The following is a 72,089-nucleotide window of genomic DNA, read 5'->3' as shown; positions in this document are numbered from 1 at the left end:
GGTATTCCCCTAGCCAAGACTCAAGGTGCTAGTATTCTGCATTTTTTCAAATGAGGCATTAAGACTCCAAAAGATCTTTTATGTAGGGTCTCCATGAGTCTCAAATCTTGAGAAGATATGCAAGTTCAATATTGTCTTTGCCATTTAGATCGACAGACTTTTGATTTATTTATTTCTACAATTCTAGGCCACTTAATTCAAAAAGTTGGTTTCCAATCTATTTGACCTTTACCATCAGTTGATGGTGGATATGCTCAATCAAAGATGGCATTTGCAATCATTCCTTTCTCAATGGAGAAATAACTTTGATACTATTTGGAGTGCCATTATAGAACCAAAGATTGCTGATTTTTCTTGGTGCTTGGCTTTTCAAGGTCTTCCCCTTGGGCCTCAACTTAAGCATATTGGCGTTCTGGATACTCAATGTCCATTTTATGGCCAACCAGAGTCTTTCCTACATATTTTCTAGTTTTGTAGATGTACTCATGATTATTGGCACTAGATTCATAATTTTTGTAAGTTTTTTCAGCCTAAACCCTTTTCTTAGCAATTGGTTATTCTAGGTGATTCCCCCAAGATCCCTAGAAAATTTACCCAGATCTAGAATACTTTCAGGATGGAGATTTTGTTCACTTTGTGGAAAGATAGAAATGTTGTTCTTTTCACTCACAATTTTCTTAATACAAATATTTCTATGTACTCTAAAGCATGCATTTGTAATAATGTAATGATGCAGATTCAAGTGCAAGAAAACAAGGTGGCCCACCTTCAAGAGCTTCTCAATCACTAGGGAAATTCCCTTTGTACTGATGTTAGAGTACCTCCAAATGCCTCAATTGATACCACACCACCCAGAGGCTACCGCTAAGGGTCCATTTCTTCAGGTCACCACTCACACACATTGCATTTGTAGGCTTCTCGCCATCACTCTCCCAATGGTGGTGATGGTGGGTGGAGGCACTACTTGGTTTCCCTACCTCATGGTGGCACTGGTTGGTCCCTAGCTCATCCTACAAGTCCTTAGTGAGTGGCTTTTGGAAAGTGGCCCTTTTGCCTAGAATTGGCCATCTCACCTTTGCGGCCTGATATGAAGGATGTTGACCAGGCCCTTGATGATGCCGCTAATGGCTAGACTATTCCCAACCCACCTACCAATCCTAGGGATGACTATGGATTTCATGATTGAGATGAACCACCCCCCTTAGCTAGCACTACTTTAGCTACCTGAGGGTTGCTTCTTATATAGTTCTTTTATGAATAGTTGTTGATTCCAACTTCGGTCGTGTGAACTCTCACGAGGTGATCTTGTATCCCTCAACCCTTTTTTATGAATTCTTATCTTAGTATATTATTTATTAATGGAAAAGGACTCTTCAACAAAAAAAAAATCTAATTTTGGCATAATCATATTTATTTAATTTAATAATAAAATATTTATGAGTTTCATTTTAAAAATAAACTCTAAAGATTATTATTAGTTAAATTAATAAATATTTTATTAAAATATCTCTAGAGTTAACTAAAGAGAAGAAATAAATTAATTTAATAAAAATATTTTAATTAAATTGTAAAAAGGTTGCACAGGAAAATTAAAATATAATAAAATAATAAAAGATAAAGGGTTTTTGCATGATTCCATGATTAAAGCCCTAAATTGGGGAAGAACTCTTTATTAGGGAATTAGAGTTCATTTCTCGATTACTAGGATTTGGAGGAGCAATTTTTGAGAAGGAGGTTATCAGAAGAAAGGGAATTACTTACGTGCTATGTATGTTTGTCATATTAGCATCAGATTTAGGTAGAATCTTGTGGCTTATTTGCACAATAGTTTTCCATTCTCTGAATTCTTGTCTTCTTTGTGTTTGGAAAAATCTGCTTTTAGAATTTAAAATTTGTTTGAAACCATTGTGTTAAAATTTACTCTTCTCTATTCTTGAATAAATCTGTGAACAAATTACTTAAATTGAAATCCTTGTTGTAAATTTTAATTGTTCTTCATTCATAGATTATCTGTATATGAGAATTGAAAATTTTAGAAACTCTCGTTCTATTAATTTAATAGAATGGTAGTTTAATCGGGCAGGGTTTGCAAAAGAAATTATTATTTTTAAATGCAAAATTTAATTGATTATTGGGTTTTCACTATAAGATATAATTCATAATTTTAAAAAAAGAAATAAAAATAAAATGTGTTAATAATAATTACCATAGTAAATATTTTACTGTGACAATTTTTATCACATATAATATTTTATCAAAAAACATGAAACTACATATTATTGGTGGTCAAAAATTGTTTGTTTTTAATAAACAACAAAAAATAAATTGATGTGTGAGTGGGAGGCAGGCCACCACACCCACCTCCCCTCCTCTCCTAACCCTAGCCATGATATTCAGGACTAATGCACAACTCTACTACTATGGCAGCAGGCTGCTATTATAGCCTTCCAAAGGTAGGTGGGTGACCCTTTAAAATTGCATGATATTTCTTTTTAAAAATTATATATATTTTTTAATATTTTAGAATTAATTTTTTTATATAATTTGATAAATAATTAAATTTACGTTTTAGTTTAATATTAATTAAATTTAATTAATATTGTTTGTTAATTATTGTTAGTTATTAAACCAATATTAATTGTTATTTAATAAATTTAAATAAATTTTTATTATATTATTAATGATCATTATTTTAATTATAGGTTTGGGAAATGGTTTTATGTTTTAGACCAACAAGATTTTATATGAATTATTTATTTAAAATCTAATATTGATTTAATTAAATAATCATTGACTTGCTAAAACAGGTTCAATTATATGGAAAATTCTAAACTTGATCAAGTCAAAAAACTTACAACAAAATGTAAACTTGAACCTTACTATTAAACCAAAACTATATGTTTTCAAAACAAAATAGAAACTTTGAAACTACACTACCAGTTGTATGTTTTCTTTTGTGTTGGGTTTGGCTTTGACTGAGAGTGTTGACCAGTTTTAGGATGTCTATTAGAGGCCAAGAGTTATTTGTTTTGGTGATGTCATGTGATTTCATGGTTTGGTATATGTGCAGTTGATTTTGGTTCTGTCCTATTCAGATGATCGTATTGGTAAAATCTATGATTTTTTATTAGTGATATTTTAGTGCTTTCCAATTTATTGTTTAAGAATCGATATGTTATTTATGGTCATATGGGACCTTATGCTTTTACTACGCTTAGGATAGGTTATATGTATGTCATGTTGGCAAGTGACTTACAATGGAGGCCAGAGCCCTAAATAGGTTGCTTGGGTAACTCATTATAGGTTATTTTAATAAGTGGTAACATTTCATTAAATGAGAGTTAAATGAATTAATAGGAGTCATTATTTTTCCTTTCCTATGCCTCAATTGCTAGTATAGGCTAGGATGGGAGTAGAGAGGATGCATGGGTGTGACCTTGCTTCATTAGTATGCCTTATCAATACGAAAGGATACTAGTGCCACATAGAGTCACTAGGGGGTCGGAGTCTAGTGAGGCCACCAATGTAATCTCACAGTTGACTTATGTGATGAAACTTGCCCATTTTCATAGTATATTTCCTATGTTTCATTATTACCTCTAGGTTTAGATTTCATTTGTGTCTTGGTATGTTGAGTTAGATTGCTTTTAGGTTTTCTTTGACCTAGATGTTGATTTTTGACTTTTGGGATTGTTATCCTATTTGGGGCTTGAGACTCTCTCCTTAGTGCGGTGGGAGTCGGCCATTTAGGTTACCATAAGGTCATGTGGTAGTTATTTTTTACTTTTAACATTGAGATTCAATAATTTGATGTCATGGTTGGAGTTTCTTATTCTCTATTTCCTTTCATTTTGTTCTTGTGTACTATGATGGATGGTTATAACTATTGTATTGTATTTTATTTCATGGATCTTAAGGGATGATGTAATCTATTTTATGATGTATACTCTTTCAAAATTTCATACCATGTGACATGTACAGTGGATGATTGTGCATTCTAATTATTGCCAAGTGGCATTCAAGATAATTGTATATTATTTAAATGGATTCATACTTGTAGTTATTCTTTAATGTGGATCTTTTATATATTGGTTTTAGTATTAATTAAACTAAAATGTGATTCAATGTCATGGGACCCTTAAGAAATATAATTTGTTTTTTGTTATGTGTTAATTTCTTTTGGGTTTCCTGGTAGGGCGTTACACACCAAATGCCCATTCAATAATTTAGAGGGAAATAATGGTGATAAAAGTGGGCTATATTTAACCTTCAAGTCCAATAATTAGTTAGGCTCCATATAATAATATTAAAGTGATGGTTGCTAGGTATGTGTACTTTTAGGCCCATGACTATGATTTTCTTCAATAAGGGAAGATTCACCAAAATTTTATAGAATTTCAATAGGATTGAAAAAATTATGAAAAAAATTAAAAAAATTCCTACTTTGAAAGAAATCACAATAGAAATTAAAATTTTCCCTTTCAAAATAATGCTGGATTCGCCAAATTTTATACTTTTTTATAAAGAGGGGTTCCATAAAGTTATCCCTAGAGAACAAAAACTTGTGTGTTATTGCATTGCCTTATAATCTTGTTCATCTTGTTTTGTATTTTTATATCTTTCATGGATGATTTGATTGAAAAGTATAAAGTTTCTAAATATAACACACAACTAATTCACTCCTTGCCCACCCCTCTCAATTTTGTTTTGAGGATTGCTATTCCTAATGAATATCGTAGCTATTAGCTTCTACCTAAAGGAGATCCAATAACATATTTTTAATATTCATGCTCCTTGTAGTTTCACAAGAAGAAAATTAGTGTGGCATGAGATTATAAATATTTGATAAAGGGTGCTCCCCTTAATACCACAAACACACAACATATATAGAGAAATAACATAATTTTTGTAAGAATAAAAAAATGAAATTATTATCTTTACAAGTATGGAATTATATATTTAGAAATAAAATATGAAAAGTTAAATGGGCACACTTCCTTTACAATATTTTTCAAGGCAGAGTCACAAACTACCACAAATAACTGCACTAGACAATACTATGGGCCTTCCTTATAGAGGCATTTTCCATCAGTCAAGAAGGTTCTAGACATTTGGCCCTAACTGTTGAGGTCAACCAATCCCCAACTAATTATTATTTTCATATTTGTTGCATAATTTTGGCTTTAAAAAATATAAATTATACTTATAGATCGCCCAACTTTCAAAGGCCATAACTTTCAAACCATAGCTTTCATTTGAAATAATAAGTACTTTTCAAAACTATAGCTCTTGATCTATAATAGCTGATCATACATGTGTCCATTAACCAAGGTTTGACCTTATTTTAGAGCTTTTAGGCCTTCAAATTTGAGATCAAAGAGTTTGTACCCAAAAAACATAAATTTTTCCAATATATAGTATGACAATGAAGCTCCACTAACATGATAGTATAACTAAGATAAACCTACAGCCATAAAAAAGGAATATTTTTAGCTCATATGACCAACTTACTAATAATAGTACAAATTTTCATAAATAATAAATCTACACTAAAATAGCCCTTATTGAAAAGATAGAAAAAAAAATACTTTTGGGTGACATAAGATTACCCTTACACCTAGGATGCTCCTACATCAATAACATTGTGAAAGATCATAATTCTAAATATATTCTTGTCCAGGACTTCAAAACCCCTCTTTTTTAATCTAAAAATCTAGGAGATCTTATGGACTATAATGATAGCATATGTGATCTCTCAAATTTTTTTAGCAATGCATGCCTCCATGACTTGGAGTTATAAGGAAATCAATCTACTTGGTGAAATAGTATAAAAGGTGAGCACCTGATCTAGGTTATATTATACCACTTCATGATTTTTTCTTCTTGGGACATGGGGCTCAATTATTCTCTTTCTTCCCTTCTTAGAACTAGCTTTCATTAGAACTTATTTTTTGTAAAATGGGTAGTCATGGCTAGATCAAGACCTTCTCCTTTTAGATGTGAGATCATGTGTGTTTACCACCTTGATTAATGTTATCCTATAGGAGGTTGTATTCTAAATTGGTTAGAAGGCATGCTATGTTTCAAATTTCTAATAAAGTATAGTTAATTAAGAGAGAGGTTAAAGGATGGAGCAAAATAAATTTCAAAGATACTTTCAAGCCTAATAAAATTTGTATTGTTAGAATGCACACTCCCTTATAGCTAATAGATACAAGGGATTATTCCCTTACATTACTTGTTGAAGAGGAGACCTATACGAAAAAATGGAAGACTTTAATGGCCAATGAATAAGTCTAATTGAAACATAGATCACCTATCTAATGGCTCAAAGAGGGTGATCATAGCTCTACCTTCTTTCATAAATCTTCTAGTCAGTATAAAAAGAGTAATAACATCAATTGTTTATTGGATGAATGTGGTGGGGAAGCTTCTTATCAATATCAATTAGGAAATCTAGCTCCTTCTTTCTTCATAAAACTTTATTTTGAAAAAAATTGCAAAATCCAATTAGATCTCAAGGACAAAATTCTCTATCACATTCCTCAAATCATCTCCAATGATGTTAATGATATCCTCTTCACTCAAGGGACTAAAGAAGAAGTTAAATTTATTTTTTCACAATGGGGTCTTATAAATCTCTTGGATGTTGTTGGTGTTTCAAAACTACCAAGAAACAAAGTACCTGATACCAGTATTCTAAGGATAATTCTTGGTCTAAGGGGTAGCTATCTCCTATGTTCAACTTAAGAAATCTTCAAATCTGGATCCAACAATAATATAATCACAGGGATTCTCTACTCTTTAGGTACTACAAAACCAAGGTGGGTCCACTTGAGGGATATATAAATATATAACTAGTTTATGGTTATTGACTCCAACATATTCTTATTAACATCATCTTTCTATTTAATTTATATCCCTTATAATAGAAAATCATCACAATTCTTCCATACTTTACAAATGATCTTTGATAGTAGTAGCTAACAATGACATACAAGGGATTATTGCAAATAAGTGCTGACCAGCAATTTAACTCTTCATACATGAAAGTAAAAATTGATTTGATTTTAAAGTTTTTCTTCATGTAACTCTATGATTTCTTCTACATGCAAACTAAATAAATGATTAGTGCCCCATCCATTGGCATTTAGAGTCTACCCAGCAATTTCAATCTAATTAATTTCCTTACAATCAATTATATCATCAATTAACCCTAAATCCCATTCTTATGAATATCCTTCTTATGTAACTATAAATCCTATCAATTTAATGAAGAGGTTACTTAATCCCTTAGATTAAAAGCAACAGTAAATTGATATACAATCCTAGCTATATTAAATTGCATAAACCTTGGTCATACAATCTCAACATAACTAGTACACAACAATTGAGATAGAATTTAGAGAAAATAGATATGGCATAACATTCACCTTGTATTAATTCTCCTTGAAAATCATATATTATTGATGTAAACTCATAATAACTCAAGACAAGACAACATGATCCATCAAAATGTAATGTATTCTTAGATTTTTTAGAGATAGATACATCACAAAATTAACACTAAGACTTATTGGACCAAATACAAAAGTAGCATAATACTAAAATTCTACATAATTTAGACCTCAACTCCACATCTTGGAAATCCTTTTATAGAAAGGATTGCAACAAGCTTCAGATGGGAGGACACTTGTCAAACAAATATTCAAAAGAAAAAACAAAGATATTTCTATTATGTGACAATACAAAACATTCTCTGTACTTGGCCAAAATTTTGGGATGCAGTTATAAAACTGGCAGGTGAAATTTGTTAGCAAGTATCCTTTTAGAAAATTCAATTTTTCTTCGGCTCATGTCACCATCCATGCAATTCTCTATTCTTTATACCTTTAACTGCATACTAATTGCATCTTTTAACTGCACTAGTCATTGTCAACGAATGGCAAGGCTTTGATGTCTGCAATTAGTTCCCATATGGTAATATTTGGATCCACATCCAACCAAGTGTCATCTCTAAATGCCTCTAATTCATCTAAGCACTTGGTCCACTTGACATTATTTATGGCTTTAACTTTAGCATTTACTTTAGACATTTTTGCCTCTATCTTATAAAGAATATCAACTATATCATAAAATATTGTAGCACTTGCTTCATTATTGCAACAAGACAAAAACCTTGGATCATGAAGAATGTTTTCAAAAGAGGATGACCACTCTACCCAGTCTTTTATTTTTCATTAACTATCCAAGATTTTAGGTAAAAAATTTGGTGTACCTGTAGAAATTATCTTCATCTTGTTTTGGATTACCTACACCTTGCCACCAAAGAAACCATTTGACTCTTTCACCTTATCGATAGATTTTCTAGTATTCACAATGTTTACCTTTGGCAAGTATTTTTTATGAGGTAGTAGAGGAATTAAATTATCAAGAAAGTGCATGTAAGTACCCCATGTATTAAGGAGTGGAGATAATACAACAATAGCCTCTGAACATCTATACTCTACTCCTTCTAATGCAAGGTAGCTGCTATGTACATTCTGAGAAATTTTCTTCAATGCATTGATCTTAAGACTTATGATGTAGGAGCATCTTGGGTTTCTTTAAATCTTGCACCTATTGTTCATTCTACTAGTTACTATTGAGTGCCAGTTTCTAGTTACTGCCGAGTGTCTATTTCCAATGTGTGTCAAGTTCCAGTATGTGCCAATTTGTCTAGTGTATGCTGAGTTATCTAGTATATGATAAGTTACCCAGTGAATGCCGAGTGACTCTTCATTTTCCAAGTACCCCAATGTAAGCTAAGTGACCCTTCATGTGCCAAGTTCTATTATTTATGTCAAGTGTCAGCATTTGGACAAAATTTCTGTGAGCTGGCTTGTAGGATTTATTTCGATCATGACATTTATGTTAAGATCTTTTCTTGGGATGTGTCCAAACTATTTTTCACAACCATCCTCTAATGTAATGTTCTAGAATGTTCTATAAGCCATTTTTGCAAGTATAAATACGGTTTTTAGGCTTAGAATTAGGGAAAATTTGAGAGAAGATTAAAAGGAAAGGCATATGTGTCTAGAAATGCAAATTTAAAGCTAGATCGTGGATCCGAAAGTTGTATTTGTATCTGGCTGTAACCTAGAAGGCCTTATAGCTAGGCATTTATGAAGATATTTTGATGAATCAATAAAAGTGTTTTTCTCTTCTTCCTCCTTTAGTGATTTTTCCTTGTATTTTCTTTCATTGTGTTAATTCTTGCAGGTGGATTGGATAGTTGGGTGAGCCTTTGGCCCTAGTTATTCACCCCTTTTCCTACATCAGTTGGTATCAAAGCTTTAGGTTTGTCCTTGTGGAGATTGGATCGTTTAGAACCCTGATTTGGATTTGGTTGTAGGGTGGCAAATATACCAATTTGACCTATAACCCTTAAAGGGTTATGATCTTGTAAGAACCTAATTTTTAAAGATGGTTCATGGTAGAAGAAATGTTGATGATGCTATATTAGATTAGTTGAGATAAATTGCAACCAAATTAGATGTTATAGAGACAACCCCAAGAAGAGGAGCACATCTTGATGATGTAAGTGATAATGAATCAGTAGCACCAAACCAAAATCCAGAACCTAAAGAAGATTGAGATGAGAAAAGATTGTTGTGAGTGTTGTTTAGGGAAAATTCAAAACCTATTGTAGAAGTTGTTTCTTATGATGAAAAATTGGATACCAATGTTGTGTTGGATTGGATCTCTGATATGGAGAAGTTCTTTGAGTATCAAGACACTCTGGATAATAGGAAGGTAAAGATTATAGTCACTAGGTGGAAAGGTCATGCATCACTATGGTGGGAGCACTTGCAAATAGATAGACAAAGGAGAGAAAAGGAGAAGATCAGAACATGTCCAAAGATAGTAAACAAGGTAAAGGAAAAATTCCTCCCTGTTGATTACCAAGTTTTCTTTTTGAGAAAGTTGCAAAATTTGAAACAAAAAGACATGATTGTCAAAGAATATACTAAGGAATTCTATAGATTGGACATCAGATCTAGACATGTGGATGATGATGTTGATAAAATTGCAAGGTACATTAATGGATTGAGATCTAGAATTCAAGATAAAATAAGTTTTGTGAAGTTGGAAAGTGTAGAAGAAGCATATCATTATGCCTTGAAAGCTAAGTAGATCTTAACAAAGAAGTATGAACAATGACAAAGAGGTAGAGGTGGTAGATTCCAGAGAGGTAGGGGTAGATCTTATAGTGAAGGTGGCAAATCTAAAAATTTTCTATAGGATAAAGGTAATTTTGAATGGAAGAATGTTGAAAAAGGCAAGATCGAATGGAAAAGTGGTAATTCTTATTGAGTAGGCACTAATTCTTATCTAGGAAGAGGTAATTCTTATTCTAGAGGTGGATTTCATAGTAATTGTTTCAGATCTGGTAAAGAGGGACATAGATCTTTTGAATGTAGATCCTCTAAAAGTGGGCAAGGTAACAAAAATGTTGTGATTCAAGGAGATGATGAGGGTTCACCAAGTGGACTTTAGGCTAGAAAAAATCTAATGGTGAGAAGAACCTTATGTAATAAGGGAAGTGATGAGGAATCTTTTCAAGACAAGATGTAAGATGACTGGAAAATGTTCCAAAGTGATCATTGATAGTGGAAGTTCTACAAATCTAGCATTTGAAGAGTTGGTTACCAAGTTGTAGTTGGAGAGGCTGAAACATCCCAAACCCTTCCATTTTTCATAGATCAAAGATGACCATAAGATATTGGTAAGTGAGCAATGCCTTGTGAAGTTCAAAATTGGACATTACTTTGATGAAGTTTTGTGTAATATTATGCCCATGGATTGTTGTCATATTTTTTGGGTAGACCTTGACAATATGATAGATATGTTGTACATGATGGAAGATTGAATCAATATACTCTTTGGGTGAATGGGAAGAAGAAAATATTGTTGCCTTCAATTGAAAGTCCAGATGATGTTAGTTGCACTACAATAAAGTTTGCATGGTTAATGGGAAACAATTTGAAAAGGGAGTGAAGAAGAATCAAGTCTACTTTTCCATAGTTTCTAGAGGACCGAGTGCTGGTAATGACTGAGTAGCAGAAGTTGGTAATGAAAAAGTGACAAAAAAAGTTGCAAAATTGCTTAATGAGTACAAAGATATTGTTGTTGATGATATTCCTAATGGTTTACCTCCAAGAAGAACAATAAGTCATTGTATGGATCAAATTTCTAGACCTAGTTTGCCAAACAAAGCACTATATAGATTAACACCTACAAAGAATGAAGAAATTAATAGAAAAGTGCATGAGTTGTTGCAGAAAGGTATGATTAAAGAAAGCTTGAGTCCATGTGTTGTACCTATTGTATTAGCACCTAAAAAGAATGCAGAATGGAGAATGTGTATTGATTCTAGAGCTATTAACAAGATAACAATAAAATATAAGTTTCCTATGCTAAGGATGGATGACATAATGGATTGTTTGAGTGGAGCAATGTATTTTACCAAGATTGATTTGAAGAGTGGCTATCATCATATTAGAATTAGAGACGGTGATGAATGGAAGACTACTTTCAAGACAAAATATGGTTTGTATGAATGGTTGGTTATACCTTTCGGTTTGACTAATGCACCTAGTACTTTCATGAGGTTGATGAATGAATTTCTAAAAAAAAAAATTTGTAAGTTTGTGATTATCTATTTGGATGGTATTCTAATATTTAGCAAGACTAAGGAAGAACATCTTGAACACATTAGACAAGTATTGCAGAGGTTGAAAGAGGAAAAGTTGTTGATTAATCTAAAAAAGTATTCTTTAATGCAAGAGGAGATTGTGTATTTGGGATTTGTGATTTCAGCTGATGGTTTAAAGATGGATCCTAAGAAGGTTAAAGCAATTTTGGAATGCCCTACACCTGAGAATATCAGTGAGGTAAGATCATTTCATGGTTTGGCTAGTTTTTATAGAAAGTTCATAAAGAATTTCAGTTATGTTTGTAATGCTATGACTGAGACAATGAGGGGAGATAAAAAGGACTTCATGCGGACACATGGAGTTGATAAGAGTTTCAAGACTTTGAAACAAAAGGTTATTGAATTACTTGTATTGGCTTTACCTAATTTAAACAAAGTATTTCAAGTTGAATGTGATGCAAGTGGTAATGCAATAGGAGTTGTATTAAGTCAAGAAGGTAAACCCATTTCTTTCTTTAGTGAAAATTTGAATGATGCTAAAAGGAACATTCTATGTATGATCAAGAATTTTTTACCATTGTTCAAGCATTGAAGAAGTGGAGACATTATTTGATTCCTAAGTAGTTTGTATTGTATACTGATCATAAAGATTTACAATACTTGGAAGGTCAACATAAATTGAATCAAAGACATATGAAGTGGGTTGAGTACTTGTAGAGTTTTACATTTGTGATCAAGCATAAGAATGGAGTTACTAACAAAGCTACTGATGCTTTGAGTAGAAGATGTTCTTTGTTGACTAAAATAAAGGTTGAAGTTCTTGGCTTTGATGAAATGAAAGAGTTGTATGATGTTGATCTTGATTTTTCTTAGGTAGGGAGAGAGTGCAAAGCACCAACTCTGACAGATCACATAAGTAAGTATGATGAGTATTTCATTCAAGAAGGTATGTTGTTCATAGGTATTCATTTGTGTATTCTTAGAAGTTCTATGAGGTTGAATTTGATTAAGGAAAAGCATAGTGGTGGATTAGCTAGACATTTTGGAATTGATAAGAGATTGAGTTTGCTAAAAGAGAAGTTTTCTTAGCCACAAATTTATAAGGATGTTCAAAAATTTGTAAAGAGTTGTGGAGTTTTTCAAATTGCAAAAGGGATAAGTCAAAATACTAGTTTGTATACACCCGTTACTATTCTCGAGAAACTTTAGATTAACATCAGTATAGATTTTGTTCTTGGAATACCCAAGACAGTGAAGGGGTATGATTCTATATTTGTTGTAGTGGATGAATTTTATAAGATGGCTCATTTCATACCATGTAAGAAGATATCAGCTGTTGAGCATGTTGCTGAACTTTTCTTTAAAGAGATTGTGAGATTGCATGGATTGCCAAGAAGTATTATTTTTGATAGAGATAGTAAGTTTGTTGGTTATTTTTAGAAGACTTTGTGGAAGAAGATGGGCACTTAGCTAAAGTTTAGTTCTAAATTCCATCCATAGACAGATGGATAGAAAGAGGTTGTGAATAGAAGCTTGGGTAAATTGTTGAGACGTTTAGTTGGAAATAAGCCAAGTAATTGGGAGATGGTATTGGCATAAGCTGAATTTGCCTATAAAAATTCTGTGAATTGGAGTATAGGGAAGAAACCTTTTGAGATTGTTACTAGAATGCATCCTAGAGGTATATTAGATTTGAGAGATGTTGCTAGTGAAGAAAAGAGAAGCATTGTAGGAGAAGAATTTGCTGATTTTATAGATTCTTTGCATAAGGAAGTGAAGTTGAGGTTGGAACAAAGTAATCAAAAGTATAAGGAGAATGATGATTAGTCTAGAAGACACCATGATTTTCAACTTGGTGATGAGGTGATGGTTCATCTAAAGAAAGAAAGATTCCCAGTTGGAACATACAGTAAGCTAAAGATGAAATTTGGACCTTGTAAGATCTTGAAGAAGTTTGACAGTGGTAATGCTTATAAAGTTGAGTTACCTAATGACATGGATATATCTCCTATATTCAATATTGCTGATAGTATAAGTATCATGAGTTAGAGAATGAAGTTGTTGTATTAGATGATTATCCTAAGAAGAAAATTAAAGAGGTTGAATAGATATTGGATCAAAGAGTTGGTAAAAGTACAAGAGGAAAAGACTACTATGAATATTTGGTGAAGTGGAAGAATAGACCAGTTTAAGATGCTACATGAGTTTCTCAATCTGAGTTGGATTCAGCTTAGGGTGTGACACTTGCATGATTTAGGAGAATAATTTTCTCCAACCCTAATTGTTTGATGTAGGAGCATCTTGGGTTTCTTGCAATCCTGCACCTATTGTTCATTTTGTCAATCACTGTTAAGTGCTAGTTTCCAATTACTACTAAGTGCTAGTTTTATTGTTCAGTGCTAGTTTCTAGTATGTGCCAAGTTGTCTAGTGTATGCTAAGTCATCTAGTATATTTCAAGTTACCTAATGAATGTCAAGTGATTCTTCATGTGTCGAGTTACCCAATGTAAGCCGAGTGACCCTTCATGTGCCAAGTTCTCCTATTCATGCTGAGTGTCAACATTTGAATGTGCTTTCTGCAAGCCAACTTGAGGGATTTATTTTGATCACAACATTTATGTTAAATATTTTCTTGGGATGTGTCCAAACTGTTGTTGGGTCAGCCTTCCTCTTATGTAATGTTCTAGAATGTTTTGTAAGCCATTTTGGCAAGTATAAATAGGGTGTTTAGGCTTAGAATCAGGGCAGATTTGAGAGAAGATTAAAAGGAAAGGCATATGTGTCTAGAAATGTAAATTTAAAGCTAGATCATGGATCTAGAAGTTGTATTTGTATCTGGTCGTAACCTAGAAAGCCTTACAGCTGGGCATGTATGAAGATATTTCAATGAATCAATAAAAGTGTTTTTATCTTCTTCCTGCTTTGGTGGTTGTTCCTTCTATTTTCTTCCATTGTGTTAACTCTTGTAGGTGGATTGGATAGCTAGGTGAGCCTTTGGCCCTAGTTATTCACCCCTTTGCCTACATCAGTTGGCAAGTTTTCAATGTGTGCCAAGTTCTAGTATGTGCCGAGTTGTCTAGTGTATGATGAGTTATCTAGTATATGTCAACTTACCCAATGAATTCCCAATGACCCTTCACATGCTGAGTTACCCAGTGTAAGCAGAGTGACCCTTCATGTGCTAAGTTCTCCTATTTATGACGACTGTCAGCATTTGGATGTGATTTCTACAAGCCAAATTGTGGGATTTATTTTGATCACAACATTTATGTTAAGATCTTTTCTTGGGATGTGTCCAGATCATTGTTGGGTTTTCCTTCCTCTTATGTAATGTTCTAGAATGTTCTGTAAGTCATTTTGGCAAGTATAAATAGGGTGTTTAGGCTTAGAATTAGGGAAAATTTGAGATAAGATTAAAAGGAAAGGCATATGTGTTTGAAAATGCAAATTTAAAGCTGGATCGTGGATTTGGAAGTTGTATTTGTATCTAGTCATAACCCTCTACTACAAGACAAAATTTTCTCCATTTCCTCTTCATAACTTTTTCTTGTCTTGAGAAATCTCTCATATGTTTTTTCTAGCTGAGCTTGAAGAGTATCCATCTTATTTTTACTCATTAGTACTACTGAAGTATGCATCCCATATGACTAATCACTAGAAGTGGACTATACATGCTAGAAAATAACATTCCCCCTAGGGGATTCCTTGATTTCCATAAGGTTAGGTTTATCATGCTCTAGATCTAAACTCCAAATCACCAGTACTTGAACATCTATGTTGAAACCTAACCCTCTCAGTTCTATGTACCAATTTTCATCTCCAATGAAATTGTTCTTTCATGTCTCCTCATTTGATCCAGCAGAAAGGATGAGCTAAGATCCCATCCTAGGAGGACAATCATGCCACTTCATGTTATCAAGTCTCTAGCCTCTTCAATAGTGACAATTTTACTTGCAAGATCATATTCTTGTAGTTTTTTCATAAGTCCAGCAACTTCTTCTTAAGAATCACCTAGCTTCATTTTTAGGGATAGTTCATTCTACTTTATTTTGAATAAAAATATCTTAAACTCCTTAGATTTTGTAAATTATCATCACTTATAAACTTTTTGTTGAAAACAAATTGATACAAGTATGATAAATGTGTTTCAATCATTATTTTATTACTGATGTCAAACATGGTAGTTGCCGGTAAGATAATTGTTTATAGGACTTAAGTACTATCATTTTTTTGATTGATGAAGAGGATTTGATCAAATGAGGTAATAATAGCACCTAGAGGAAAGTTTGAGTTATGGTATGAAAAGGAGTACAAGAATCAGTTAAGACATTGATGTTATAGTGCATTGATAATCTATTTAAGGTTGCAAAGGTTGGCTGCACCGATTAAGTTCTAAAGAAATTTTTTAATAAAGTTTCTCTACCAAGCTTAACATTCCACATAGTGGGTGTCGAGAAAAGTTAGTGTAAGCTAAGCATAAAATTAGTTGGAGCTAAGAAAAGTCAATTTTAGTATAAGCTGAGTGAAACAATGTATGCTGAGTAAATTTTAGTTGATGTTGAGCACTAGTAATGTTTATTTCATGTTGAGTGTTTTGATAGTGGATGTCGAGCAATGTACTATGTGTCAAGCATCAAAAGCAAGTTAATGTTGAGTGTCAGAATTATGAGAAAGATTAAGAATTTGATTAATCTAAGCTAACGAGTTTGATTTATTGAATTATGTGAATCATGTGGAAGATAAGGATGATGAGCTAGTGGCACTAAATCCATGGTGAACCATTTTGAGGTAAATTTAAAGAGGATTGAAGGAGAATTTTTTTGAAGTTAATGAAATGAAATGAGGGGTAGATTCATTGAATCTTACCTAATCCAACCTAACCCTAAAATGGAAAATAGAGGTTGAATGAAAAAATATCTTAATTCCCTATTTATAGATATGACTGGTCAGAAGCAAGGGTTGTCATGTGTGAGAACCTAAGGAAGACAAGGAGTCTAGGGTATGCTTCATTTGGTTACATAAAAGAAGAGACTAGATTGGCAAGCAAAGCAAGTAGGCTTAAGATTACGGATGCTTGAAGGGTGAAAAAGCTATTAGAGCTAAAGAGTGTGAATCCCAAGCAGAATGGAGGACTAAAACAAAGATCTATAATCTACAAGTGTGGTGTAATTTGTTACCAAATTAAGCCTTACTATTACTCTCTAATCATTGTATTAGTCTAGGGTAAATCCTTTGGATTAAGGTTGAACTAATAGTCATTTGTAAATCCTATAACAAAGTGACATTCCAAGTGAATGATCTAAAGTCCTCTAACAAAGCTCACTCCTAATAAGTGATTGAAATCCTTTAACTAAGTCGCATTTAAAAATATGCATTAAAATCTTTAACAAGGTTGGCCTTTCATAGGGCATCACTTCATAAGACTGAGAATAAGTAGCATGTTACTGGTGGTTTTTCTCAAATTAGGTTTTCACATTGAATCATTGTGTTAAATGTGTTATTGAATCTGGTATATTTCATGTTTACATTTTTGCAATTTTATTTGCCAATAACCTACAATTTTAAGTGATTGCATAATCTAATGGATGCATGCATGATGAAATTTTTTTATGGATATGGGTTCACTAAGCTATGAAAAGTTTTATTTGTACATCTAGACCTTAGATAACTAATTCACCCCCCTTTCAATTATTTTACAAAATTACAATGCTCATGAGCTTCAATAAAATTATCATCTATCATTTGAGCCTCTAGTTGTAATTTCTTTGCTCTTTTCTCATCTTCTAATGCTTGCGACTATTGAATACAATTTATTAATTGTGTGTTATCTTTGATGTTACACAAAATGTCATATCATCGCCAGTCAGTATATGTCAAGTTCACTTAGGCATTGAAGATAGTTTCCTCTATCTGCCAAGTATTCCAAAGCTTGCCTTGTTTAGAAGATAGTGTTTACTGAGTCCACTTGAGCGTCAAATTAAAGTTTGCAAAACTTGAGTGTTAATCGATCTCACTAGGTTAATGAAGGAAATGTTGTATGGAACCAATGTTAATCAAGCGCACTTGGTTACCAAAGGAACTTTGTGAATATGCAGTGTTAACCAAGTTCACTTGATTAATTGTGTATTTTGTCTTTGATATTATGCAAATATCATATCATTGTCAGTCAGTATTTTTCAAGCTCACTCAAGTAGTGAAGAAAATTTTCTATGTCTAGTGAGTGTTCCTATGATTACCTAGTTTAGAATGTAGTGTCTATCGAGTTCACTTGGGCATTGAAGGAAGACATGCAGAAGATGAGTGTTAACTGAGATCACTTAGTTAATGAAGGAAAGTTGGGTGGAACCAATGCTAACTGAGCTCACTCAGTTGGCAAAGGATTTTTAGAAGTTTTTAGTGTTAACTAAGCTTCTATTGGTTAACAATAGAAATCACTTCAGAGTTAGTTTCTACTAAGCTACGTCAGTTAATGAAGGATTTTCTTATTTTATCATATTAAGCTTAATTGATTTATCTATTGGTTCTAGCTGACTAAGGTGATGAATATTAATTATTCTATGTTATATTTGAGCCAACTTGACAAAGTGAAAGATATAAGTATAAGGTCAAGTTGTGATTTCAAAGTATGGATGTGCAAGTATGAAGATGTTATTCAAGATGCAATCATGAGAAGAGGAAGTGAATTTCAAGGATAAGTAGAATATCATTGTGGAGTGCAAAAAACAATAGTCAATTAGGAATGATCAAGTAAAAACCAGAAAAGAAATCTATAATCAGCAATTAAGTTGCATTCAAATTAGGTCATCTCATTATTACTCCCTAATCATTGTAGTAGTGATCTAAATCTCTTAATAGAGTTGGCTTAACAACTATTTACAAATCCTCTAACAAGATGGCAATTCTACTAAATTATCTCAAGATCTATAACAAGGCCACTCCTAATAGGGTGATTAGATCCTTTAACAGGGTCACACCTAAGAATATTTTTTATAGCATTTAACAAGATTGGCTCCTAACAGGGCTCACTTTAAAAGATTGAAAATAGTAACTAGTTGGAATTGGTGGTTCTTCCCTAATTGGGTTTCCACATTAAATATTGGTGTTAAGTGTGTTCATGCTATTTATTTTATGTGTATGCAACTAAGTTAAATTAATACTAATCATGTATAATATCTTAAATATTTTCATGTTATGCATTTACCAAGCTTTTTTGGTATTTACCTAGTTACAACATTTTTATGTGTGATTACCGAGTATCAGTAGAGTTAAGTTTTCACAAAGTTATTTTGTACTAAGATCTAAGGGATCTAGGATTTATTTTAGTAGTAGTTGATTCACCCCTCCCCTCTTAGTTACTCCTCTTATATTCCCAAAAATTGGTATTAGACCTTTTGGTGCTTGTAAAGAAGGTTTTAAGGACCAAAGATAGAAATCAGTATTTCTTACAGAAGAGAGATTCTCAATTTGTCTTACATTTGGCAACTATCAGTGATTTAGGTTATAAGTATCTTGATAATGAATACAAGACTCCTCCTAGAACATTATTAGTTGAAGATATTATTGAAAATGAAAATCATAACATCATGATGATTGACATTGCTTCTACACTTAATCATTCTAAATATGATGAAGTCAAAAGTTGTACTATAGCTTATGATATGTGGATCAAACTGAAAGACATTTATAAAGGAGATGATAATGTAAGAAGAGATAAAGTTGAGTCTCAAAGGACAATTTGATCAGATGAAGATGAGAGAAGATGAAAATATTGCAAAATATGTTAAGAGAATTAAAGCAAGTGTGAGTGCAATCAAAGCATCTAGAGGAGACATTGATGACAAAATAGTTGTAAGCAAGGTACTCAAAACACTTCTTTCTATCTATGCAATTAGAGTGTCTACTATCCAAGAGGTGAGATCTGATCCAAATAGAAAATTAAATTTAGATGCTCTAGTTGGAAGATTGATAGCTTTTGAGTTGGATAACTATGATAACTATGTCCCTAGTTCCAAAGTTATCGAGTCTGCATTTGAAGCCAAGCTTTCACTCAATGAAAGGGGTAAGAAAACAATGGCTAGTCAATCTGAAAGTGATGAGGAAGAAGAAAGTTAGAACAATAATCTTGAAGTTTTTGAAGCCCTATTGCAAGGAAATATTCCAAAGGTAAAGGTAAGATACCTATAATCTGTTTCTCTTGTGAAGAAGTTGGTAACATTGCTACAAGGTGCCCAAATAGAGAATAAAAGGATGAAAAGAAAAGCAATAAGAATAAAGGAAAGAAGGAATTCAAAAACTACAAGGACTGCAAGGAAAAAGGTAAGAAATCTTTTTTTATGGCTAAAGATTTTGATAACAATGAAAGTGAAATGGTATATATTGTTGTGAAAGATGAATCTAATGATAAAGGAGATAAAGTGGCATATATCTCTCATGTTAGCAAAAATGACACATGGATTATTGATAGTGACTACTCACATCATATGACTAGAGACAAAAAAAAAATTTTGAGCACATGAACATTATGATGGTGGTAGTGTGAGATTTGGAAACAATGAACCTTGTTGCATAAAGGGAAAAGGATGTATCTCATTAACCAATGAACTTAGATGCGACAATGCTTATTGGTTTGAAGGACTAAAGCACAATCTACTGAGTGTGGCACAATTGAATACCATTGGATTCAAGGTAGAATTTATGAATGGGAAGGCCAAACTATTGGATGGAAAAAGAAATCTGGTTGGATTTGGCAAACAAACAAAAGGTAATCTATTATATCTAGATCTAAGTGAAAGTTCATGTTTTATTGATCAATTAGAAAAAAGTTGGTCATGACACAAAAGATTATGTCATGTGAACTTTGATAACCTGGATAAGATAAGAAAACATAGAAGAGTAAGAGGTATTCCTAGCTTGATATGGGTCTATCCAAAAATTGTCCAATTGGTAAGATGGGAAAGACTAGTTTCAAAAGCAAGAATTATCATTCTAAAGAAGTCATAGAACTTGTTTATAAAAATTTATGTGGTACTATTGGAATAGAAAGTTATAGTAGAGATAATTTTTTCATTCATTTTTTTGATGAATATTCTAGAATGATTACTGTAATGTATCTAAAAGAAAAATCTAAAGCTTTTCAAAAATTCAAGTGGTATCTGACATGAGTAGAAAAATAAACTGGAAAGAAGATGAAATTTATGAAATTAGATAGATGTGGTGAATTTACTACCAATGAATTCAATGAATTTTGCATTGAAAAAGGAATTAAGAGACATGTATAAGTCCCTAGTACTCCTCAGCAGAATGGTATAGTTGAAAGAAGGAACATATCCATCATGGATTGTGCAATAATATTGATGATAGAAAAGAATGTTGCAATCAAATGTTGGAAGGAAGAAATCAATACTAAAATGCATACCTTGAATAGATTATAGTTGAAGAAAGACTCAAATCAAACTCCTTATGACCTATGGTATGACTACAAACCTAATATAAGTTACTTGAAAGTATTTGGCAGCAAATGTTATATATTAAAAGATTCTAGGAAAGGTAAATTTGATGTCAAAGGTGATGAAGGCATATTCTTAAGATACTCCTATAGAAGTAAAGCATAAAAATGTTTGAATTTTTCTATTCAAAAAATCATAGAAAATGAACATGTGAGAATTGTTGAATTTGTAGAAAAGAGTGAAGAAGAAAGCAACAAAGAGCCTGAGGATCACAGAAGATTTGTTTACTATGAAGATGATACCCTACAAAATCTATCTAGGAAAATAGAGGCCTCACCTCCTGAGTCCCAAAAATCTCCAAAAACTATTGAGTTGAAATCAATACAACCCAAGTCACAATTTGAAGGACTTGAGTCATAGTCAGAAGCTGAGTCACTGTCAGAAGCTACCAAGCTGTTACTAGAGAAAACTAAGTCCGATGGACCTGAGTCACAAACAATGGGACCCAAGCTTATCATAAAAGATAATGAAGAAATCAATGAAAAAAAATCCAATCCAAAGTACCTATGCTAGAAAGCTATGTCAGAAGGCATCATGCACCTGACTAGATCATTGAAGACAAATCAATTGGAACACTAACAAGAAACAAATCAAAAGGTACATGTTTACTTGCTGAATTTGAACTTAGAAATGTTAAAGATGATTCAGATAATGAAATTTAAAATGAAACAGATAGAGGAGAACAAAACTTGGACTCTTGTTCCTAGACCCAAGGATAAAAATGTAATTGGCACAAAGTGGGTATTTAAAAATAAGCTAAATAAAGATGGAGAAGATTCCAAAAATAAAACAAGGTTAGTATGCAAAGGTTATTCTCAAGAAGAAGCTATTTATTATGGTGAAACTTTTTCTCCTATTGCAAGATTAGAAGGTGTTAGAACTTTACTAGCATATGTAGTACATAGAGGATTTAAAGTTTATCAAATGGATGTAAAATCTACATTCTTGAACGGAATTCTTGATGAGGAAGTCTACATAGAAGAACCTGATGGTTTTGTAGATCCTAGCAAAAGAGATATGGTTTGGAAATTACACAATGCACTAATTGTGCAAGGCATTTTTAGATATTAAAGAATTTGAGATGTCTATGTTTGGAGAAATAAAATTCTTTGTTGGATTGTAGATCTAGTAGAAGAAAGATGGTATCTACATTACTTAAGCTAAATATATCAAGGAGATACTAAAGAAATTTGGAATGGAAGACTCAAGACTAGTTGGAACCCCTATGTCTTCTGGACATAAGCTTTTCAAAGATGATGATTCCAAAGAGGTAGATCAGGCCACATACAAATCAATGATTGGAAAATTGTAGTATGTAGTACATACAAGGCCTAATATTGCATTAGAAGTTAGTATGGTGGCAAGATTCTCAAAAAATCCCAAAGAAAATCACATATGTAAATCAAAAGAATCATGAGATATCTGAAAGGTACTAAATACTATGGTTTATGGTATAAAATATGAGGCAATTTGGACTTAAAAGTATTCATAGATGTTGATTGGGCAAGAAGTATTGATGACCAAAAAAGCACCAGTGGTGGAGAATTCTTTCTTAATAAAACGCTAGTGCCTTGGACAAGAAAGAAATAGAATTTTATTTCTCAGTCCATAGTAGAGGAAGAATATGTGGCAACAACAGTTAATTCTTTTAATATTGTTTGGTTCAAACAACTATTGGTAGGTATAGATAGAGATCAAGGATCTAGTAGTTATATACTATGATAACACCAGTGCAATTAATATATCAAAGAATCTAGTGATGCATACCAAAACAAAAAACATTGCTATAAAATATCATTTTTAAGAGAATTGGTAGAGGGCATATTACAAATGAATCAGTACATAAGGTACATTGATATTCACTAAATCTTGTCTTTGTCATGAGATGTCAAAGAGGAAGCATTGTGTTATCGTAAAGAAGTTTGTTATCATATCTCATAGAAATTTTATAAAGAGACGTCAATAAGGGAGAATGAATGTGGTCTGATATCAAAGATATCTAGTTTTCCATCAAAATAAGATGTTGAAGATAGAAGTTTTCTCACAAAGGGAGAAACAAAAAGCACAAGTAGCTCACACTGATAAAGGGAGTTCTCATGGATGAGAATCAACATAAAACTAAAGATATGTTCCTTACTTTATTCCTGCTCTAAAATTTCATTACATTATGATATTTTGTGTTGACATCAATGCGAAAGAGGGAGATTGTTGAATATAATTAGTTAATTGTGTATTGTCTTTGATGTTACAAAAAATGTCATATCATTGCCAGTAAATATATGCCAAGCTCACTCGAGCATTGAAGATAGTTTCCTATGTCTACCAACCATTCTAGAGCTTGCCTAGTTTAGAAGACAATGTCTACCAAGTTCACTTGGGTCTCAAAGAAAATTTTGTGAAAGTTACATGTTAACTAAGCTCACTTGATTAATGAAGGAAATGTTGGATGCACCCAATGTTGAACGAGCTCACTCAGTTACCAAAGGAACTTTGTGAATATGCCTTATTAACCAAGTTGACTTGGTTAACATAGGAAAATTATTTCAAAGTTAATGTCTACCAAGCAGGGTTGGCTAACGAAGGATTTTTTATTTTGGCATATTGAGCTCAATTGAATTATCTAGTGGTTCTAGCTGATTGAGAAGATTATGGTAAGTTTTATTCAAGCCAACTTGAAGATTTGATGATGTGAAGAGGAAGAAAATTAGAAGGATAAGCAGAATATCTTTGTTGAGATGAAAAGATACATTCAATCAAGAAGGATCAAGTATACAAGATAGAATCAAGATCTATAATCAGAAATTCAGTTGCATCAAGAATCAAGTCATCTCATTGTTACTCTCTAACCATTGTAGAAGTGATATAAATCTTTTAACAGAGTTGGATTAATAGTTATTTGTAAATCCTCTAACAAGGTGACATTTCTATTGAATTGTCTAAAGACCTCTAACAAGGCCACTCCTAATAGGTTGATTAAATCCTCCAACAAGGTCACACCTAATAGTGTTTTTTGTAATCTTTAATAGGGTTTACTCCTACCAAGGCTCACTTTAGAAGAGTGAAAATCAGTAACTAGTTGCAATTGATGGTTTTTTCCACATTGGGTTTCCATATTAAATCTTAATGTCAAGTGTGTTCACACTATTTCTTTTATGTGTTTGCAACTAAGTTAAAGTAATATTAATCATAGATAACATCTTAAATATTTTTATGCTATGCATTTACCAAGCTATTTTAGTATTTACCAAGTTACAACATTTTTCTATGTGTTGACCAAGCATCAGCAAAGTTAAGCTTTCATAGAGTTGTTTTGTATTGACATCTAAGGGATATGGGATTTATTTTAGTTGTAACTAATTCATCCCTCCCCTCTTAGTTACTCTTCTTATATTTCCAACAATTATCAAATACCTTCTTCTTATATCATCAAAATACTTCCTCTTGGAAGAAATTGGAGGGCTTTTTGCTGGGCTTTTTCTAGAAATTCAACCATCTTTTTCTTTTTGTGTCTTTCTCCTACCTATTCAAAACTTTTAGGAATATCCTCCTCAGGTTGACCCTCTTTAGGTGGGTCCCCTTTAGGTTGATCTTCATCATTAGAGACCTCAACCATAATCTCATCATCTGAATAATTAGGGTCAATTTTTTTTCTAATTGCCTCAGTGACTTGAGGTACCAACTCATCAAAATTTACCACACATTTCTCCAATTTGAACCACTAGTCTTCATTAGGATAGAAATCTTTAAATGATGGATTTTCTTTTTCATTTCATATTCAAAACTAACAATATCCCTATACTTAGCTATCCTTTCCTTACAAATATTCTCATTCAAGCTATCAATAGTAATATCTTCTTCCCACATAGGATTTGTGGGAGGAAAATTGTATCACCTCATGTCCTTCAGGACATGTCTAACTACATTGAATAGGTCATAAGTTCTAGCTAGCCCATTACGTAGTTTAAAAAAAATTAATAATGCATTGGTTTTTTCAATGCTATTTTTGCTGATTTTAAAGTCTCCTACCTTAGTGCATCTACACAGAAAGGTTCCCTTCTTGACACCTTTGCCTAAGTATTCTCTCTTCAAGGAAATTAATTGCCAAAATACTTCTACAAATCCTACCCTCTTAGGGGCATACTTGGGAAAGATATGGGGCGACTGAGGGCATCCAAAGATTCTTATGACAATATATTCTTCAAACAAGAAAACACTTCCCCAATCATGTGTCAATTTCTTTCCAACATCAAAGCACATTTTAGGTTCAACAACATTTTTAACACTCCTAGGGATTCTTTCAATTAATAATCCTATCATTTTTAAAATTGGATAATCAAAATCATTATAAAAAGAAATGACATTAGAATATGGGAAAAACCTTTTCATACCCTTGTCCATCTTTTTACTTTCGGCCTTTCTTCCCACTCTTGTGTAGATTTGAAGAAACTCTGGTCAGATATATCAACATTCTTGAATAGGAATAGGTGCATGATTAGGGAATATTAATGGAATTCAAAACTATTTAGTTCTCCTTGTTGGGCAACATTGATCTCCTTATGGATACTCTTAATGATATATTCCACAAAGCCATACCCAATATTATGATTTGGGTTGTGGATATTCAAAGACATGGTATAATGTGCTCCTAATGTATTCATGATTCTGTCTAAACCTAGGGCTTTGTTGACTCCAAACACAATATTTTTAAAGTATCTTTGGAAGAATTCCAAGGGCATGATCTTTTAAATATCTCTCTTTTTCAGAATACCTCCCATGTTCTTCTTTACTAAAAGAATGTGTCTAGTCATATTCCTACCCATGTAGAAACTCTTACGATTTTTGAAATTCTCATTCAATTTCTCTATCTCAATTAGTACTGACATAGGTCCATCCAAGTCAAATGCCTCTATGAATTTTTCTTTATCCAAGGATATGAAAAAACTTCTATCTCTCCTGTGGAATGACTTATTAACAAGATTGTAGCATTTGATTAATCATTTCACCAAGTCCACATCTACAAAAACCTTTGGCATAATAACCTTACCCAAGCGTTACACAATGGAACCTCTATTCTTGTAGAAATACCAGAACAATTCATAGCCATTTCTATCAGGAATCTCTACATCTCTACATGATGCATATGGGTCTTTGAAAAAAAGATCGTTTACACTTTGGGCATTGGTGGAACTAGGAAAAATATGCATCCATTCTTCTACAAATGTGCTAGGAACCTCTAGTGGTCCATCTAGTTCTTCAATCATTGCTTGTACAATTCATTCTCATTCTCTTTGAGCCATCTCTGCAAGTGATTCTATTAACTCTATTTACTAAATGCTAAAAATAACTAGAAATCAATTTGCAACTTGAAATTCACTTAGGAAACATAGGCAATTAAGAAAATGGTAATGAAAATTTTCTTATCCTTTAGACTTTATTTTCTTCTACCATAGAGCATGGCATTAATGAAATTTAAGACCAACACACTTGAAAAACCTATCAATTCTCAAAAAAATAGAAAAATCTACATTTTTTCATATCTTGGTACATCCAGCTTAGGCGTGGTTGTTAAAGCTGCATTCATGCCTTAAAACTGACAATTGTGATGATGCACAGAACAACTCATCTCTCCTTCACCACAACTTTTATGTTCTTCTTGATTTTGGCTATGACCATGTGACTAGGGTTATCTTTCTAATGTTTCACACCCTCACATTTTATATTTCTAACTACTAAATTTAGCTTGTGATGTTGCAAATGCCCTTATTCGCTCCTTTGCTACTTTGTTATACTTTAGCCTTCAAACTACTATGATCTAGAGATGAACCTTTTACTTAATATTCTACACTTTCAAAACCATTTATCATTTAACACTTTTTATTCTTGTGATGATGTGTTTCTTTACATTCTTACCTTATCACCCCTTCACGACCATCAGACAAGATATGCACTCTAATCATGCGATGTTGTGCCAAGCATTTTTCTTTAACATTTTATTTATCTTGCAATATCACAATTTAATATCTTAAAATCTTAGAGATATATGCAAGGGTGTGAAATATACCTTTTGACTACAATACTTCCTTTGTTCATGACTTCACATCATTACTTGTTTATCTTTATTCTTGACTGCGAAGGTGCACTCCATTATTTTAATTGACTATTATCTTCTTCTCATAGGTTCACCACTTGAACTTTAACTATTACACAAGCCCTTGTGAACATGTGTTGGTCTTTAACATTAACCATTCTAAACCTAGCTTCACTTGTTTATAGCATTAATTGGGTAACTAGAGTTAGATCTAGTGATAGTGCAATGCATTATATTTGCCACTTCATTGCCTTTACCATGAGTTATTTACTAACTCCAGTGATGGTGCGCTAGCATAAATCTTAATTGCCAGATCCATATGAATTTCTCTATCACAACTTTACATATTACCTTGCATTAAACGTTTGTGATCTAGTGATAAGAACTTCTTCTGACTATTGGGCATCCTTGACATTTTTGCACCCTAAACATCAACTTCATATTTTAATAGCATGATAATGTGATTAGCCTTTATGCTGACTACTTTCCTTTCATTGACACAATTGCAGCTTAAGTTATCTTTAGCACTTTATTACTTTTAATCATGCATTATACCTTGTTTCACCCAGTCGCACCTCCAACCTTGATGTTATTGCTAACCTCTACGAAGCCATGTTGAGCTCAAAATAGATTGCTTCACCCTTTTGCCACCTTAGACATAGTCAATAGTTCAAAGTGATGTTTTGATAATTGAAGCTTCACAACAACATGACTTACAAGATACAAAAGATCATGAAATAAAAAGATAAAACATTAGCTTAAAACCTAGGGGTATAAAGATATAGCAAGGTTTTCACATATCTCCTTTTAAAAGGTAAATGCATTTCAAATCAACTTCAATGACATAACAAAAAATTCTCTTACCTAGGGCTTTTTATGAGGATTAAAAAAATCACTCAAAAACCCTAAGCATTTAGACATAATTCTTCCTATTTTTCACAAATTTTAGTAAGTTTCTAAGCAAGTGAAAAATCAAGCCAATAGATATGATGGTTTCCCATTTACTTTCTTCTAGGACTTTTGGAACATAGTCAGATTTTATGTTATTAGGGATGCTAAAGATTTTTCTAGGACTCTTAAACTTGTAAGGAAGTTTAATGAAACTTACATCATCTTTTTTATCAAGATCTTCAATATTTTTACAACTTTAGACCTATAAGTCTTTGTAAAACTATTTACAAAACCTACACTAAGATATTGTTGAACATACTCAAACCTCTCATGAATAAGTTTATCATCCCTAATCAAAAGAGCTTTGTTTTTGGAAGCAAAATTATGGGTGTTTTCATCACCACTCATGATATTATTCATTATGTAGATATATTTAAGGAAGTAGGTATAGCCTTTAAGATGGATATTTCTAAGGATTATGAAAATTTGAAGTATATCTTCTTATACTAAGTCATAATTTGGATTAGGTTTAGTCAAACTTTTATTGATATAATCAAATAATGTGATGAAATAGTTAGGTTTTTGTTCTTGGTTAATGGGATTTCTAGGGGGAAATTAAATGCTAAAAAAGATTTGAGGCAAGAAGACCCCATTTCCAGTTATCTCTTTATTATGGTAGTTGAGGTCCTTAGACACAAAATGATTAGAATAACTAAGAGAGGGGGGTAGTGAATCAGTCATCCTTAGGTTTGGATGTATGAATTCAAAATTTAACAACTTCAAACAATGTAATCAATATCATTAATTCACTTGATGAATATAGAAATTCATCGGCAATTCAACTCATCATAACATAGAAATTTGGTTAGTATATGCTCAATAACAAAAATGTTTAACAATAAATAGCATGAAACATATAAACAACATTCACACAAGTATGACACTAGGATTTAACATGGAAACCTAATTTGGGAAAAAATGCCAACAAACATGCTACCATCTCTCACTCTTCTGAAGTGAGCTTGGTTAATAGCCAAAATTATTAAAGGTTAGAAAACACACTATTAGGTGTGACATTGTTAAAGGATTTAATCATCCTATTAGGAGTTGCTTTGTTAGAGGTCTTTATCTATCAAAATGTCATCTTAATTAAAGGATTTACAATATGTCTATTAGGTCAGCCTCAGAAAAGGATCTTACTTCCATAATGGTTAGAAATTAAGAGCTAGGTTTTATCTAATAAAATAAATCTCACTTTACAAAATCAAATTTTCATTTAGCTCATTCCTAGTTCATTGATTGGAATTCATCACATTCTCCATTTATGATCTTCTTGGCAACTCTTCAAGAAATAACTCATCACCAACTTATTACTTTTCTCCTGCAACTCTTTCCTTCACAAATTTGTCAGTCAAAAACCAACAACATAACACAAAACACCCCTTATACTTCCTTAAATAGATGGCTTTTATCTTTTTTCTACTTAAACATAACTGGAGATGTTTGGGTCTGATCAAATTCATTGAATTTATTAGTCATTATCAATAGTCAGCTAATACTATTTTGTTGGGATATCTCTTAAGTTCTTTAATCTTCTTCTTCAACTTCTTCATTAACCTAGTAAACTAGCACTTTGTTAAGCTTATTGTTTTACTCAACATCTCTTCTACTCTCCATACTATTGGTGTTTGAAAATGTTGGAGGGTTTCCAATTATCCCCATGAGAATACGACACATCTAGGGGCAGTTAACTCCCATTATCAACATATCATTTCAGACACAGGGCCAACTATAAGGCATGACCCTTCTTCTACTTCAGGCTCTGCTAGACCTAGGCAGGTAGATCTGAGATTCAATTGATACTATACTAGTCAAAAAAAATATCCCTAAATCAATTAAGTAGATTGAAACCCCTTATATCTCCTAATGACTTAATGCAATAATAGAGATCTACAATAGCTAAATGAAAATCTATGGAATGCACAAGCTAAGTGAGGGTTTGACCATTCTAGCTCTTCAACATAAAATGTAAAGATGATTTGAATTTGATTTGATTTTATGTGGGTGGGGGAAAGTGGATGAAAACTAGGTATGAATCAACAACTTAATGACCTTGTATCTGATCAGTGCATGATCCATTGGGCAAACTTATGAATCTCCCTCATTTATTTTAGATATCTGATACTGATTTATATATTCAAATATATGATCTATCCATTTACCTTATATATAGACATCAATGTTCAACTTATATCTCATTCTTACCTAAGATCCTTCTCAATAAATCTGCAATACTGTTGAATCTATGAAGCATTTGCACAACTCTTTGAATTATCAGAAACAATGAAACAACTACAACCTTAAAGGACTGCAACTATGACTTGGGCTCTTCATTCAAAGGTCATAAAAAATTACAACTTACTGAGAATGAAGACAAGATTCAAATTGAAACTCACATTTTCTGTTCTTTGTATTGATTTCCTTGAAATAATACATGAAAATGTAGGAAATTAACTCACAAGATACCTAATAAAAGAGACTATATAATAACAAATGTTGTCATACAAGAGAGAAACTAGTGGAAATGAGAAGCTGATGGGATGGGAAGGGGGTATCATAGCCAAAGCAAAGCTTCATGGTCTAGAACCAGCACATCCCAGATCTTCCACTCAGAATTCATCAATTCCAAGGCCAATTCGACTAATTGCCCTCATTCCAGAGACTTTTCAATATTTTCCCACCCCTACAATGAAAGAAAGAAAGAATGATATAGGATGAATGAATTCTCGGATCTGAACTTTTCTTGGCAAGTGTCCACTTGAAATTCAATCTTCTGGCAACTAAAAAACCTCTTTCTTCTTTCTTCCCATTTGATCTGATTAGGTTTCATCGTTGTTCTATTACTGATTTGCAAATATCCTTGTACAATGATGAAATTCTTTTGAATCGCTAAAATATTTGAAAACCTCATTGAAATGCTTGGTAAAATTTGAGTTTTACTAAGTGAATGTGATAAAAAATTGACCCAAATTGAGTCTTTATTGCCCTTTAACCATACTCAAGTCATCACCTTGTTAGAAATCAGTTCTAAACTTTGATACTTGAATGCAGTTACAAAAAGGAAACCTAAGCGAAAACCTCACATAGCTTGAACAGACTGCTACATGTGCAAAATCAAACTCCGAAATTGGAAAATTCATCTTCTCCATATTTCGGCGAATCTCAATTTGAAAAATCACTCCTTCTACTATAAAAGTCAGGTCTACAACTTGTTGGATTTTAAATTTCAAAAAATTTAAAATATGCTAAGGTTTAAACTTTATAAAAAGGCCCACTGAATTTAAAATTCAATCTGAACGTGCAACTTTGAATAAGAATAATAAAAATAGAATTTTTTATCATTTTCAAATTTCTCTTCACCCTCAAAATTTGGGGTCAAACTAGGTTTGACCGAGTGACATGTGTCACTCATTGATTGGCTGCTCTACACACCTGCCACTGAACTGCCACATCACCATTTGTGCAGGCTCGATGCCACATGGCGCAATCCTTCTTTCCCACATTTTTAACTAATGTGCATCTTATTTTTGCAAGAAAGCATCACTTGTCAAATTGTGACACGTGTCACGATATGGCGACACCTACTTGAACTTGTTCTGTAACGTCATCTCATCACGCATGCGAGACCCACTACCATGTGGCAGCTTCTCGCATTCTCGCCTTATTTATCCTCCAAGAATTTTTTTTTTGCAGGCATGCAAGCGTCATCAGATTTGACATGTGGAAGAATCTTGGCTTCCACCGCCACATCAGCGTGAAAGCATCCTTGTTTAAAATATTGACTTTATGTCTCACTCACATCATCTGGGCCCCACATGAGGATTGAGCTTTCAAAAGCTTCTTACTTTAAGTCACAATTTATATTGTAATGAGTAGTATTTAAAGATTAAAACTACTCTTCCCACGCTGAATGTGGGATATTGCTCTATTAATATGGCCATCTTTTCTTTCTGGCTGCGGATTCTGTTCATGTCTAGCGTGGTCTTGCATGGCTTGGATGTGAGTCTTTTTTATGTAGGAAACTTCCTTGGCTTGGCACTGCAATGTTCTCTTTTAAAATAGGGCATGGACTCCTTCCCTTAGCGCTGACTATCTTCCTAAGTCTTTTTCTATGTATTGATAGCGTAGAATTGTTGCCTTATAGGCATCTTTTAAACTGCCAAGCCTCTTCTTTTTGACATGGACATGAATGGTCATGAACTGGCATTTTTCCTTCAACATGGGCTTTTGTTCATGCATTTTCCTTTGGTTTAAATCCTTTGCATTGTGTGGAGATATTTTCAACTAGTGACTTTGTTAATTGCATGGTCTTCTTCCAACTTTGACTGTGACTTCTCCTGCAATCTCCATCGCTGCTTAAAAGTGCAGGCTACCTTCTCTAAAGGGCATCTTTAAGCTACAACCTCATCCTTTGTATAGTGGGATGGCTTTGCCTTCAACTCCCCTACATGGAGTGTCCTGCTCTAATGGCGTGAGTTGCTTGATCTCTCCTTTCAATTGTCGTCTTTTTTAGAAATAGTAGGTTCTTCTTGTAAGGCAGCTTTTTACACTGCCACATGGCCTTCATTTGTTTTAGAATCTACTCTTCATTTAGTATGGATCTATCTCTTCATCATGTTGTATGTTCTTTTTTTATGACATTGAATGCATCTACTCTCTGATGCCTCCAATCCATCATGCTCATGACTTATAATAGCATCTCCTTGTGCAGAATTTTGTCCACCAGTTGTTCTCTTTGGTGAATCGTAGTATAACCCAACTGCAATCCAATACTTAACAAAATTCTTTTTCACCCTTTTCATAAGATCCAAAATGGGATCGCCTTTTCTGTTGTATGCATATCAATTCTCCTAGATAAATTGAACGTCCTTAAAAACATCCCTTGAGTTCCTATACTTCTCACCTCTTTCCAATGCATTGCATATTGTGCCCAGGTCTATTGGTGAGTCAATCATATCAAAATAATTTGGGATTCCAAGAGCAACAGGATTCACTGGTGTATTGAAGGGTTCTGTGGCACCCATTTTCATGATTTTCTTCACAGTGATGAGCATAGGTGTCACTATCAGCTGGAATACTCTTGAATTGGTTTTGAGTTCCATCTGACTGGACAATATCTGCTACTTTATTTTCACCTTTAACCTTTATCCTCGGTCTAAAAATCTCCATCAGATAGCTCGTTCTACAGAAAGGAAATGTGATACTTTTAGGAATATTGCAACAAATCTTAATATAAGTTATTTTTTTCCTTTGGCATCCCCTACAATAGTCATGGTTTGGCTTAAAACAAATTTGTTCTCGAATAACTAATATGCAAATTGACAAACTAAACATCTCGAACTGATTAGAATCAAGTTCGACTACTGAATAATATATTTGAAACTCATTTTACCACTTCTTGTCAAACTGTCAATTTCATGTCAGGAGGTCTGTTGACTGCCTTTAAAAACTGACCCAAACCACTGACCAAGCTCTAAAACTTAGGATCTTTGTTCTCTCTAACATGTTCAAATGGCCTGCTAGATCTCGTTGCATGATGACATCAGGGTCAAAAGATATTGACCTCCAAAGTTGCCAATTTAAATTCACCTGTAGATAAACATGTTAGAAAATGCTAAATTGGGTTCAGAATCGGCTTCAAAAATTGGGTAAACTGACACATGGGAGGACAAAAATTGGGGCATTGGTTCTCTATCATGAGGATAGTATGAATATGCAATTTGGGCTCATGATGAATAACTGGGTGTGAATGGTGAGCGGTCAAAGTAGGCTACTTGGATTTTGCAAACTAGAAACACTGACAAAACATTTTTTGCTAATGGAATTGACCTGGAAAAGTGTGCTTATGAATTCATCATGACTTACAAACTAACACACTTGGAGTATTTTCAATAAACAAAACAAGGGTACAATCCATTTGATTTGACCTATCATGGATTTGGAATTATGATTTCATGAATAGGGCTTCCAATCAATCTACAAATACTGACACTAGTAAAACTTTTGAAATTGCGCTTGGAATCGCATTTGAAAATTGATCAAACGGATTCATTGTAAGCTAAAACTTGAAACATAACACGTCTTTGACATCTACAACACAATGCAAAAGGAAATTTATCATTTTGGTCAACTAGTCAAAAGTTATAGCATGTCAAACAGGGCTTCCTAGAATTAGGTGCAAAGTGCATCAGCATGAAAACATTAAATTGCCAACTTTGAGGGATTCAAAACCTAGTCAAACGGACTCGAAATGACTCAAAATCATACACATAGGTTCTCAGGTATGGACACTAGATGCTCCCAAAGTGAAAAATCACAAAACATTTTTGGGTTAAAGATATTCAAAGGAAAACATAGCCTCCTATCACTATTTGACACTTGGGGTAAAAAGTAGATTTGTAAAATGCTCAAAACAAGATTTCACGAAATGGCTCAGAATATTAGTTTATCACCATGGAACAATTAGACACATTGAATGAAAGGTTCTAGAAGCAGTAAACACCTCTTAGGGCTCAGAATGCCAGTCAGGTACAAGCTCACCAAAAAGCATTTATGGGGCTTGATTTCTCAAAGTTTCAAAATGTGACTAAAAATGAAGCATGCAATTTTTAGTCCCAACACATACAATGGTCAAACAATACATTATCTTTTCAAATACTATCTATTCAATTTCCCATAATGATTCCAACATACTTACTCCTCTTTACTCAAAAAATTTACTAGTTCACCTTGTTAACTCTCTTTTCAAATCATCTTTATCAACCAACTGATATTGCACTCTACACTATTAGTAAATATCTTACCAATAAGGTTTGACATCAATGACAATATATTAATTGTTCCAATTGTAGTTTCCAACAATTTTCCTCTTTGGCATTGATGGAAACACCTTTAGTAATCATGAAATGACAAAATCATTCTCTGGATTTTCACTATCAACTCCTTCAATGTTCTATATTAGATCTTCATTAATATCCTTAGTGTCATTTTGATTCTCATCCATGCACTCTCTAATATGTTATCTCTTTGCTTCTTTACAGTTCTCCCTCTATGATACCAATACATTTTCTTCATTGCAATACCGAACCCATAGCTCCCTCTTTCACATATCTGCATGATGGTAACTTAGCATATATCTTCCTCATGCATCTTCAAATTTTCATCTTCTCCCTCTTTATTTGTGACTTGTATTGAATGGCAACTTGACATAACTCTCCCTCTTTGACAAAAATTTCAAAGACATCATCCACTTTACACATCATCCTCTATAACACTTTCTATACTAGCTGATCTTTAAAATACCTCTCCCTCTTTTAGCTTTCTACTGGACTATATCAACTCATACAACTATCCTTCTTTTCACATCTTTAGGAAGCTCCTAAAGTGTGACCTCTTGCATCAATCTGTAAGATATTTGGATCATAAAAATTGACATAATTTTGTATCTCTTCTTGATTCTCTTCAAATAGGCGAATGATCCCTAACTTACCTCTTAGATATACAAATGCATCCCTAGGTAGTGCCTTACTAAATATATCATATATCTATTCCTTAGTATTCACATATTCCATTCTTACTTCTTTATCTTGCACTAATTCCCTTAAATATTGATACTTAATTAAAATATGCTTGGTCTTTGTGTGCATCATAGGATTCTTGGATATGTTTATAGAACTTGTGTTATCACAATATATTGTTTAGTGGTAAAATGAAGGCACTTTAAATAAGATGTAGACTTCCACTTTATGGTGTCACTAAGCAGTTAAATTTCAACATGAAAGGGAAAGAGGGGAATTTACAAATACAATCCACTTCTAACCCAAATTAGATTAGCAAGGATCCAAAAGAGGATGGGTGCTAATACGAAATCTGGATTATAGGAAGAATACAATACAAGGAAAGGTGTTGTTTGGCCCTTTAATAGGATAGTGTGACTATGAAATTGAACTAATTACTTAGGAAATGTAAATCTATATGCTATATGAATACAATCAGCCCAATTAAGATATAAATCTATGTTAAAGATATCAAAGATACTAAAACATGAAAGAATCACCTTGAAATGCACAAAGGAAGCTATATTTTTTCTCAAGAACTTTTAGATCTGAACCTTTTCTAAACTTTTGACCATGGATCATGAAATAAAATGATGAAAGGAACAAAAATTTCAAATCTCCCCATAATTTAAGATAGAGGACTAGGTCAACTTGGAGAGGTATCCTACAACTAGGTTGATGTAGTGCACAACTTTGAAATTGATGACACTAGAAAGCTTGTGAACTATAGGTTCTAGATCTATCATTATTTTTGCTCCCAACCTACAAATCAACATAGAAAGAAAGGTTTGGGGGTTGGGGTTTGATGAGGGCTTGCTTTGGTCAAGCCTTAGATTAAGGAATTAACCCTAAATGTGAAATGTAAATGTAAATGACTATAAATAACAAGATAAATGTTAGGATTCACCTTTCTTGTGTGTATGTAATGTACTTTTATTATAGATTTTGAATTAGGAATGTAGGGTATCTCCACTCTTTGTAATGGATCTACCATAATTCCATCATGGTTTCATGGATATGAATATGTATCAATGAAGAAGAATATGAATTCTTCAATGTGGATCTCCTCCCTTGATGGCCAACAATATGCTAGATCTTGAAGAGGAAATACTCACAAATGATTCTTCAATGCTAGATAAAAATCTCCTTTCTTGAAAAGGCTTGAATTCTTTAACTCCTTGTATGCAAAAGGTGGAAATATTTTCTTGAGAGAAAGACCTTGATTGCATGGATAATGATTGAGATGAAATACAAAATTGAAGCCTCCAAGTTATTTTATATATGAACTTTGGGGCAAGAAAATAATACAGGCCCACTAGGTAATAGTCATAAACTAATTAAATCCTTGAGGACTTTTGGGCCCCAAGCTATAGAACTATCAAGGAATAGGTTAACTAGAGTCAACCTAGTTAGGACTATTTTGACCTAGGAGGACTAGGTCGACTTGGATTAACCTAGTCTAGGAGGACAGGTCCTAGGTGTCATAGAAATCCAGGGTAGATGCAAGAAGGATAGGGTGGAAAGATAGAAGAGAGAAGAGGAAAAGAGGAATAGGAACATGCATATCCATGGTCCAAAGAAGGAATCATAAAGAGGAAGGATATAAAAGGTCTTAAAAGGAAAGTGTGCCCATTTTAAGATGATGCATTTAGCTCCCACTTTAGCAGGAGTATGAGTTTCCTCAAACTCACAATAAAGTAGAGAAAAAGAGAAAATCTTATCATGAATAAGGAGGAGGAAAATAAATCATAAATTCCCTAATAGAATTGAGTCTTTGTCACATCCAAAATTAGGGACCACATCCATAATATTACATATCACAATAACTTCTAAGAAAGGATTTTGAGAGTCGCTATGCTCATTACAAGGAGTGATTGTGAGCTTCATAAAAAAAATGTTTGGAAAATCACTATCCATACTAATTAAATCATAATCACTACAATCATCTAAAGTATTTTCCATATCTAGATCAGAAGAATCTAAAATGTGAGCATAATCATCATGCAAAGTGTAACCTTTATGTAGCTTCCTTCAAAGACTTAGCCATATTTTGATCAAAGGTATTGTGATGTGGAGCCTAATCAGACTTAGAGGTTTATTCAAAGCATTTTCTCCCTAATTTATTTCTATGGGTATTTGGTGTTAGCATCCCCAAGACAACATCAAGGGGCAATGCCCCAAGTGTCAAAAATGACCTTACACTATAAAAGGTGTTAGCTACTAAATTTCTATTGGATGACTTATTCTAGCCCTAATTTTGTAAGCAATAAAAAGCTTGTATAATGCTAATGGTTGGAGATTTTATAATGTATGGTAATGTTATAGCTTCTTGTGGTGGTATTGAACTGTACAATATTATAGATTGTAATAACTAGATAGTAATAATATTGGACTTATTGTTGGTGGATGCAATCCAAGCTTTGGGTGAACCATGTTAAATCTTAGTGTCTTGTGTTCTCTTGTATGTGATATATTATTGTTAATATTGGTTATATATGGATGTAACTATTATTTCTATCTGTTGTTAATCCTAACAAGTGGTGTTAGAGCCAAATCATTGTCATTTTTTTTTAAATATAGCGATCCTCTATAGGAAGGTATCACAGTTGAGTGGAGGCAATAGAAAATGAGGGTAAGCTAAAGGTTGAAAAGTTTAATGGGAAGAACTCTTAGTTATGGAAAATGAAAATGGAGTGCTATCTTCATTAAAAGGATTTATGGAAGCCATTGGAAGGAAAATCAAAGAAATAGGGAAATATGATAGATGAGGACTAGGAAATTTTAGACAAAAAGACACTTGGAAGCATTTGATTATGCCTAGCACCATTGGTGATATTTAATCATTACAAAAGAAAAGACAATAGAAACCCTAACAAAATTGTATTAAAATCCCTCTGCTTCAAATAAGGTATTTCTAATGAAGCATTTATTTAATATGAAGATGGCAGAAGGTGGATCTATTGCAGATTATTTAAATGATTTTAATACTATTGCTAGTCATTTATCTTCTATGAAAGTCAATTTTCATGAAGAAATTAGGGTTCCCTTGATTTTGTGTTCTTTTTTGGAAAGCTTTAATGATTTGGTGATGGTTGTGAGTAATTTTGTTTTTAGATCTAATACCTTAAAATTTAATGATGTGATTGGCATTATTCTGAGTGACGAAAGTCATAGGAAAACCTCAAGTGGATGTACATTAGGAAGTGTTTTGAATGCACAAAGAAGAGGAATAATGACTGAGAGAGGAATTAATTCTAAAAATTATTAGAAATCAAGAGGAAAGTTAAAAGGGGAGAGGTCTCAATCCAGAGGACCAAGAGATTGTTGATACTATGAGAATCCAAGGCATAAGAAGAAAGATTGCTAGACTTGAAAGAATAATGAAAGAGATAAACTAAAATAGAACAAGGATGAAAATATGGTAAGTAAAAAATCTGAAGAGGATGCTTTTCTTCTTTCTTTAGAAAGTGTCGATGATTCATGGGTTTTAGATTACAGGGCTTCATTTCATGATACACCTCATAGAGGTTATCTTATCGATTATGTCTAAGGGGATTTTGGGCTTGTTTATTTGGAGGATAATGAACCCTATCAACTAGTTGGAAAGGAAAAAGTTAAGATTAAGTTGCATAATGGGAATCACTGGCTACTCATGAGGTGAGATATGTTCCAAGGTTGAGTAGGAATTTAATTTCAGCAAGGTAACTCATTGATGAGGGTTGTGTAGTTATTTTTAATGATAAAAATTGGAAGGTTTAAAAAGGTTTCCTTTTAGTAGAAAAAGGTGTGAAAGTAGGCACCTTATATCATTGTACAGGTCATATCGTTCCTTCTACATTCATTGTTTCAGAGGAAAATGAATTTTTAGAAATAGTTGTTGGAGTTGAGCAAGGAAAAAAAATAAATGTTTAGATTCTAATATAGTGCTATGGCACCACAGACCTGAGCACATGATTGAGAAAGGTATGAAATTAATTCATTAAAAAAAAATTTAACCGGTCTAAAATGTGTTAATATGGATTTCTATTAAAGTTGTGTGTATGGAAAATAAAAGAGAGTGATTTTTGTGAAGAGTTGGAAGGAAAAGAAGAATAAGAAATTAGAGCTTGTGCACACAAATGTATGGGGACTAGGTCAAGTATCTTCCCTTGGTGGTTCTCATTATTATGTTATACTTATTGATGATGCAACTAAAAAGTATGGATTTATTTTCTTAGAAAGAAATCTAATGTATTTCAATTCTTTAAGAAATCGAAATGCTTGGTTGAGAATGAGAATGGTAAAAAGATAAAATGTCTAAGATCTAATAATGGTGGTGAGTATTATAGTCATGAATTTGAATATCATTGCTCCACTAATGGTATTCATAGACAAAAAATTATTTCAAGGACTCCACAGTAAAATGGAGTGACTAAATGCATGAATGAGATAATAATAGAGTGTACAAGGAGCATGAGGTTGCATGTTGGGTTTCCCTTAAACATGTGGGAAGGGGATATCAATATTTTTCTATATTTTATTAATAGAGCTCCCTCTACTCCTTTGGGTTATGGTGTTTTAGAGGAAACATGGATTGGTGAGAAGGTGAGTTATTCTTTTCTCAAAACCTTTGGTTGTGAAGCATTTACACATATAGATTCTGAAAATAGAACCAAAATGGAAGCTAAATCAAAGAAATGTGTATTTGTTGGATATGGCATTGATGAATTTGGTTATAGGCTTTGGGATTTTTAAAATTGTGAAATTATAAGAAGTAAGGATGTCATACTCAATGATAAAGTGTTGTACATAGATTTGTTACAGCAACATGAGAAGAAATAAAATGATTATGTAGTGTTAGATGATACTCCAAAAGATGATATTCCAGTAGTTCCTCATGATCTGCAAAAACCACAACAAAAAATACCACAACCCAAGTGAATGTTAGATGACTAACAAGGCTAAGTAGACCTCCAGAAATATTTCCTCCTTCTTTGTATTCTATTTTTCTTACTGATGCTGGTGAACTTGAAAGTTACGATGAAGCTTTGTAGGTGGATACAAAGATTTAGTGGAAGTTTGCAATGAAAGAAGAAATGGACTCTTTATTGAAAAATAAGATGTGGTATTTATGCAAGTTGCTTGCAGGTAAAATGTCTAACGAATAAATGAGTTTATAGGTTGAAAGAAGAAGATGGAGGTAACAAAAGATTTAAAGCTAAGTTAGTTGTAAAAGGATTTGTACAAAAAAAGGGAATTGATATTAATGAGATATTTTCTCCTATTGTTAAAATGATTAATATTTGTATTGTTTTAAGTATTGTGTCTACCAAAGATTTTCATTTGTAGTAGATTGATGTTAAAGTAACATTTCTACATGGTGATTTGGATGAAGAGATATATATGGCACATCCATAGGGATTTAGATCCAAGGTAAGGATAATTTAGTGGGAAGATTGAAGAAAAGTTTATATGGCTTTAAGCAAGCAACTTGACAATGGTATCTAAAATTTGATAGTTCTATACATGAACATGGATACAGTAGGTGTCATTCAAATTATTGTATTTACTTGAAGAGGTTAGATGATGCCAACTACATTATTTTATATTTATATGTTGATGATTTTTTTGTAGTTGGGCCTAACATGGATCACATTATGGTATTAAAAGAATAGTTAGTACATTCATTTGCTATGAAGGATTTGGAGGTAGCAAAGAAAATCATTGGTATGAAAATTTGGAGGGATAGGAAAAACAAAAAATTGACATTATCTTAGGCTAATTATATTGCTTGGGTGTTGCAACATATCTCTATGGACAATGCTAAACCTGCCAGCACACGTCTACCTCGTCATTTGAAATTGACTAAGGAGAAGTGCCCAAAAGACACAAGAAGAGGAGGATAAGATGTCCAAGATACCTTATGCTTCAGCTATAGGAAGCTTGATGTATGCTTTGATATGTAAAATGCCAAATATTGCACATGTAGTGGGAGTCATTAGCAAGTATATGAGTCATCTAGGAATTGAACATTGGAATGTAGTTAAATGGATTCTCGGATTTTTGAGAGGAACATCCAGTAAGTGTTTACATTTTGGGGGATCTTCTACTAATTTATAGGTCTATGTTGACTCAAATTTGGTAGGGGATATTTATACCACATTTAGTAATATAGGTTATGTATGTACTATTGGTGGGGTAGTAGTGAGCTGGGTTTCTTGATTATAGGAGGTTAATGATTTATCCACTACAAAGGTAGAGTTTGTTGCTACTAGAGAAGCAACCAATGAGATGATATAGATTCAATTATTTATAGAAGAATTGGGACACCCATAGAGGGATAATTATTTTTTCATAGGCATCCAAAGTACCATTCATCTTGCAAAGAATTCTCCTCTACATTCAAAGACTAAACACATACAGTTATGGTACTATTTCACTCGGTTAGTTCTAGATGATGGAAAATTAAAGATGGAGAAGATACATACAGATGCTAATCTAGTAGATATGTTTACCAAGATATTAACAAGGGAGAAGTTGAGCTCCTCTTCAACTTCAATTGGTCTTCTAGACTGAACATAATAAAAGAACAATAGAGTCCAAGGTGGTTTGATATTTTAGTGGGAGCTACAAGTTCAGCAATGCTATGATTAGTCTCCAAGTGGGAGATCATTGTGATGTAGATCCTAATCAAACTCAAATGTTTATTCAACGTGGTTTCTCTATAGATTATTTTTATAGGGTTTCAGGGAAATGCCCCTAAGACAGTGTCAAGGGGCAGTGCCCTAGGTGTGCTCTCTATTGTAGTATAGGGTGGCCTATGGGATTTTTTGAAGATAGTGCCCTTAAAGCCAAAAATGACCTTATATTGTAAAAGGCATTGGCTACTATTTCTCTATTGGATGACTTTGTAAGAATTTGGCTTAGGCCAGAATTCACCCAAAAACAAAAGAACTCAACACAAGCACACAGTAGACCAAAATAGATAGAGTATGATCAGAATAATCATATTCATTCAATAATTGGATTTAAGAGTGCACTAGGAGTGCCTAAATATAAACGCCTCAACAGAGCTTCTCGAATGCATAGAAGTTAACATCATGATATGTCATACAACCAGGCACATGTCCACTAGATATGTGTTATCCTCCATTAAGCATGGGATTAACTGTGATGATGTGAGGATAAGCCTGCAATAGTGTAGCATGCAAATTAGTGGAGTAGACAACATGTGCTAAATGAGGAGTGTAGATAACTATGTTGTCATCATGACAACTTAGTGAATGATGCATACTCCTATGTTGTAGACATCATGTGCATAATTAGAGTTGCGTAACTCAATGAGAGTTCACAAACTCCTAAGTGTCTCACCTAAAATAATAATAAAATAATGCAAAATAATTAAATAATGCATTAACCTAAGTAAAACCTAAGTAAGTGTAATAAGTAAAAACTTATTTACACCAACACCCACCCTTAAGTGCAACTTAGGGGAATGCTCTTAAGCTTACGCAATCTAGGATGAAATGCAATATGGGTCCTAGCTACGAGGCCATGTAAGGTACCCATGTACATAATGATATGCAATCTCCCATAAAGCGAGGAAAAAGGGAAAACCTCATGGGAAAAACCCTCCCCCAAAAAGAGAGATAAAGAGGATGCATGGATGGATGGAGTAATCAAGACCCCCCTATTATGACATACATCTAGTATATACATAAGAGAATGAGAGAAGGAAGAGAGATAGGATAGGCTCCCTCCCCTCCCAAAGAAGAATGTCAAACAATGATTTCTCTAATGAAGAAGCTGATCCAAGACTGCAGAATGGTGTTCCTCCCCTTAGGAAGAAACAATGCCAAAGGTACAAATTAGATGCTTCCACTATGTGTGGAAAGAATTTCATGGATGAGTGATGTCTCTGAAACCTGCTCAATTGGCTGATGAACTTGTCTCAAAGAGTTGTTTGTCTCTACAATTTATAAAGAACCCTGTTGCAACTGTTGATCATGAGTATCCACAATCACTTCAACCTGTGACGACTGATTATGTAGAGAATGAACAAGAGAGTCTGATGGAACCCTCATGACAATTGAAGAAGGTAATTTTGCATCAAGAAGAAGAGGCAAATCATCAATACTATCTCCCAAATCTGTCATTGAGCCTATATCTGGAAGACTAGATGTATCCTACTATTCTAGAACTATCACTGTGGCAATGTATGCATGTGGACTAAACTAAAGAAGTGACCTCTCATTGTATCTGTCCACAAAACTCCATGTGTCTAAATTTGTTGAAGCACTATCACTGGTGTCACTATCAGTATCCACACTATATGATGTGTGAAGAGGAGTAGAGGACAAGCTCGGAGAACTTTCCTCAAAATGTACATCCTTCTCCACAAATATTTGATGTGTCTCAGGATCTAGAAGTATGTATGTCTTTACACGATCTTCATAACCAATGAAAGTACAAGGCCAAGATGACTATGCCTTGCGACCCCTAAAATATCTATTTGCTCAAGCAAGACATCTTAAGACTTTGAAGTGTGTCACAATAGGTTTTCTGCCGCACCATACCTCAAAAGGAGTTTTTCCATCTAAGGCTAGATGAGGAGAACAATTAAGAATGTGAGTGGCACTTGAGATTGCTCTGACTTCTAATGATGGATAAAGAGACTTGGCATGAATCATGCAACTTTCCATAGACTTAAGAGTTCAGATCCTTAAAGCTACAACATCTATCTTTTGTGGACTGAATGCTAAAGGGGTCTGAAGATCAATGCCCTCATGTTTGCAAAATTCCTTAAGTCTTCTGTTCACATCCATGTTTCCATTGTCCATGTGGAGTACTTTGATGGCTTTCTTGGATTTTCATTCTACAAGAGTCTTGAAGTCTAGAAACTTGTCCAACACTTCATTCTTGTTATGCCAAAAGTAGACCCAAGTAAACCTTGAAAAGTCATCACTTAAGCTGAGTATGTAGTGACCCTGGCTGAATGCAAAAGGACCTACTAATACCATGTGAACCATTTGTAGAACACTTATTGTTCTTGAAGACTTCCCTCTTTGTAACTTCCCTTCTGGATGCATATCCACTAAATTTGATGAACATTTACCCTTAGAAAAGTTGATTTGAGGTAGACCTTTCACCATTTCGTATGTACAAAGTTGCTGAAGGTAGCAGTAGTCAAGATGACCATACCACTCATGCCATAATTGCATGTCTGAATTGGATTTTGATAACAAGGCCTTTGAAGAAGACTTGGGTACAAAATGGGAGAAAGAGTACGACCTCTTGTGATCATTCACTTTCCCCAATGCAACCAAGGAATTGTCTTTAAGATTATGCACTTTTACTGAGTCTGGAAGGAACTCAACTCTATGTCCATCTCCAAGGTCAGTGATTTGGTAAATTGATAGGAGATTTGAACTTAGGTTTGGAACATAGGGAACCTCTTAAAACTCTCCATTTTTCATCTCCATGTTTCCTTTTCCTTCAACTTCCATTTTGCTATTATTCCCCATGAAGATGTGTGGTACCTTGGACTGCTTCATTGAAGAAAAATCATCCTTTGAAGAGCCCATGTGATATGAGGCACTTGAGTCAAATATCCATTCCTTTGAAGAGTTTACATTTGCCATGAATGCTAGCCCTTTTCCCTTTGAATCTAAAGAAGATCCCTTCTCCTTATAAGCATTAGGCAATGGAACATTATGTTTCTTCATGATGTTGGTTAACTCATCAATCTTTTTGATATAACACTCATGCTCTTCATGCTCCAATTTCTTGAAATAAGTGCACTTCTTCTTCTCCTTATTGTTATCCCCTTTCTTGTTATTGTTCGAGGACTTGCCTTGTTGATTGGATTTTGGTGTTGTCTTTTCTGCATCCTTAGATTTACTCTTCCATTTCTTTTTAGCCTTTCCTTTGTTTGAAGATTGTCCAGTTGAATGTTGAGAACCCTCATTAGCCACCAATGCTTTGGACTGAGGTGATTTTAGAATCCCCATTGATTTCAACTTATTTTCTTCATCATCCAATAGTTTAGCATATTCATCAAAAGTGACTTTCTTGTAGGCAGACCCTAAGGTAGTCTTTGAGGTGTTAAAAGAAGATAAAAATGTGAAATATTATGATGGCAGCTTGTTATGAATGAGATAGATCAGTCTGTCATCTTTTATAAAACTCCCACAATTAGTAAGCTTTGTCCTTAATTCATTCACCTTGATGATGAAGTCTTCTATTGAGTCATATGACTTAGGATCTAAGAAAACAAGCTCATCTTCTATTTTGAACACATCCTCTTCAGACACTTTACCATAAAGGCTTTCGAGGGTATCCTAAGCTTCCTTGAATGTAGTACATTTCTTAATTTGATACATGATTTTATCATTTACCCCCAAATATATATCACCTAGGGCTTTCCTATCCATGGCTACCCAATCTAAAATTTCACTTATTGATACATTATTACCTATTGGTTCAGGAAGAGTACCATCTACATATTGTGAAACTCCATTATGCATTAAGTGATACAACATTTTGATTGACCATGAAGCATAGTTATGAGGAGTTAATTTAGCAAACTTAAAGTTGCCCATAATGCAGAAAATGAAAGAAATGTGCAAAAAACAGAGAACACAACACCAAGAACACCCCCCCTTTTCAATAAATCAAGAACCCCCCCCCAAAATAGATGCTTTGGGCACTTTATCAGTAGTGCAATTACAATGGGCCACTTGCCAATTTTGGCCTTTGTGGACTTTTGATTTTTCTTGTTACAACCTCTTAATAGAGTACAAATCTGAATCTTTACAATGTGCTACAATTTTGAAGCATTATAAATCAAAGAAAGGCCCTATTGTTGAAAGTGACAATTTTTTCCACACAACACTACAATCAGATGCTAGATCTAGAAAGTAGATGAAAAAATACGCACTTTCAAAAAAAATAGAGCCTATTTTTTACTCCAGATCTGCCCATATGGAGCATTTGAAGTTGCAAAATGAAGGATTATCTAGGTACAGTTGCCAAAAAAGGCAATTTCTGAACAATCTGTGCACCAAAACCAAAAACTAGCTACACCACTGAAAAATTTAGAAATCTTTACTCAATTTTTTAAAAAATAATACCTAATTTGGAGTTTGGATGTGAAAGTGATGGCCTCTTGAAGTCAGACTACAAAAACCAAAATCAATTTGGTGAGGGGTTGGACCAGCAACAAAAGGTGTTAAATTTGACAATCATACAGTCATTGCAACAGTTGTAAAATGGCCTGTGATGACATCTAGATGGGCATCAATTTTAGGCTTAGTAAATGATGACATCAACAGAAAAAGATCCACTTGATGATGTGGCGACTGACATGGAGATTCGTACTATACGATCAGTACCGACCGCATGGAAAAATTGATGTGGCTAGGTGACATGTCTGTCGACTGGGCAAATGATTCAACGGCTAACTAGGCAAATGAGTGGGTGGTAGGGATGCTACGTGTCCTGTATGGATTAGTGGAGTAGACAATGATACAGTGTCGACATTATCATCCACGTGTTTAGGCAAGATTGGTCTACCACGTGTTAGGGCCTGATGAGGCTGTGTGGATGCTCGCATGGAACCTACACTGAGTACTGCAGAGGAAGCCATAGGAGTAAATGTAGTTGGCTGCCAGAATCTGAACAATGATTGGTATATTTCCTATGGGCCAGAGGTTTCAGTTTCGTCATCAGAGGTCAAGATTTTCATTGTCAGAATTGCCTACAATGATGGCCAGAGTGAGAACAGTGATGTCGGATTCATGGATATCGATGTCAGGTTTTTGAGCAGCAATCGCCAATGTATTTTATTTATCCCACATTCGTGGGTTAGGCAGTCTGTAGACTATTTTTATAGAATTGTTCGCCAATGCTAAAACAAAAGCGAAGCTTACCGGTGAAGGCCTGTCTCGCTGTGGTCGAGTTGTGAAATGCTGGTTCTAGTGTTTAGTTGCCGAAAATGTTGGACAGGCCAGTTTGTGGACTCAGAGTTTAAGAGGAATATTTGTGAGATTTGTAGGTGGTTGGGCCACTTGTAATCAGCCCCCTAATCTAATATGAATAAACCCTGCAAAATAATATATATTCGCGACCAAATATGTAGACCGGGGGTTGATAGCCCAACTCTGACAAAAAAAAATTCTGCCAATGATGTACAAAAAATTTTGAAAAATGCAAAATTTGGAAAATACAAAGATAGATCTGAAAATAAAATAAAATAATCAAATCAAATTAGATCATACCCAATTTGCAAATTGGTGCCTTCGAGTGCCGGTTTGCAAAAAAAATTTTCCTCACAATCAACTTTCACCCAATATAGGAAAATTTATGGTCAATCTTCACTGAATCAATGCTTCAAACGCAACTATAAGGTCAGATCTGGCTCTAGATGCTCTCAATATTTGTAGATCCTCTAGATTTGTGTTGAGGTTCTAAAGCATGAATGGTCTCGAATGGCTACATGATGAGAATCCTCCTCAGCTCTAATACCATGTAAGAATTTGGCTTAGGCCAGTATTCATCCAAGAACTAAAGAACTCAACACAAGCACACAGTAGACCAAAATAGACAGAGTATGGTTATAATGATGATATTCATTAAATAATTGGATTTAAGAGTACACTAGGAGTGCTTGAATATAAAGGCCTTAGGAGAGCTTCTAGAATGCATAGAAGTTAGCATCATGATATGGCATACAACTAGGAACATGTCCACCAGATATGGGTTATCCTCCATTAAGCACAAGATTAAGTGCAATGATGTGAGGATAAGCCTACAATAGTGTAGCACACAAATCAGTGGAGTAGACAACATGTGCTAAATGAGGAGTGCAGATAACTATGTTGTCATCATGACAATTCAGTGAATAATGCATACTCCTATGTTGTAGACACCATGTGCATAATTACAGTTGCATAACTCAATGAGAGTTCACAAACTCCTAAGTGTCTCACCTTAAATAATAATAAAATAATGCAAAATAATTAAATAATGCATTAACCTAAGTAAAACTTAAGTAAGTGTAATAAGTAAATACTTATTTACACCAACAAACTTATTTTAGCCCTAACTTTCTAAGTAGTAAAAATCTTATATAAAAAGGCTTAGGGTTAGGGATTTCATAACATCTGGTGATATTGTAGCTTACTGCAGCAGTATTGAGCTATAATAGATTATGGATTGTAATCACTACATAGTAATAATATTGGACTTGTTGTTGGTGGAAATAGCCCAGGGATTGGGTGAACCACATTAAACCTTGGTGACTTGTGTTCTCTTCTATGTGATCTATTATTTTCTAGTATTTGTTATATTTGCATGTAACTATTATTAATGTCTGTGGTTAATCCTAACAAAAGGAAATTAAAGGTTGACATGAAGATGTAGGTTTAGAAGCAAGAGAACAAGCTTTAGCCATAGCTTTATCTTGATGGTTCTTACGATGATGACGAATATGTTGGTTACAAATAGTCTTACAAGGGATAGAAGGAGGAATAGCATCAACAACCATAAGTTTAGAAGAATGAAAATGAATGGGTTGATATATAGTAGCTAAGGAATAGAGGAAAAAGTAGAAGGAACAAATGGAATAGGTAAGATAGGTGGAGATGAACAAACCTTAGGAAAATCAAGTTCCATAAGCTTGTCTATTTTATATTTTTTATAGTTTCTATAGATATGATCAGGAGGAGTAGGTGTTTTCTCAAGATGAAATGGCCAATAAAAATAAATCTTAGTATAATCTCTAGGATGTGATCATTTATAAAGAGATTGATTAATAGTACTAATAGCTCCATCACAAGGAAATTTAAGGCATTTATGAATAGGAGAAGCTACAGCTTGCATGGAAGAAATCCATGGAATACCTAGCTTAACTTGAAATTGATTAGAAGTAGCAATAAAAATAAATGTAGTTTAAACAACTTTTGCTTAAATTTCAATAGGTAAAGTGATAGAACCTTGAGGATGATAGAGAAAATCATTACAAGTTGGAACCCATTCATGAGTTGATTCATAACTGTATCTATGCAATCATTTTTTAAAAAGGTTCTCTTAGGTTATAACATTCACAATAGAGGAAAGATCAGCCAAAGTAACACAAGAAGGAATTCAAGCAACTATAGCTAATGATAGGAGATGTTTGTTTAGGATCAAGTGGAGAAGAAATCAGAGGTTGAGATTTTATCTCAATATGATTAAGCACATAAGTTGCTTCTTCTATCTTATCATCATAATAAATATGATGATTGGAAGAAGAAGGCTAATTAATAACATTCAGTGAGTGTGAAGGTAAAGGATTATTGTAAATCTAAAAAAACTTATTGGATGGTACAACAAACTTTTTTTTAATTAACTTGAGCATAAAAAAATAGCCTTAGAATCAATAAGATCCTGAATAAAATTCCTCAAACCATAACACTTTTGAATATCATGAGCTGGTTGACAATGATATTGTTAGAAAACATTAGAATAAAAAATACTTAGGCAAAGGTTTACTAGGATTAATAGGATGAATAGGAGGAAGATTAAGAACACAATCATGAATCAACTTAGTCATCACCTTGGAAAAAGGCTTAGACAATTGACTAAACTAATTATTATGATGAAATATAGAGGAAAATATAGTCGTACCTCAAGATGTAGTAGCCACTTGATCATCAATTATATTTGTAGATTTTATTTTGATGAGATTGTTAGGTCTAGAAAACTTTTTTGAATTTCTATTGGCATTACTTGTTAGAGTAAATAATTATTTATTTATTATTTATTTATTCTATTTACTTAAGCTTACTTAGGTTAATGCATTTATTTAATATTTAGTAGTTAATAGTTGTAGTGATGAGTTGTTGACAACACGGGAGTTTGTTCTCTTCTAGCATGTTCCACCTTTTTGTGGAAGTGTGCTTAGTTGTCAACCTTATCTTCTACCACTTTCTAGCTTGTTCTACAAGATTCCTTGAGGCCTTTATATTTAGTCGATCTCTTATTGTAAATTTATCCATTCACATAGCAATTTCATTTTCTCTATTGTGAAATATTTTCTCTTCCATTGTTTGCTCCAAGCTCTTCCTCCTTCTTAGGTTTCTCTTCGGCAAGCTATTTGCATGTAGGTTATTTTGGTGACTACAGAGTTGGATTTCATCAACTCCTACATGGTATCAGAGTCTTCCTACTACTTCTTGTTCGAAGGATTTTTTTAAGCCACGATTTGGAGACACAAACCCTAGTTTGTTTGTGATTTTTTTTTTCAGTTAGGAGAAAGAACATTTTTTCAGTATTTGGAGAAAAAGGAGAAAGAGTGTTTGGCATAATAGATCTAATATTTTTTAGGCTTTTTTCTTTATTTTTTTGAGGTACGATGGCAGCGATTCAATAAAAATAACTATAGAGGTGATTTTCAAACAACGATATCTCCCTCATACAGACTCATTTTTTTGAGCAATTTTTTTTTGTTTTGGGGTAGGATTTCATGATATACACATTGGTGTAGGTTGTTTGAGATCTTTATTCCTGAATTTTTCTACAACACACAATTCTCAATTTTTGCCACTTTAGATGCTTAGTACAGGTTCATTTGGACACATAATTAGGTTCTATTTTTTTTTACAGTGTATTTTTTTTGTCTACTTTCTAAATCTACAATTAGATTATAAGTTATATAGACAAAAATAATACTTTTAGAAATAGGCCCTAAATTGGCTATTGTAATCACACTAAGTAAAGAGTCCCTAATTTATACATTGTTTGGGGGGGCATTTTTTTTTTGTAATTTAATTCAAAATAAGACCCTTCTACTTCCATCTTCTTCTCTCTCAATGGAAGATCCATCTATGACCCATCTCACACCACACAACTATCACACTTGGAAGGCACAAATGACTAGGCTTCTCATGTTAAGGGGCTTATGGTCATGTCTAAATGAGAATCAACCTATTCTTAGACACCCTTTTGAGGTTCTTTAGCATAGGAATAAAATGGATGAGGCCATGGGATTGATTGCACTGAATATTTCAAATGGTTTACTATTTCACTTGGATGGTTTGACTACTTCACGAGCTTATTGGCTCAAATTTTAGACTTTGTTTGGCATAGTGAATGAGTTTTGGGCACTTTAGTTTGATGCAGAGTTGACTTCTTTGAGACCTGATAGCTTTCCCACCATTGAAGACTTCTTTATTAAATTAAAATCTTTGCGTACAATTTTGTAGGGGTGTGGGAAAACTAAGATAGATGATGAGTGTATCTTTTTTATTCTCTCAAAGTTGAGGGGACAGTATCAAATCTTCTCTTCTACTTTCTAGTCCACTATGTATGCATTGGGTGATAGACACAAGATGCCTTCATTTGAGATATTTTATGATCGATTAACTCGTGAACAGTCCAAGATCAATCAAATGGATTCACTTTCAAGTTCATAGTCATAGGCATTGCTTGTCAAGGATACACAGGAGCAAAAGTCAAAGAAGATATCAGATCCCTCTTCTATTGGTTCATCATCTTCTAAGAAGAAGGAGAAAAAGAAGACCAAGACTCCTACCTATTTCTATTGTCAAAAAGGATCTCATGATGAGGCACATTATTTTTAGAAGAGATTTGATGGCGATGAGAAAAAAATTGTGGATTTGCAAGCTCTTCTTCAAAAGAACATTATCTCTTCTCCATCCTCATCTAGCTCATAGGGGTGTGCCTTGCAATCTTCTTCCACATCTTCACTATCTACATGGGATATTGGAAAGGGTCATGCATTACAGGCTACCATTGCATCTCCGTCACAGGTTCCTTGGATACTAGATTCAGGTGCTTCTCATCATGTGACATCTTCTCAAGGTGTATTTTCTACTCTTGAGGTTTCTCCTATTCCTCATATTCTCATGGGGAATAACACTACACTACCAGTGTGCGGGAAAGGTTCAATTTACATCCAGGATGGTATACTCAATGATGTATTGTATTTTCTATCTTTTTCTTCAAACCTTCTCTTGATTTCTCAAATTACACATAGTGGATCAGGGAAGATAGTTGAGTTCACTACTGATTCAGTCTTCATTTGGGATCATGTAATAGAAAGTCTTATTGCTACAAGGGTAGTTGATCCTTCCACTCATCTCTACATCTTCTTTCACTTTGGTCCACCATCTCCATTGTTGGAGCACACTTTTTCTCTTTCACAAGAGCATTATGTGGTGTAGTTAGGATACTTAAACCTTTGTATTGTTCCTAAGATCCATGATTTGACTACCACACCACATCCATTTGAGGGCCTTTCTCTTCTACAAGATTCTTCTTCTACTCTACCTAATCCTCCAGCTCCATTTATTGAGCCTCTAGGTGCACCTATTGTGGATTCTATAGTGGACATTCATGATAGTGTCATCACACCTGCCTTGGGGATTCCATTTTTGGATCCTCATACTTTTTTCCTTGGGCATCAGCTAGGCCTTCCAGTTTCCCCTCTCATTTAGGGGTTCAATTTTTTTGTGCCTTTGTTTCCTTCTACATTGGAGTTTCACTGGTTTGATCATTTCTATAGGAGCTCCATCATTTTGGGGAGGCTTTGGTGTCTATTCTCATGGGGGTGTTGGATGTACTTATGGTTTTGAGAGAGTCTCTTGAAAAATTTCTGGTGGAAGTTGTCCTTGGGGGGTGTTGTTGAGGTCTTCCTTCATTCCTTCACTTCATATTTTTTCAGCATATTTTTACCTCATTTTGGGGGAGGGTTTTTCCCATGACATTTTCCCTCTTTCCCCATTTTTAGAGGTTGCATTTCTTTGCATTGTACATGGTTTCCTAACATGGCCTTGTTGTCGGGACCCATTCTACATTTTCTCTTAGTTTTTTGTGAGCTTAAGACATTCCCCTAAGTTGCACTTAAGGGGGGGTATTAGAGTAAATAATTAATTATTTATTCTATTTACTTAAGCCTACTCAGTTTAATGCATTTATTTAATATTTAGTAGTTAATAGTTGTAGTGATGAGTTGTTGACAACATAGCAGTTTGTTCCCTTCTAACATGTTCCACCTTTTCGTGGAAGTGTGCTTAGTTGTCAACCTTATCCTCTACCACTTTCGAGCTTTTTATACAAGCTTCCTTGAGGCCTTTATATTTGGTCTCTCTCTCATTGTAAATTCATCCATCCACATAGCAATTTTATTTTCTCTGTTGTGAAATATTTTCTCTTCCATTATTTGCTTCAAGCTCTTCCACCTTTTTAGGTTTCTCTTCAGCAAGCTATTTGCATGTAGGTGATCTTGGTGACTACGGAGTTGGATTTCATCAACTCCTACATTACTCTTATCCTAGAAATAGGAGCCATTAGAGTAGAGCTCTCAAGTTAACTCACTTGTAACTGGTAATGGTGAGGTATTGTATATAGGTGTGAAAAGGAGGTGTATTCAGTAAGTAGGATCCTATCCCTAATTTTTTTTGTAAATTAGAAATAAAGATACATTGAATATCATGATCAAGCATAAGATAAGAAATTTGAGCATACAAATGTTTAAATCTACCAATAAATTCAGTAACTTTGCCTTTAACATTCTACTTATAATGCACTAAATCAAATAAAGAAACTTGTGGACCAATATTATTCTGAAACTATTGAATGAAAGCATTAGCAAGAGTTTAAAAATAATAAATAGAATAAGGAGGTAGAGAGCTACCATTGCAAGCCTCTATACCTAAAATTATGTAGAAGCAACTTAGTGATAAGCCTATAGTCATGAGATAAATCACTCCATATAGTTTGAAAGGTTTTAATATGAATTATGAGATCTCCCTTACCATTATAAGTCTCAAAATGAGGTACCTCACCATGTTGTAGAATAAAAACACAAAGGATAGCTAATGAAAGGAGGTTAGCAACATTACATGTAGGAATATTGTACTTAGATTGAGTTAAATGTGTGAGTTATTTTTGTAAAGGAGAGATAATTTAAACCAAGGTACTAATGGTATGTTCTGAAGCAATGCTAGTAACCATAGGTATTCTAGATGGATTAGTAAATGTCTAATAAGAAGAAAGGATATGTAAAGATGTCAATGGATCATGAGAAGGAATGGGTAAAGTTCTAGCATGACTGCTAATGGTATTCCATTGGGGGAGTATCCCAAGTATTGACATATTGCATTCATGACTGTATTTGTCATTGATGTCAGCATAGTAGTAAGTTTGTGAAGACTGATAGACTAGCAAACAAAGATCATACATGTATAGATAGAGTTTTGATGTACAAGTCAAGCTTGTTTAAAGACATGTTGTACCTGGTGTCCTGGAGATAAGGTTAAATGCACAGAGTCTAAGTTGATGATATATGAAAGTTATAAGTGATTTACAAAGAGCGGTACAGGGATAGGGTGCATGGAAAGCAGTTTCTAATGATCCTATTATATCTTCTAGCAAAGATATAATCTAGTGATGCACACTTACTCAATGATAGAGGATAGTCTAATGATGACATCAATGAGAGTGCAAGCCCTAGTATCACACATGTAAAAAAATTTATAGACTATAAGCTGACAATACTATTGTAATTGTGAATTGATTAATTATCTTATTATAATTAATTGGAAAAGCCTCAAGGCCTACTCAAGGAATTTTTTTGGAGATACAGTATAAAGGAAACATATTTTCCCTTCCTATAAGATGGAAAATTGGAAATATATGTTTTATGTGAAGTGTTAAAAGGAGCAAAGTGTTTGGCAAATGAAAGTAAGTGATCCAAGAGATTATTGCATGCAAGATTTGTGATTTGGTTACAAGATCAGAAGGAGTAGAGGTTTGGTTTCCTAGATAGAGAAAGAGGAAGGAAGTGTAATTTAATTCTATTATTTTGTAAGGAATAATAAAAATATCATTTGGATAGTGGATTCATTGGTTTTTCCCTTGAAGCTATTTGGACAGTGGGTCCATCTACCTTCCACAACTCCTAACAGGGTTGGAATCTCCCAACAGGGATTCAAAGTCTCCTAATAGGGATTGATATGTACTAAAATTTGTTATAGACTCTTAACAAGGTCCATCCTCTAACAAGTAATATTTATATTAGTACATCATCTTGTGGATATCATTTCCATCAAGGTTTTCCCTCTAATCAAGGGTTCCCTAGTTAACATATGTAGTGTTATTATGCATGAGTATCTTGTTGTGGTTTCTGGCTATATTACTCACATGGTTAAGTTTGATTAAAGTTGATAATTTTGATAATAGTTGGATAAAAAATTCAGTCCCCCCCCCCCCCAACTTATATTGGTGGAATATACATTCTAACATAAAGGGTTTGAGTAAGTAAAAGGAATTGCATTATATGAAGCTAATGAAGAAGGAATGGAAGTAGGAGGAATACTCACAGGAAGTGAAAAACTAGGAAGACCAAAACTTAAAGGAGTGGACACTTGTGTAGTAGTATTCATGAGAGGTGGAGCATAGGTAGGTATGCTCAAAAGAGTGGTAGAAATCAAATAGAAGGTTCAATGGTTGTAGAAGGAGGAGGATATCTTAACTCTTGAGCAGATTCTATCAATGACTCAACATCAGTATTAATAAGGTGAGTTATAACATGCAAGATAGAAAGATTATTGTCATCATTATTAAAAATCTTTTTAAGAAATTCAACAACAATAACACTATCAGGATTCTAATTTTCTTGAGAAAGCCAAGTTTCCAATTTAAACAAATTCACTAGAAATCACATCAACTTGTGAAGGGGAGACTCTTAAATTGTCATCATCATCTTGGGATGAGTGTGGAGAGTTATGATCCATGATAGGGTTAGGATCATGAGGAAATATGTGAGTCCTATCATGAGTCCTAGGAAGAAAAAAGGAATAATGATCAAAGGATCCCATGATTCTATAGCTTCGCATAATGGTAATGTTATAGGTCAGACTTTGTGTAATTAAGCTCATAAAAAGGGAGATCACAAAAGAAAACCCTAATGAGATCTAACCATGAAAAGGATAGCCAAATATCACTCTATTAAAGAGGGAGAAGAAGGAAGGGTCCACCCAAAAAATGTAAACACCAAAAATAAAAAAGATCTTTCTCCAAAGAAGAGAAATGAAAAGAAGTGATCTAGCACCACAAAAGAAAGAGTTAACGAAGATGAGTTCACCACAAAAAATGTAAACACCTAATGAAATAAAAATAAACTATATAACACCATAAAAGAAATAGTTCATAGAGTGAGGTTCACCAAATCATTTGGTGCTAAAATGGAAGCAATTTAAATAAGATGTAGACTTCCACTTTACAAGGTCACCAAACCATTCAATTAAAATGTGAAAGGGAAAGAAGGGAATTTCCATATATGATTTCACTTCTAACCCAAATTAGACTAGATAGGACCAAAAAGAGGAAGATTACTAATACTAAATCTAGATTATAGAAGGAATACAATACAAGGAAATTTTCTCTTTGGCCCTTTGATACAATAGTATGAATATGAAATTGAACTAATTTCTTAGGAATTGTAAATCTATATGCTATATGAATACAATCAGCCCAATTAAGATACAAATATAGGGTAAAGATATGAAAGGAAATGAAACATGAAAGACTCAACTTGAAATGCATAAAGGAAGCTTTATTTTCACTCAAGAACTTTTGGATCTAAATCTTTTCTAAACTTTTGATCACAAATCTCAAAATAAAATTCCAAAACGAACAAAACCCATAAATCTCCCTAGAATCTGAGACTAATGGACTAGGTCGACTTGGAAACACATCCTACAACTAGGTTGACATAGTTTGTGGCTCTAAAACTAATGACTTCAAAAATCTTGTGAATTGTAGGTTCTAGATCTATAATCCTTTTCACTTTGAACACAAAAAATAAAGGTTTTTAGGTTTAGGTTTGATGAGGGCTTACCTTGGTCAAGCCCTAGGTTAAGGAATAACCATAAATGCAAAATATAAGTGTAAATATAAATGACTATAAAGAACAAGATAAATGTTAGGATTCACTTTGCCTATGTATATGTAATGTAGTTTTATTTTTAGAAGATGAATTAGGAATGTAGGGTATCTCCCCTCTTTACAATAGATCTACCATAATTCCATAATCGTTCCATGGATATTAATATGTATCAATGAAGAAGAAGATGAATGCTTCAATATGGATCTCCTTCCTTGATGGTCAACAATAAATTAGATCTTGAAGTAGAAATGCTCACAAAGGATTATTCAATGATAGATAGAAATCTCCTTTCTTGATAAAGGCTTGACTACTTGAACTCCTTGAATCCAAAAGGAAGAAATATTTACTCGAGAGCAAGAGATTGAGTGCATTAATAATGATTGAGATGAGATATGAAAATGAAGCATCCAAGTCACCTTATAAATCATTTTTTGGGTCAGAAAATAGTATAGGCTAACTGGGCAATGTTCATAAACTAATTAAACTCCTGAAGTCTTTCAAGCCACATGCTTCAAAACTATTGGGCACTCGATTGACCTAGATTGACCTAGTCTAGGACTATGTCAACCTAGAAGGACTAGGTTGACTTGATCTAGGAAGACAAGTAATAGGTGGCATAAAAAGATAGGGAATGTGCTAGAAGGATAGGGTAGATAGATGGAAGTGAGAAGAGGAAAAGAGGAACAAGCACATGTATATCCATGGTCCAAAGAAGGAATCATAAAGAGGAGGGAGCTAAAAGGTCTTAAAAGGAAAGTGTTGTCATAAAAGTTTTCACCATTTCCTAAAGATTTTAACTAAAGGCAACCTTGTGAAACATGGAAATAACCTCCAAGTTGTGGAACTTGAACAATGAGGTTGAGTGTTTGGAGAAGGTCAGCTTCCTTTACTATCAGGGTGTTCCTAGACTACACTCGGAGAGGAAAAATGAAGAAAGCATACATGAAAAACTTACCTAATCTATCTTAGGGGTTTGATGCACCAAAATGGAGTGTTCAACCCTGTCTCTACCCATACATGCATAGTTAATTATCATGACATTAAAATATATAGATTCAGAATCATTTAATCAATCAATCACATGCAGATCAAACAACCAAATGATTGACACAAGGAAGAATAGTTTCACTATATGTCATTCATAGGCCAAGAGAGATATAGTCATGAAAATGACATAAAACCACAATACATTGATGAAGTAAAAAAGAATCACACATAGTACATCAATGGTTGAAAGAGATACGGTAGAATGTCATGAAGTTCAAAGACAAAGGGGATTTAGAATGTGCATACCAAAGAAATGCCAAGGAAAAATAAAGAAGAGTCGACCCTAACCAAGGTTATTAAATGTGTCTTTATAATTCAAGCATAACCTCTAGATTGCTTCACAACTTCATTGATGCATTTAAGACTATTAGAGGGTGATTGGATGTGATCTGGATGATAGATTTGGTCTAGGACACCTTCAGAGATAGGAAAATCATCAAACCCTAACTAGAAGAAACCCTTAAGGTGACATGAAATGGTGCCATTAATGATAAAGCTCTTCAAATGGACAATCAGTTGACAAGAAATGTGTCTACCTCATCTTCTAGTATGACATTCATTTGAGAGTGGTTAGGATCAATCATGGAGTTCAAATTGCAAAGAAAAAACTACTTTATTCCATCCCTGGCTTGATAAATCAATAAGAACTTGTAGTAAAATAGGTTAAGAAACTAGGAGGAGCCATGTAGACCAATGATATTATTTCCTTTCGTCAACTCACAAAGTCTTCACATATTGACCACCTTATCTTTTTTACCTCACCACCTTTTAAACTTAACTACTGCTTGTCCCACAAAACTGCGAAACTATGACTATTTATTTTTTAAATGTCACCATGGTAATGACCTCACATCTTTGGCTAGCAGCATAATGATAGTGTTTGATCTCCATTCTATCTAATGACCCTAAATACTAATTACCCCTTGTTAGTACCTCATCTAATGGGAATAGTGCTTTATGCCAACTCATTTGAAACCTTTTCCACCTTATTTGTGGCTTACAAATGAAATAGGACCCACATGTCCATGAATCACATCATTGTTATCTCACTAAGAAAAATAAATGTACATTTTCCCATAGTGAGATAATGACAATCATCAAGATCACCCTAAATCTGATAGTGGACAAACACACGCTGAGAAACTAGCACACTTCTATGAGATGCAAATAAAACCTTGCTAGTTGTACTCTATCTAACAACTCCGCCAGTAGCAAAAAAATAAAGGCCCACCCTGGATACATGGCATGTAGTCACCTTTTTGTTAAGACTTTGGGCCATGTAGTTTCTGACAACAACAAAGTGACATCCATAGATCTTTGAATGATTGAATGGATGAAGGGATGCGAGCTTGTTGGAACTTTAATAATGCAGTCACTTAAAGGACTTAGGTAATAAAACATAACCTAATGTTTTGGCATATTTTTTATATTATTCAAATGTTTTAATATTTGAATATTATGACCATTGGGTATGCTTGGCCTTGAAATCAATTTTTTTTGTAGGAGGATAAATTAAGCCAACAATTTTGGCAACTTAGGGGGGATGCAAGCCCACTGTGCATTGATTGGTGACCATTACATGTCCATTGGGATATTGAGTCATTAAAAACATGAAGATGTGCTCTATAAAATTAGAAACACCAAGGAACTATGACCTCTATAATGGAAAACTCTGAAAACTCTACCTACGTCTTCTCTACAAAATTCTTCAAAAATTGTCACTCTAGAGGGATGACACCATGTACACCTTGCACTTCTTGGAAAATAGGAAAGAACTAAAAGAAAACTATTGTAACTATATACACAAATTATTCATCCTCATCAGAAGTAATGTTTAAGATGTATTCCATTGACTAGAATAGGCAAATTTTCACCATTAGGCATGCTTAACTAGAAAGCATTTGACTACTTCGAATTGACTATCACATAGGAATGACTCCATATTACATCAAATTTTAAATCTCTTCTTGGTTTTACTTTTTTTTCATCCTATTTCAGCACTAGATAACCCTCCTTGAAATTCTTGGCCCTGGTCTTCTTTTCAAAGGACTTTTTCATCTATTGTTGATGTTTTTCCAAGGTCTACATAGCTTGGTCTCTCTTCTCTTATAACTCCATAAATTCTACTATCCTCACTATCATAGCATCATCTTTAATCAACTCAAATTGATGAGCTAATTCTAGAGAAGGTAACTCTAATGAGATAGGAAGCCTTGCTTCTCTTCAATAAACTAGCATGAAAGGGGAGTTCCCAATGGCCCTCTTAGATGTTATTATGTCATCCTAAAGGGTGCTTCTCAACTTTTGATGCCAACACCTCTAACTTTCTTCCATGGTTCTTTTCATTATTCTAATCAAATTCTTAAATGATGATTCAGCTAATACATTACCATGAGGATAGTAATTGGAAGATGTACTCAAATAAATGTCATGATCTACTACCCATGAACATGTCTAAGCTCCTACAAGTGATTTTACATTATTTGAAATGGCAGTGGAAGGAGTGCCAAACCTTGTGATGAATCCATCTAAGAACTCAACCACTAAATTCTTAGTAGCATCATTCAATGCAAATTGTCTCTGTCCACCTAGTAAAATAATTTGTAGCAACTAGAATCCATTTATGGTCAAAGCTAGAAGGAGGGTTAATAGGACCTATGAAATCTAATTCTCATTGAGAAAAAGGCTGATCCACTTGAATAGGATGAACTAGAAGGGTTGCAAGTCTTTGCTTACCTAAAAAGAAGGAACATTTTCCACATTTCCTAACATGCCTATGGAAATCAAGGAACAAGGATGGACACTAATAACCTACTCTGATTATCTTCATAGCAGTAATTCTTGCTAAAAAGTGGCCACAATAAAAACCATAATCGAGCTCCCTAATTGTTCTTTCATCTTAATATACATCAATACATCTTAGCAAGGCTCCATTCAAGTCTCTCCTAAAAATAATACCATCAACTATGACATAAGGGACTAATTGCAATCAAAACTATCTTCTTTTAGCTCTATCCAATCCTTGAGGATATCCATTTCCCAATAATAAGGTCATCATGTCATCTATCCAACAACTTGGATTCTCATCTATTAGTTCTTGTTGTTCTATCAATATCAAGGAAACTTCTTCATCTGATTCTTGAGATGAAACCATCTACTTGCACAGTCCTTTCTCTCTTACCAATTTCATGACCTGAATGTCCACATCATACTCCATCACTTTAATAATCCAATCTACTCTTTTAGTATCGATGTCTTTGCTCAAAAGGAAGTGCTTGATACTTGCATGGGGAACTACCAAACATATCTAATTTTGGGATAAAGATGTCTAAATTTCTTCAAAGATATTATGACTACAAGGGCTTGATTTTGCACATAACTATAGTTACCCTCATATCCTCTAAGCACTTCACTAAAGAAGGAAATGAGTTTTCCTTCATTCTAATCATTAAATTGAGTCAAAACAATAGAAATACTTGACTCACCTCCAAAGGTGTAAAGGAAAAATTCTCTCTCAAAATTCAAGTTGATTAGAGTAGGAGCTAAGGCTATGGCTACTTTGATCTCCTCAAAAATTTCTTTCCCTTCATTGGTCAATAAAAAGATCATGTTCTTCTTGAGAATATATTAAGGGGTTTCACCATGGTAGCTAATTTAGGAATAAATCTCCTCATAAAATTTATCCTACCAAGAAAACCTTGCAACCCTTTCTTGTGGTCAAGAAGGGGGAGAGCAAGAATTTCCTTATTTCTTTCTAGATCAATAGCCAAACCATCCTTGGATATAATTTGTTCTAATAGCTTTCCTTAGTTAGTAGCAAAGACACACTTACTTGGGTTCAAAGATACTCTACATGTTGAAAAAACTTGCTTGAGGTGGCCAAAATGATCTATCACATTCTTTGACTATACTCTAATATCATCAAGATAGACCAATACAAATTTTTATATCATATTTTCAAAAGCCATCTCCATTGCCTTCTATAAAGTAGCATCTGTATTTGTTATCCCAAATGACATCTTACTATAAGCATAGGTGCCCCACTTTGTGGTAAATGTGGTCTTATATCTATCGGCTTCCTTGACCAACACTTTATTGTAGCCTAAAAATCCATCTATGAATGAGAACCTTTCCAAACTAATGACCTTGGACAAAATTTGTTCCATGGAAGGAAGGAGATGATGATCTTTAAGGGAGGCTTGGTTAAGGTCCCTAAAGTCTACAAATAATCTAATTCTTCAACTTTTCTTCCTAATAGGCTCAAGGTTTTCTACCCATGATGAGTGCTTGATAGGAAAGATAATATTAGCCTCAATCAACTTAGATAGCTCCTTTCTCATTAATGCTTCAATTTTAGGATTCACTAGCCTTTGATTTTGTCTTACTAGTTTGCCATCTTCCCTTAGGTATATGGTATGCTAAAATAGGCTTGGGTCAAAACACTTTAGGTCATCATATATCCATGCAAACACATCACTAAATTCTTGACATAGATGAATGAAATTTTCTTGTTCAACTTTAGTACATACATATCCCATGTTTAGGGTCTTTTCATTAGCAACCATGATTGGTATATGGTCATTCTTACTTCCAGCAAGGTTCATGTCTCTATATCTTGCTTGATCATTAGGAGTGAAAACACTTTCTAAGGTAATCAGACCCCTAGGAAACTTTTCGAAATTGAGATTAATGATCCAATCCCCATACAAATCATGTAATCTTGACTCATTTCCATCTAAGAACTCTACTTCATTCCACAAAAAACTCACAATTTGTGCATCGGATTTAAAAATTTACCAATTGAGATTATTATCAAGAATAGTAGGCATCACCACCACTCTAATCTATTGCTTCTCATGTTTTAGGCTCCTTGGTACATCATAAGATGCACCCATTGCTGCAATTCTATCAGCATATCTATTCTCTTTTCTAGGGATGCTTTAAACATTAAATGCATCAAAACCTTCAAGAAAATCCCCTACTCTATGCTTATAAGACTTGAGCATACCATTTTTGGTGACATTATAATTTATCACTTGATGGACATGTTGGAAACAATTGATTAATTATGTATTATCTTTGATGTTACACAAATGTCATATCATTATCAGTCAATATTTGTCAAGCTCACTTGAGTAGTGAAGAAAATTTTCTATATCTACCGAGTGTTCCTATGATTGACTAAATTGGAAGGTAGTGTCTACCAAATTCACTTGAGCATTGAATGAAAGTATGCAAAAGATTAGTGGTAACTAAGCTCACTCGATTAATAGAGGAAAGTTGGAAGGAACTAGTGCTAACCGAGCTCACTCAGTTGCCAAAAAAATTTTACAAGTTTGCAATGTTAACCAAGCTTCTATTCCTTAACAATGGAAATCACTTCAAAGTTAGTTTCTAATGAACTAGGTCAGCTAATGAATGATTTTCTTATTTCGGTACATTAAGCTTAATTGATTTATCTATTCATTATAGCCAACTAAGTTTATGAATATTAATTAGTATAAGTTGTATTTGAGCCAACTTGAAAAAGTGAAAGATATAAATATAAGGTCAAGTTGAGATTTCAAAGTGTGGATGTGAAAGTTTGAAAATGTTATTGAAGATTTAATGATGAGAAGAGGAAGCGAGTTTCAAGGATAAACTTAGAATATCCTTGTGTAGTAGAAAAGCTATATTCAATCAGGAAGGATCAAGTACAAACCAGAAGAGAGATCTATAATCAGCAATTAAGTTGCATTTAAATAAAGTCATCTCATTGTTACTCTCTAACCATTGTAGTAGTGATCTAAATCTCTAAACAAAGTTGGGTTAACAACTATTTACAAATCCTCTAACAAGTTGGTAGTTCTACTAAATTATCTCAAGACCTCTAACAAGGCCACTCCTAATAGGGTGATTAAATGCTTTAATAGGGTCATGCTTAATAGTGTGTTTTGTAACCTTTAATAGGGTTGGCTCCTAATAGGGATCACTTTAGAAGAGCAAAAATAGTAACTAGTTTCAATTGTTGGTTTTTCCCAAATTGGGTTTCCATATTGATCTTAGTGTCAAATGTGTTCGTGCTATTTTCTTTTATGTCTTTGTAACTAAGTTATAGTAATAAAAATCATAGATAACATCTAGATTTTGTATGTTAAGCATTTACTGAGCATATTTAGTTATTACAAAGTTACAAAATTTTATGTGTGTTTATCGAGCATCAAAAATTTTAGTTTGAATATTGTTATTGACATCTAAGGTATCTAGGATTTATTTTAGTAGTAACTGATTCAGCCCTACCCTCTTAGTTACTCCTTGTATAGTCCTTGTAGAGAAGGTCTCAAGGACCTAAGCTAAAGATTAGGATGTCTTACAGAAGAGAGATCCCCAAATAGAATAGAGACAATTTTGTAGCATGGAAAGGACTTATGAGGTTACACTTAGCTACCATTAATGACTCAAGATGTAGGTATCTTGATATTGAATACAAGACTCTCATTGGAACATTATCAGTTGAAGATATTTCTGAAAAGAAGAATCATGACATCATGATGATTGATATTGCATTTTCTCTTAGTTATGTTGAATTTCATGAAGTCAAAGACTACAAGATAGCTCATGAGATGTGGATTGAGCTAAAAGACATATATGGAGGAGATGACAATGTAAGAAGAGCTAAGGTTGAAAGTCTTAGAGGTCATTTTGATCAGATGAAAATGAGAGAAAATGAGAACATTGCAAAATATGTGGAAAGTTATTGGAGGTGATTTCAATGCTCTATTAGATCAATCAAAAAAAATTGGTGGAATTATCCCCCCATCTAAAACTCTATAATATTTTAATGCTTTTGTGGATAATAACAATCTGATGGATGTTCACCCAAATAATGAAGTATTTACCTGGTCTAATAAGAGATTTGGATTTGCAAATATTGCTACTTGTCTAGATAGATTTCTTCTATCTAAAGATTGGAAGTTGAGCTATTCAGATATTTCTTCTAAAATACTTACCTTGCCAGCATCTTATCATTTTCCTATTTCATTAAATCTCAACTGCAATAACAATTGTACTGATCAATGCTTTCATTCTTCTTTCAAATTTGAAAGCATGTGGCTAAGACATCTAAGTTTTTACACAATATTCAACAATGGTGGAATGAAGTTCCATTAGAAGGTCAAAAAATGCATCAATTTGCAATGAAATTGAAATATATCAAGTCTCAAATTCGAATTTGGAACCAAAAAGTTTTCAAAAATGTGTTTCATCAAAAGGTCATAGTCAAAGATTAGCTTGAAGAAGTTTATAAGCAGATCATCCAAGAGGGCATGAATGAAGAAACATATTCTTCTCAAAAAAATCTAAGGGAACAATGGGAGGAATTGTGTTCGAGAGAAGAGATGTATTGGAGACAAAATTCTTGAGAATTATGGCTTCAGGATGGGGATAGAAATACTATGTATTTTCACAACTCAACCAAGTAAAAAAGAACTAATAGTATAATTTTTCATATCAAAGATGCCTCTGGTACCCTTTGGACTAATGAAAATCTTATTAGAAATGAAGGCATCAAATTTTTCAAGAATCTTCTTGCTCCGGATGTTTTCCCTTCCCCTACTACATCACAAGTTGATGAACTCCTTGATTCCATTCCAAAATTGCTTATAGAACAGGATAATGATATTCTGTTGGCTCCCTTTACTATTCAAGAAATATGTAAAGTTGTCTTTTCTTTGCCGCTTGACAAAGCTCCTAGGCTAGATGGTTTTTTTGCTTTGTTTTATCAAAGTTTCTAGAATATAATTGGTTGGGATTTGTGGGAGGCTGTGGAAGAATCTAGAAGGTCTAATTCCATGCTAAAATATTTTAACACTACAAATATTTCTATCATTCCAAAATTGAGGTTTCCCAAACTTTTGAAAATTTTAGACCAATATCTTTATGCAATTTATCCTATAAGATTATTACCAAAGCCATATATCTTAGGATTCAACATCTTATTCCACATATTATTTCCCCAGAGCAAGGTAGATTTGTCTTGGGCAGGGAAACCATGGAAGGGGCTCTTGTGGCTCATGAAGTTCTCCATTCTATTAATTCAAACAAGACTTCAAATTTTGTCATCAAACTAGACATGATGAAAGCATATGATAGAGTTTGTTGGAAATTCTTACTACAAGTACTTGACAAAATGGGTTTTTCTAAAAGTTGGTGTGAATGGATTAAGGCTTGTATTCTGAGGGATTGGTTTTCATTGATCATTAATGGGAAGCCTAAGGGGTTTTTTCCTTCTACATAAGGGATTTGACAAGGGGATCCTTTATCTCCAGTATTGTTTATCATTATGGCTGAAGCTTTTAGTAGAGCCATCTCACATCAACAATTGCTTAGTAAATGGAAAGGAGCTCTCATTATAGGTACAAAAATATCCATCACACATTCTCCTTTTGTAGATGATACTCTTTTGTTTGGTTTTTCAAATGTATAGGAATCTTTCTAGATTCTATATACACTTGATCTTTATTCAGCAGTGTCTAGTCAGACTATCAATGCTCAGAAATCCAAGATCTACTTTTTCAATACTGTCAAATAGGTTTCTAATAAATTTAAAAAGGTCTTGGGTTTTTTAGAAGATTTCTTATCCTCAGTCTATTTGGGCATTCCTTTTTTCATGGGCTCAAATAAATCTTTGTATTGGTCTTTAGTTATTCAGCATATTCAAAGTCAAATTGCATCTTGGAAAGTTATTTGGTTGTCACTGGTGGGAAGAATTTTGTTGATTAAATCAATTTTAGCTGCTATCCCTAACTATTTTATTTCTTTCCTTAAGATCCCACCTAAAGTACTAGTTACAATTCAAAAATTGATCAAAAGTATCCTCTGGTCGGGTAACATGGATGATTCTCGAAAGATTTCTCTTATTTCTTTGCAAGATATGTCACACTCTCCTAATGTTGGAGGGGTAGGAATCCACAACCTTTCATTTAGAAATGAGGCATTTCGTGGGAAATTGATTTGGCGCATGTATTCTAAGTTTCAGTCCATGTGGTGCAAGATTATGTAGCAAAAATACCTAGATAACAATGATCCTACTAGAGTCTTAACAATTTCTAACCCCCCAAAAGGTTTCATTGTTTGGGACTTCATGATAGCTTCATGCAAAATCATAGTTGATTATATTTCCTGGGAAGTCAATAATGTACTAAGTATTAATTTTTGGAATGATTCCTAGAATGGTCAAATTCCCCTTTCTAAAAGTGGGATTTCTTTGAACATTATTCAAGTTGCTAAAATACATTAGGGGACCTAGTTGAATCAATATGTTGAATTTGTTCTTGAATTTACAAAGAAAATTATTTGGAAAGACCCAAATTTTCTGCCCCTTTCATTTTAGAAAATTAATCAATTTCAATCCATTCTAAGCTCCAGAATAGTCTACTTCTCTAACATCCAAGATCAGATTTTTCGGGCTCCAGCTAAGGACGGTAACTATTCAGTGAAAGAGGGGTACAAAATTTTAATACAGAATGATTTTAATAAACCTACGTCTAGATCTTTTTCTTTTTGTTAGAATCCAATTGTCCTTCCTAAAGAAGGTTGTTTCTCATGGCTGGCATTAAAACATAGGATTTTAACCAGTGACATATTACATAGATTACAAATTGTGAAGTGGTTTAAATGTGTTTTTTGTACAAAACAGGATGAAATTATGGATCATTTCTTTATTACATGTTCATTTTCTTATCAATTCTGGTGTTTTATTTTGATCAAGCTTAAGTATTGTACTCTTGCCAAACAATCTCTGGGATCTTTTTCAAGCTTGGCCACTTCTTTATCAAAAAGCATTGTTTGCAAATCTCTAAAAATGTATTCCAGCCCTGGTAGTTTGGGCTATTTGGTGGGAAAGAAATGGGCACATTTTCAGAAAGGAATGCCTTCCATTAGAAATTGTTTTGAAGGATATTGAAAGATCTATTTCGGAAGTGACTAATTCCAGCTTGAAAATGATTAAGTTTAATCGAATTGTGACTCATTGGGACTCCGAAGTTGTGCAAGAATGGAAACTATTATTTATTCCTAATGGGTGGAAAATAAGTCCATCACCAGCTCATATTTTACTCAAAAAGAACACTTGGAGACCCCCATAATTTGGTTTTTGGAAGCTAAATTTTAATGGTGCATCTAGGGGAAATCCAGGTCCTTCAGGTTTTGGGGTATATATTAGAAATTCTTTTGGAGAGGTAGTAGCAATCACAGTATCTCCTTTGCCTATTGGCACAAATAACATTGTTGAGGCTCATGCATTGCTGGCTATACTTTTATTAGCTAAACAAGGTTATTTTAATAGGCTACATATAGAAGAGGATTCATCAATTATTATTGATGCTTGTTTTCATTGGCACATCATTTCTTGGAAACTTAAATATGTTCTTAATCAAATTTGGAGACTCCTTGATGAATGTTCAGATGTTTATCAAAGAAGGGAACAGATTTGCAGACTATTTATCAAATTTGGTTTGTGATGGGGTTAATGTTTCTACTTTTCATTCTCTACCTTTTATTGAGAAACATAAGGTTTTAAAAACTCTTATTCATGATGACATGGAAGCATCTAATAGTTGTCATGTTTGAGGTGAGCGATTTAAGCTAAGATGTTGATTAAATATGCTTCAAGTGCTGAGCTGTTCAGGTTCCAATTACTAAGTTTCTTAGTGTTATCTTTTAGGTATCGAGCTAGTGTTTAGTAGGTAAATTTCAAGTATCAAGTTGAAACAGTTGTTAAAATGCCGAGTAAAATTTTCTTGAAGTCAAGTTTTTCAAGTTGACTTCTTCATGCAATAGGTCTTGAGTTGAGCCAGCTGTAAGTACCGAGCTATTCAGGTTTCGACTGTCAAGTTTCCCAATGTTATCCTTCAAGTGTCAAGCTAGTGTTTAGTAGGCTGAGTTCTTCAGGCAACAAACATCGAGTTGAGCCATCAGGCAATAGGTGTCAAGTTGAGCCTGTTGTAAGTGTCGAGCTATTCAGGTTTCAACTAACAAGTCTTTCTATGTTACCCTTTAGGTGCTGAGCTAGTGTTTAGTAGGCTGAGTTCTTCAGGCAACAGATGCCAAGTTTTGGTACTGAATTTCTCAGAATGTAGTTTCCAAGTTTTTCTAGCAATAGGTACCGAGTTTTTTAGAACTGACGAGTGAATAGGAATTTTTCAGGAGTTATGTTGTTAGTCCATTTTCTAGGCTAGATAAGGACAAAATTGGTGAGAATCTACATGGAAAATGACATGTTGTGTTATGATTATTTATTTAAATTCCTTGCACATTTTTACAAACATCCTGCAAATGCTTAATTAGGAAAAATGAGTCTGAGGAGTTGTGATTGTGTCTCAAGATAAATTCTGGGTGGGATATAGATTTGGCTTGTGAAATGTGTCATCAACAACATCATCTTGTTATGCCAAAAAACTTTCATATTTGGTTGATGGTAGTGTCAGATAAAGCTGTGCTACCTAGGCAAATTACAGATGAGGTGATAAACCAAATGTTTATAATACATTCTCACTTGATCAGAATAGTTATTTGACACATCATTGGTGAAGAGCTTCTCTATCCTTTGGCACTTGTTTTTCTTTATCCCTCTCAGGTCATTTCTATTTTCCTATCCAATGCCATGGATCTTTTGTAATCTCCAGATATGCTTCAAGTTTTAGCCCGCAAGGTAATTCTGCCACATTTCCTCATGGACAATAAATTGGATACAACTATGAAAAAGTATGATCTATGGAATGGTATGGCTTCAGTAGGGGGTCTATTCTCACATTTTCAACTTCTGCAAAAATATGAATATTATTCTATTTTTGAGGCTATGAAGAAAGCCATAGATACTTGCAGTATCATTTATCTGAAACATGCTCTACCTCCTGATCCATGCTTAATGGGTGTGAAAATGGTGGATAGAATTATGTCAGTAGGCCTGGCCATGATTCAATTGCAAAATAATCCTAATATTTCAAATTTTGTACAATCGAATACACCAATAGTAAATCTATAACCAATTGAACAGAGATTTTGGGATTCAATTGGGGTAGTCAACTCTGACCTAGATTGGCTTGTAGATAGTTCAATAGTGTAACTTGGCTACGAAATTCCTCTCATTGATTTTGGTTTTGGATCGTCTATTTGTGCTCTTATTTTTGTCTGAGTAGAATTGAAAGGGTATGTTCCTTGTTTTTTTGTAGCTCCATGTCTAGGTACTTTATGCCAAAAAATTTCTATCTGTATTTTGCAAAAGTTTAGAGTGGGTTGTCATCAAATTTTGGCATTCTAATGGGTGATAACCTTATGTAATTATTTGCTCAAATATACAAATTTATGTAATCATTAGGGACGATGCTGGGTTTTCTTCACTGATTCTTTCCCAATTGACCTTGTTGAATTAGATAAATAAATAATATAGTGGCTTGCCACTTTTTCTTTAAAAAAAAAGTGTAAGTGCAATCAAAGCATCTAGAGGAGACATTGAAGAGAAAATAGTTGTAAGCAAGGTACTTAGAACTCTTCTTTCTATTTATGCAATTATAGTGCCTGCTATTCAAGAGATGAGATGTGATCCAAATATAAAATATCTTTGGACACTCTACTTGGAAGATTGACAGCTTTTGAGCTCGATAACTTTGATAACTATGTTCCTTGTTCAAAGATTATTGAATATATTTTTTAAGCCAAACTCTCACACAAAGAAAAGGGTAAGAAATCAAAGTCTAGTCAATCAGGAAGTGAAGAAGAAGGAACATCAAAAGAAAGTTCAAATGGTGATTTTGAAATTGTTGAAGCCCTACTTGTAAGAAAGTATAACAAAGGTAGAGGAAACTACAAAGGTAAAGTTCCTCTGATCTACTTTTTCCATGAAGAAGTTGGTCACATTGATGCTATGTGTCCAAATAAGGAAGTCAAAGATGAAAAGAAATTAAATAAGCACAAAGGCAAAAAGGATTCCAAGAACTACAAAAACTACAAGGACAAATATTAAAAATCTTTTTTTATAGCTAAAGATTCTGATAATAGTGAAGATGAAATGGTTTACATTGTTGTGAAAGATGAAGGAGATAAGATGGCACTTATCTCTCATGTTAGCAAAAATGATATATGGATTATTGGCAGTGGATTTTCACATCATATGACTAGAGACAGAACAAAGTTTGAGCATATGGAAAATTATTATGGAGGTAGTGTGAGATTTGGAAACAATGAACCTTGTAAAATAAAAAGAAAAGGATGTATTTTATTAACTAAAGAACTTGTGTGTGACAATGCTTATTGGGTTGAAGGACTAAAGCATAAT

Source organism: Cupressus sempervirens, chromosome 11 (assembly GCF_028749045.1).
Source record: "Cupressus sempervirens isolate cs-2001-9-10 chromosome 11, ASM2874904v1, whole genome shotgun sequence".
NCBI lineage: Eukaryota > Viridiplantae > Streptophyta > Pinopsida > Cupressales > Cupressaceae > Cupressus > Cupressus sempervirens.
Note: the sequence above shows the minus strand (reverse complement) of the source record.